General features: G+C 32.4%; 2 protein-coding genes across 2 annotated transcripts; one reads left to right on the top strand and one right to left on the bottom strand.

The window, feature by feature from the left end:
• Positions 1-8,552: 8,552 nt before the first annotated feature.
• On the bottom strand, positions 8,553-39,697 carry LOC129220232 (lisH domain-containing protein ARMC9-like). Its single transcript, XM_054854597.1, has 21 exons — positions 39,579-39,697; positions 34,719-34,844; positions 33,358-33,525; positions 31,423-31,578; positions 30,196-30,297; positions 28,385-28,409; positions 27,234-27,325; positions 25,378-25,452; positions 21,923-22,041; positions 20,015-20,126; positions 19,830-19,928; positions 19,651-19,741; positions 19,355-19,484; positions 17,856-17,995; positions 17,665-17,741; positions 17,037-17,111; positions 12,688-12,778; positions 11,021-11,067; positions 10,155-10,262; positions 8,771-8,868; positions 8,553-8,667 (listed from the first exon to the last, which is right to left on the bottom strand). The coding sequence occupies exons 1-20, from the start codon at positions 39,630-39,632 to the stop codon at positions 8,857-8,859; spliced, it is 1,899 nt and encodes a 632-aa protein (XP_054710572.1). The 5' UTR covers positions 39,633-39,697; the 3' UTR covers positions 8,553-8,667; positions 8,771-8,856.
• Positions 39,698-39,954: 257 nt separating this feature from the next.
• LOC129220336 (trafficking protein particle complex subunit 1-like) lies at positions 39,955-57,075 on the top strand. Its single transcript, XM_054854739.1, has 5 exons — positions 39,955-40,196; positions 46,505-46,604; positions 48,059-48,129; positions 52,913-53,051; positions 56,608-57,075. Exons 2-5 carry the CDS (start codon positions 46,506-46,508, stop codon positions 56,734-56,736), a joined length of 438 nt encoding a protein of 145 aa, XP_054710714.1. The 5' UTR covers positions 39,955-40,196; position 46,505; the 3' UTR covers positions 56,737-57,075.
• Positions 57,076-69,297: the final 12,222 nt, after the last annotated feature.

Genomic DNA, 69,297 nt, shown 5'->3' with positions numbered 1-69,297 from the left:
AAATGGAACATCCCTTATTTAGAAACACCCACCAGAGCTACGAGTACCATCTCTTGCCCTAAAATAGGGAAGAGGTTCTACCATTTGTACAGGTCATTTCTAAATTTTTGATTTTGGCACTTACATCGCTTTGCTTCTCACTGCCTCATTTGTGCTTGAAAAGTAAATTAAGAAATAATAATGTTAAATAGGACGAGGTTGTAGATTACTGCAAAACACATGTTTTGTCATTACAAAGAATACCTTTTTCAATGCAAAAAAAAAAAATGAATTTATGGATAAAAAGCTTTTGTCAGATGAGCTTTTGTTGCAGACTGTGCCATTAATTTTTTTTTTTTTTTTTGGGGGGGGGGGGGGGTATTTTTCTTTTTTGGGGTGAGGGGTCTTTGTGGTATTTAGAGGGAGGTGTGCCCTTGCTCATGGGGATGGGGGGATGGGCACCTCTGATTGCATTAATAGAATATGAATGAGATGAGTGAGCTTGTTTTTGAGCGCCAATTTTCCTAAACCATGTTAGAAAAGATTTCTGTTCTTAGTGGAGACACTCAAACCTGAATGTCAGGTTGATCATGTTCGCTTATTATTTACCGACACCGGTAACTTTTTTTTTTTGTTTCAAGAAGTTTCCTAACAGCTGCACTGCATGCACCCTTTACATTACTTCTATACTTCCTTAGTAAGGCACCAAGTTAAGTAAATATATGGTGTACAATGTGCATTCTTTTAAGCAGAATAATTAGTTATGAGTTACTTAAGGGTGCTCTTCACTGAGAGTCTGAAAGCTTCGGATCCAATGCTAACCTACGGGGAAAGTTGAATGTTATTTTACAAAATTCCTTTGAAGTTTTCGGGTCAATTTTTTTTCTGAGTATTTTTCAAGCCTATGTCTGTGTATTTTAGTTTTTACTTTTTTGATACGTTCATTCTTCGATTTTTTAAAATTCGAGAAAAAATGAATTTCTTTGAAAACGAGGTACTGTTGGACCTTTCGCTCTGTTAAAAAGCTGCAAATCGTGCTATCGAAATTTTAAGAACGCCCCAACACGCAAAATATTTGCAGCTCTCTTTTGAGACTAAGTTTGAAATGATGCGACCATTTCTAAAAAAATATTGGAGTTCCAACCATCTGAAATATTTTCGAAAAAGCTCAATTTCTCTACTAAGCCACGCCTTCCACCGGTCCGTCCTTTCTTGGGGGGAAAAATCGGGTGAGGTGTATAAGATTTACAATCATTAGCGCAAACGACCGTTTCCATTTACTACTCCCCTCTTTTCCGGAGGCATTTTTCAATGAAGGAATGAATGAGTGCTTTTGAAAGTGAATCCACATGCTTGGAAACATCTTCAGGATTTGATTTGTGTTTAGAAAGGATATAGTTTTTAAAGAGTGCTTCTGAGATAATTCTTGTGAATTCTTGTGCTAAATGACCTCCCGAATCCAAATATGACCACCTTTTTCCATTCACACGTCCTGCTTTTTTGGAAATGTCGCCCGCATTTTTTTTCAGTTTTGACAGTTTCATAGCCATTATTTTTATTTGGAGGGGAAGGGATCGTTATATTATACATTAATACTTTTCTAAGGGGCTAGAGAGGTGCTAAGTTTGTACGCAAGAACATATGGAGGAAATTGGTTAACTCATGGGGGGTATTACCACTTATTATATTTTTAAAATCATCAAAACCCATTCTTTTTTCTAGGGGTTTGTTTTACAATATTTTCCCTTATTTTTTGGCATGAAACCAGAGTATAGGACTCACACCTATAACCCTATATCCGAAAAAAAAATTTTTCACGTTGTAAATTTAAAAAAAAAAACGAAGTATCGCATTTTGCGTAAAGTTGCATCGCAGACCTTCAGTGAAGAACCTTTCCGTGTTATTCAAATTAATTCACGAATATAATCAAGACTAAAATGATCTTAAGTATGCTTATAATATAGCATTAATGAATATTTCTATTTCTGGGGATGCACTACCCCCAGTACTTTTCACTACATCAAGAAGGCATAAACAATGGAGCTGGTGCATCCAAAGAAAGATAAATATGTATATTAATGCTACTTTATAAGCAAATTTAAGGATGCTTTTCACTGAGAGTCTGAAAGCCTACGGATCCAATGTTAAACTGCGGGGAAAGTTGGATGAAGGTTTTACAAATTCCTTTGAAGTTTTCATGTAAATTTTTTTCCTAGTATTTTTCAAGCCTCTATCTGTGTCATGTACTTTTTGCTTTTTTGAAATATCCATTCTTTGATTGTTTAAAATTCGAGAAAAAATGAATTTCGTTGAAAAAGGTGGTAGGTACTGTTTGACATTTTGCTCCATAAAAAATCTGGCAAAATATTTCCAGCACTCTTTTGAGACTTTGTTCGAAATAATACGACCATTTCTAAAAAAAAAAAAAAAAAAAAAAACCGGGGTCCAAAACCGTATTCCAGATACTTACTAGATATTTGGAATCTATTTTTGTCTATATTATACTATGTTACTACAAATGTAAAAGCATAAAATGCTTTCCACAGTTCAACAAACATTTTCGAAAATAATTTCTCGAGCCAAACTCGTAAAAAATTCTTTACAAGGTATGTACACATTGATCATGTAATTCATATACAGTGAAATCCAGTAACAATGAACTTCAAAATCGGGACTGAAAACTTATTTGGTTGAAACGGGTATTTCGTTATACTGATATACGTTGTAACAGGATTTCACTGAATTTTTCTTTTGAAAACTTTCTAAGGAGAAAAGTGATACATACCTGCATTTCTTTAAAGCATGAATGAGTATGAAAAAATTGTTTTAAAGCAGGGGTGGGTTCCCAGGATCGTGACTCCAAATGGGGTCGTGTAGCGTTTCTTATTCGGTCGAAACATTATTCCTACCACAGTATAGTTGGGGGTGGATCGAATCTAACATAGCAGTTTTGTAATGTCGGATCTAACGTAGCTTTCACAATGTTGCCAGGTTAGGTCCACACCTAGCGATACTTTACTGACATGTAGGCTACGGGATCACAGGTCCTTTACTTGGTCAAAAAAGGGTCGCAACGTGCAAAAGATTGCGAACCACTGGTTTAAATTTACAGAAAATTAGAGAACTGATGGGGAAGGGGGAGAACACTGACCATTTTGTTTTTAATTGGATGAATACACAATGTTCTAAGAATCTTCCGATAGTCGTGTTACACTGAAATTTTCATAAGCTCAGACAAATAATTTGTCTGACGTGTAAAACATTTCCTTGAAACCTAAGGTTTTTCAATTTTAGCCGGTCTTTATCAATATATATTTGTGTGTATGCACTGTGCAGTCGCGCCTGTTCATAGTGAAGTCTAAGGAACCGAATAACAATTTCGTTTATAGCCTCAATTTCGCTATAAAAAGGTAAACAACAAGAAGGGAACTGAACCATAAATACAGTGCCGGATTAAGTCAGCGCGGGGCCCGTAGCAAATGTTTTCAAGGGGCCCTTGTTTTTACATGAGTAGGGGAGAGGAGGGAGGATTGGGACACTTTTCACATAAATGATTCTTATTCATAATCCTTTACTTATTCATTAATGCAAAAGCTCACACAATAAACTTGCATATTATAACTACATTTTAAGAATATACACAATGTTTAAACATTTTATTATTTTCACACTTGACTAATTACAAATTTCAAGAATTTTGTCCCATTCCTCCCTCCTAGGTGGGAGGAGTGGGACATGAGTATGGGAGGAGTGGGACACATTTGAAAATTACAGAAAAATTAGCGAATGTCATAATTAGAAAGGTCCACATTAAAAGAAAAACAAGACTGCTCTACTGGTCCCACCAACCAATTGTGGTGGCGGTAATTTCATGATAATATCTGTTTTATCTATAATGCTACAGTCATCCTGTTGAGGAAAATTAAAATTTCATTTCCTTTCTCATAACCACCCACCCAACTCCACCCTTGCAACATAGTTAGGGGGGGGGGATAGCAATTTGCTTATTTTTGCTGACAACGGGAGGGGGGAATGTTTGAGTGATGCTTACGTAAGACAATTTCAAAAATCTTAAATTGTGAAAAAAAAAACAAAAACTAGAAAAAAATTTCAAATGGCTAAGCTCTTTTAAAATTGTGATCTAAGAATTTTTCTTAAATAAGGAAATTAAACAAGCATTTTTTTTTAAAATTAAGTCTCAATTTTTTAAAATTGAATTTTTACTGTTAAGAAAAGAGGGGGGGGGGGGTTGCTTGCTAGAGTTATTTGAGTTACCCTAATTTTGCTAACATTTTAAAATTTCCCCGGGAAGTCGAGAAGAGATCAAAAAAAGAAAAATTAGAGCAATAAATGTTAGTACACTCAACAATTTATAAATTCTGCTTCATGAATACTTTTATACAAAAAGAGGAAAATTAAATTGAAATATTTTTTAAATTTAAAGGATAGTATACTAATGTGTGTGATTTGCAAATGTCGGATTATATTTTCAATTCCGATATTTTTTTCTGAATATAAATTACGTATGTAAGACATTGTTCACGTTCTTACGAGCAAACAATTGACGTAAGTAAGGCAGAAAGCAATGCATAACTAATGTAACCAAAAATTGAAAACCATTAGAAAAAAAAGACCTGAGAAGAAAAAAAAATAAATAAAAGTTTTAAAAAGTTATTCTATTCCTCCTAACATTTTGCATTTGAATAAGTCGAAGTACATTGTTCCAAGTGTACTGCAAGTAAACTGCAGCTTGTATTTTTAATTTAAGTACATTTTTGCAAGTAATTCTCTGTTGCTCGTGTAATTCCACCCACGAAATGTATTTTCAAATGTTCTCAAACATCATATAACTGCGTGCTTCGAAAATACACTTCAATAAAAGACTTACCAACTAATTATTATAGCCTGTTGCACTTTTCGTCTGATGCGTAAAATATTATTATTATTAATATTCTTATTATTATTATAATTATTTTTGAAAAAGAATTTCAATTTTAAGAAGTATATTAATCATTTAATCTTGTGTATGCTGCTCTAGTCACCATGCTGATTATCTATGCTTTTGCGGGATGATTTGTTTACTGATAGTAAACAAATGCAGCCCTGCGCATGATGAATCACCGGAAAAATATAAATAAATATCTAAAATATTAATTGATTAATTTAAAAAAATGTCAGTTCAGCGTTGCATATCCTCCATCGAACTGCAGAAGTATTCCTTTTTCGACCATATATATATACAGGGGCGGCAAATAGGGGGGTCAAGAGGGGGCGGTTGCACCCCCAAATTTTTTGAGCAGAATGATAGAAAATGAGTGAATTCAATTTATGTAAGTCGGAAATCAATGTTCATTAAAGGAAATCTCGCTGGTTCTAAACAACTATTTCATGAAACTCTACACATTCTCAGACTAGAAAAAGTGTTTTTCGTTATTTGGATGATGACTTAGAAATTCATGAAGTATTTTCGGCTTTTTTCAAACATAGAAAACTGATAGAGAACCATGGTTAATTTTAACTAAAGAAGACATTGCCTCATATAGGCTAAATATTTCACACTTGTGTGCCCAGTGTAGCGATGGTATGTCCAATATGAGAGGCTCGTGAAAAGTGGTGCGGCTGCATGGTTTTCACAAGAAAATTCCTTGATATTTTACATTCACTTTTACGCTCATTTTCTAAGTGTATATTTATTTAATGAGTGTTCATCGCTTTCTTCTGCTAGAAACACGTTTCAGCTGCTCAATACATTATAATGCTTTCATAGAAACTTCTTAAAAATGCATGTGATTATTGAACAAAAAAAAGACAATAGATATTTTATAGATGTATATTTCAATTAACCGTGAAATTAAAAAAAAAAATTCTTCCTCCCAGCCAATTTTAAAGAGACGGGAAAAAAAAAAAAAAAACTGACAAAAACCCACATGATGATGTGAAGTCAAACATTGATTTTTGAATATTTTGTATGAAGTAATAGATTCAGTTTCGAATGAAATTAACACAAGATTTGATGATAATTATTTTTCTGTATGGTTGGCTGAGATTATGGTTATTTGGATTGGATTTTGAAAACAAAAAATAAAATGTTTCAACTGTGAATAAAATTTTTAGCTTGAGACAAGAAAAATTACAAGCAATATACCGACAGAATGGTTTTTACATCCAGAGACTGCAGTTTTGTCTTTGTAATGGACTCATCAGTCTGGAATAGTGAATAACAGAGCTGGAAGCAGATGATATCTCACTGAAGCTGAGAGCGCCGACATGACTAGATTATTCAATGATGAAAAGTTTAAGCCCCTCGCAGTTTTTGAAGTAGTCTGGGTGATTTTGAAGAGCAAGATATAAAAAGTGTTTTCATGCATAACTTTGTGTTACTTCAATTATTTTTTAACTATTACAATCAGCTCAGCTAGAAGAGAAAGATTTTTTTTTATGTCTCAGGAGGTTAGAGAAATATTTTCGAAGCACAAAGCGGAAAAAAAAACCTTTTCCATTCAGCTAAACTGGCAAAACAGCATGACATTGAGCACTGATAGATTAGTAACACGATTCCCTGCTCTTCCGAATTCTCAAAATCATGCATAATAACTTTTCCAAAAGGTATAAAAACTTAAGTAGCGAGATGTTTTGTATGATAACTTTTTAGTCAATGAATCAAAATTTTAATTGTTTCTAAGCACTAATTTTATTTATACTAAACCGATTTTATGACAACTTCTTGGTAGCTAATGTGTGTTTGGGTATTACATATTTAAGAAACTCGACCCCCCAAATGAAATGGTGAAATGCCGCCCCTGTATATATATATATATATATATATATATATACTACAAAAAGCGGGATCCGCCCCCTCTTTGAAATGTAACCATATCCTAATCAGAAATTGTTTTCTGATTACGCCATTTCTGCCGTCCTCCCAATAATAAAAAATAAAATCAGCATTATTCCACCTCTTGACTGTAAATATCCGATAACCGATATGTAATCATCCCTCCTCACCCCTCACCCTTTTTTCCGGGAATACACCACAGTTTTACACTAAGCTTATACCTCTTATGTTTCCCCCTTTTTTATATATATATATATAATCATATCCTAACGCAAAAAATTGCATTCTTTAATTAAACTTCAGACAAGAAACGAATTAGCTTTATAAACGAAATAAGATTCGGACGTTGTAATTGAGAACATCGTTTAAAAAAAAAATAAGACAATCGTTTTTCTTGTTCAATTTATGATAAATTTTCATTTCATTCATCAATTTTTCATAAATATAAAATCTGGGAACGCATACCCAAAAAAAAAAAAAAAACTTTGTTTCAAAAATTACCGCAGACCCTTTGGTACTGACTTTATTTTCTGTTCTGTTCAACCTTCGCATCGGTACTGTTCAAGTGGGGTTTTGGCCGTCAGCTAATTTCCTTGATTGCTCTTCACGACGGGGGTCATTTAGGGGTTCCTTTCCCTCCAGAACAATGACAGCTGTGACAGGTCACGTGTTCCTGGTGTTCCTGCCTTACATCGATTACCGTCCACTCCATTGGCCGTTGAAGTGTCAATCACTTGATTCAGGTTCACTCCCGTCGTTCAAGGAAGAAAGTCATTTACACCCTAACTTCAATGTTTTCCCTCACTGAAGAGCAGCCTTAATGTAAAATGTCTAGAAAGCTTTGTAAAGTTATTGAACTTCTCATCTTTCTTTCCTATGGGTTAATATACTTAAACAAAGGTATGAGACTGTCTTGGGGTCACCCACCACCTATTTTTTTTAAAAAATCAGCTACATGGAACAATTGATATCCTTACTTTTTAGTGGTCCTTCCAAACTCAACTTAGAATCCTTTGGGGCTTTGCCATATCACTGAAAATAGCTTATTGGAAAGGCTATAAAACACGGGTGTTTCTTATATTTAAAAAGGATAACAGCATGTTGAATTGCACTTTTTTTTTATATTTCTTCAAAAATATCACTTGATATGCTCATTCACTAAACTCTTCAATAGACTCATGATTCACAACACAATTACCTTGGTATACTTTTAAACCTGTAGAATATATTTCCGCTAATAGTGTTTATAACTTACATCCACCATGATAACTAAATAACAATTTCCGTCTGTTGAGATCAGAAGACACTTATTTAAAAGCAAATCTTTTATTGAGTATGTTATAATGTACAACAACATGAATTTCATGGCTACGAGCTTTGTAGCTCTGACAAAATTAACTGCATAACCTTCCAAGAAAAAAATACACCTAGTTTCCTTACCTTATAAGTACAGAACATTTGCATAATTTGGAATTTTACAGTTCACGGATTACAGTGATACCTTTCACTTTAAATATATAAGAAAGAATATGCAAATTTTTACTTTCAAATGTAAATGTACATACGAATAAACAATTAAATAAATTAAATAATTCTAACAAAACCAATAATAATTACGAGCTAAACTTGCTTTGAAGCTCATTTAATGGTTAAGGATTGAAAAAAAAAAAAAAAAAAAATCTACACCATTTCAATTTTATAAGCATATTTAAAAATTAATAAGAATCTGAAATTTTACTTTAGTCCTTTTATGGTCACAGCAGCTGGATCAGGAACAACAGCTGCTTCTACCAGTGTAGTTGAGGGCATCCCTACAATTTTTCGTACCAATTGTGTGGCTTCCACATCTAATTCTAAAGAACCAAAACATTTAATGAATATAATTTTAATTAACATTTAAACTATATTAAATATTTAAAACTACAAACCCAAACAGAAAAAAAAAATCCTTATTACTTGGTGTTAAGGGCTGATCTTTATTTGATGCTGAACCCAACTGTGAATTTTGTTGTGTGGATATCTCACTAGCTGCACTTCTTACATCACTCTGTGTCCTATTTTTAGAGGGGAAAAATTCATTACACATTGATAAATCTCTTAATATTTCAGAAATTCCAGTAAAATATTTGTAAATATTTATTAGAAAGAAAATAATTTTATTTTCACTTTCCAACATTTTTGGTTCAAATGAAATCAGCCGAAGGAAGTTAATACAAGAGTAAATAAAAATTCATTGCTTTGGCACACAGTATCATCTTCTTATCATAATCAGACCAAGAAGTTGTGGATGCTACCTGTATTCAACAGATGCATCTCAGCCTCCCCCCCCCCCTATTTTTAATAAGTCACTAATATATCTTTTATCAGCATTATGTTATTCTCAGTCCTTCTAACACCTACTAGAATGGCTAATCCACCTATTTCATTCAGTAGATACTTTAACCTGGTAAATATTTTGCTGTGAAACTAAGAAATGGATGAAAGATTTAAATTTAGTCCTACACACAGAAAAAGGGCAACATAACTTGTTATTGTATATTTACTACATGTGAGCTAATTAACATTGTTTTACTACGATTAAAATTTTTGAAAGTTACTTATTATATTTTCCCTCAATAATTTTTCGGCGGAAAAGATTTTAATATAACAATTTACCATTCGAAAGACATAGTGTAACTTGTTATTTTATTCACTTAAAATATTTACTGATTTAAAGTATCTATATTTAAAGAACTCCTAAATTATAATTCTATGTTCTTATTCATGGCGAATGACTTTTAAATTAGTAAAATAAACTGGGGGGGGGGGGGAGCATGAGGCGTACATATGATTAGGTGTAATATTTCATCTTCAGTAAATATTTAGAAAAGGCTTTAGTCAAACGACTGCAAAACTTTACATAATGACATAAAAGCGTACACACATCATTTACTGTATTATAATTAGATAAATAATTGATTTTTCAATTTGTTGTTAAAGTTTTTTCATCAACTATTTTTTGTACCTTCTACTGAACATTGTTTTAGTGTTTAGGATATAAAATATCTTTATTGTTATGAATTAAATTTTTAAACAGCTTGATTCTAAAAAGGAGAAAAAACTGAATGCAAAAAATATAAGAACACAAAATGAATCTAACTTACACAGTACATTTTGAATTTGCAAGTTCCTTGGTTTCTTCATTGTTAATTTGTTTTTCTATATTCTCCTGTAAACAATTTATTTCAGGATATTTATTCACAAACGTAAAAGATCAACTAATAAGGTTTTTGCCCCATTGTTAGTCAATTAGTATAAGTTTCCACGATTTTACTAATGGTAACAAATGAAAGAAACCCACCTCTTTTGGTAAAGTATAGAGGGATAAGAGCTTTTCACCCTGAAGTTCATTCTTTTCAGGCGTAGTACAATCATTTAGATCGATTTCAGGATCCAAACTGTCATCTTCCTGAAGATAACATGAAATTCTTAATTTCAAATAAAATGTTAGAACAAAACAATTAGAAAAAAATAATATAAAAAAATAGAAAAATTACTTTAATCAACTTGCATAATGCATTGCTTCAAGCATATCAATTTGTTGTGTTGATAATTTATTAAGAGCTTAAGGTTGTTTGTTAATTAGCATTATCTTTGCAGAAAAAGTCAAGTGAATTTACAGGCTTGGGGGGCCCTTCATTATTGGTAGATACTTCTGGTATTGGAAAGTTTTTTTTATAACTTTTGTGTGCAATGGAAGGAGTTTCTTGGACAGAGTTTATGCTAGGAAAATATTCAACGGGGGGTTTTTTACTTGACCAAAGTGTTGAGTAGAATTTCTGTGTGAATTGCCTGCAAAAAGATTTTTTTTTTGAGCTTGATGTCGGAAAATATTGTGAAAATGCCGCAATCTTGAATTCTAGTATCCTTTTGCATACATTTAGCCTGATGATATTTCATACAGAATATAACTGAGAAGGAAGGGCCTGCAAGAAGACATTGTCCTGCGGGCTATAGATTAGAGGGGTTTCTGTATATTATTTATTTCTCTCAAAAATATACTACATGTATAATAATCATGTAAAGTTGTCATGGAAATTTCAAGTATTTCTTTAGAGGAGATGAGAGCTTTAGGGATAATTTGTATAGTGTTAAAATATGTTGAACAGTACATATCATTAAAACGTAAACATAATTTATAATACTTATGCAATTTCTAATGCTTACTTGATCATCATCTTCTTCATCTGAGCTTCCATCCTCTATCTGAACATCTGATCAAAAAAAGAAAGGAAAAAAAAAATCTGAGTCTTTTACAAAGCATATATGTAGAAAGTACAATCAATTTGCAATAACTCGAATATAGTGGGACTAACCAAGTTGAAGAGAAGAGCAATTGATACTGAATACTCAAATGACGCCCCCCCCCCCCCCAACCATTTTGAGCTGGAATTGCGCCTGTGCACCAAGCTCTTTATTTGTAGAAGACGACGCACTTTTATACATTTAGGTATTTTTTTAAAAAATAATGAAGAAAACCTGAAGTTGTAAAACTTTATAATCAGAACTTTACCATAAAGTAGCTTTTTCTTGGTCTATTTTTTCTAACACACAATTTATATAATGTCAATTTTAAAATCACTTGCTAACTCTTTTTAGTGATAGATTAGTCCTGTGTGAGACTATCAAACACATGGCTCAGATCTTATCAGTGTGGGAGACTAGGGCAGTTGCTTTGTTTACTAACATTAATGTTGGCTCTCCTAAAATTGAAACTCCAGTCCAGCTATTTTTCAAGAAAATATATTCGTTTTTAAATTTGATAGGAAAGAAGCTTTTATTTCTTTGATAACTAATCTGAAGCTAAGCTGTTGTAAAGAAAATGTTTTAAAGAAAAAATAAAACTAAACAGGTTTAAATATTAGAAACTTTTTTTTTTCAATTTTTAAAACTGTAGTATTATTACTAAGAAGCATGTATGATAGCAGGAAATAATAATCCTTCATTTTCATTTACGAATGCTTCATAACATAATTACAGTGAGCCTCGGTTATCCAGATAAATTTTTTTAGCCTTTTTTAAAAAGTTATATGTTCACATCCTCATATATATAATAGCCGATGATCGAGGAACGTGGGTGTTACAGCAATAAAACTCGTGCCACGGCATGATAATTTGATAATATGTTTTGGTTAGAGCCACTATATAGGGGTCTTAGTTTTGGTAATGTTTAACATGCAGGGAAAGGCTTCATTGTGACAAGGCTGAACTATATCTGGCAACTTAACAGTTTTACTTGTAAGACTGCATCATTTCAGGGGAATGAAGAAACGAAAAATGGTCAATAATGAACGCTACGTATTAGAGTTTAGGGTTAATTCACTGGAGTTAGAGTTACAATTTCAACCATCAAAATATCACCAATTCACCCGTCATACCTTGATGGGCGATTTTCTAGTAGATAATAATTATGATAGCAAGCAAGAATGTAACTATAAGTACACAAAACATTTTCTTTTTTTAAAAAATCTATTTCTGATAAATCATTTCGTGACTAGGCTTAATTTTAACGCAACACAATTTTGAAGCATGTGAATGAATCCTTGTTACAAAATGATGGGAAAAATTATTTTCATCTTGTTGAATGTCTTGTAAGCAGTTTTATGTAATTTTGCTGCAAATCATGGCTTTTATTGCCGTGAATGGTTAGTCTGCTTATTTAAAGATTTGATTTGCTTATTACCGTGATTATCCAATTTTTAACTGTCCATACTGTATTTGGTGCCATTCAGACTAGATGAAAAAAAGCTCAATATTGTAATAACAATTTTAAGCCAATTTTTATAAAAGTATTCATGAACACTATAAAAAATACATTATCTGTGTAGTAATACCTGTCACGAAAAGTTCCAAAATGGTTTCTAATTGCTTCTTAGGTTCTCCCTCAGTTTTCTGCATTAATTTTCTTAAGGCACTTGGCAAAGCCTGATAAAAATAAATAACTTGAATATTTGATAGAAAATTGAAAAAAATAACTGTGCATACATCAAGAGTACTGACAAGTAATGGAATTTAATCCATGCAACACTAAAACTAAATTAGAAGGCAAATTTTAATATTTTTAAAAGGAAAAAAAAAAAAAAACTGAGTACATTGCTATTACCCCTATAGGAAACCCATTTTCTAGTTCTTAAAAACACAGTATCGGTTTCAGTAATATTTTAGATTCAATTTAGTTCAAATATTTTTGAAAAATTATGATTAACTCTGTACTTTACTTTCCAGTTATTACACATCAGATAATGTGATAGCATAGTTATATAATGCATTATGAAATCTCATGCTTGAAATAAACTAAACACACTTAGGCTCAAGTATGTTTGACAGCAGATTGAACAGTTTTACAGTTTTATAAGACAAAATTTCAGACGAAAAATGTACTTTAGATGAAAAGTATGATTTATGCAAGTGAAAGAAAAGCCAATATTTATTTTACTGAACGTCTATAATATTTTAATGCAATTAATTCAAACAATAAACATTAGTGTTACTTTTGTATTTCTTGTTTTATTACCCATTTTAGTTATGTAAGAAATATAGAAACATAACTTAGGCAATGATTTTGTTTATTTTATGGGTGGCACATTTTTAAATCTGTCTCTGGGTCACATAAAAAGTATTTTATCTCTGGTTATATTTACAATATACCGACAAGACAGTTGAATAGTTTTATTCTGGATTTATTAAAACTAGTATTCGCCCAGTGGTCGAAATTCAACCATATTCATAAATGAATATTTGAGAAACCTTGTATGAATTTAACTATTCCCAACATTTTTATTTCTACTTTTACTCGTTTACTTCATATCTGGAAACATACAATTTTTATACGAACACACAATAACAAAAGGTAATAATTTATTCCAATTTTGCTTTTTGTCTTTTAATCTCAAAATATATGGATGAAAAGGGACATTTCGGTAATGGGGTCGTTTCCGAAATTTTTAAAGTGGTTTTTTCTGAAAGAGCAAGCTTAGAAACTTGGGTTTTAACCATTTTTTAAAATACTTTTTAAAAATGCAATATTTTTTAACAATTATTTTAATTGGTGCGCAGATTGAAATTCAGTTTTTACGCTTCTGCACATGGCATCAAAAGCGATGAAATGCCATTCACTGATGCCATTAGCGCACAGCGCAAATTATCGTAACATGGAAAGGCGGTTGACAGCAAAGCGTAAATATTTATCGCGGCAATGGAGTAGCGCGCCAAAGTACACCATTTGTAACGTCATAAAGATCACGCTTTAATTCCAAAATCGAACGTTTGAAATTTTAATAAAAAATATCTGTCGAGAAAACAAAAGTTTTTTCTGACTCCACGTTATTTATTTTGCTTATTCTATTAATTTCTAAAAGTAGTACTTTTGACTGAAAAAAACAGCCCCATTGAGAAATTGGTGTGGTCGTCAAATTCTTGGCTTGATTAATTTTATTTTGGATACCATGTTGCTTTGTGATAACCCTATGCAAATAGATACTTCCTTATTCTTGGTTACGTATGCAAAGGAAAAACATTTTTTGCGCTGGCATTGGAAACAAAAAATTTGACACCAATAGATGAAAATCGTCAATAATACAATTTTTGAAATGTTCCCACATGAAATGAAGCATCAAAACTCAGTTTATACGAAAAACTTATGTGTGAACAATATTACTTATAAAACGTCTACTATTACTGAGTAAGTAGCTTCTTCGTCATTAGAAATATAAATTTCTAAGTATCAAATGAACGAACTCTACTCGTGGCAACATATAATTGTCCATTTGAAAACACTGGACGTCGCAATAATAGTACAATTTTAAAAAAAGGCCATCTTTGAGATTTGTTTAAAGTTGAGGGCGGTGCATACTTGATGTCACACTTTTCAACCCTCTCCCTTCTTTGTCAAAGTTTCGCAGTTCACCATACCCCTCTTCCTTTTGTCACATGTCACGCTGTTTTTCATAAACGTTCCTACTAAAAAAAAGGATTGTTGTCACATTCTCCCCATTGTATGTCCCTCTCGTTATTTCTTTCCTCTCCCTAGTCACAAACTTTTACTATTTCGTGAACCCCACCTTAAAGCGGGACTTCATTCGTGGACAGCCTCTGTTTTGTGGTAACCGTATGGAAATATATATTTCCCTACTCTTTGTTTACGTATGCAAAGAAAAAACATTTCCCGTGCTGCAATTGGTGCCAAAAATTTGATGCCAATAAATGAAGAGCGCCAATTTTCCCAATTATCAAAATCTTCCCGAATGAAATGATGCTGCAAAACTCAGATTATACGTAAAACTTCTTCATGAACAATATTTCTTCTAAAATGTTTAATATTTTTGAGTAAGCTGCCTTGACCTCTTCGTCTTCTATTAGAAATATAAAATTTCAAACAGACAAATGAACAAATGGTACTTGCTACATTAAAAATTGTCCATTCAAAAACACTGGACATCGTAATAATAATGCAATTTTGTTTAAAAAAATCGTTTTTACGATATGATTACGGTTTAGGAAATAACTGACTAATGCACTTTTCAAAATGTTTGACCCTTCTCCCCTTTGTCACAAAGTTTCACACTTCACCATGCTCCCTGTTCCCTTTGCCCCATGTCATATTGTTTTTAATAAACTTTCTTATCAAAAAAAAGGCTTGATGTCACATTTTCTCCATTGTATGTCCCTCTTGTCATTTATTTCCTCCCCCTTGTCACGAACGGTTACAATTTAATGAACTCCACCTTAAAGAGGGACTCTATTCGTAGTCAGCTCTTTGCAAATAGACATTTTTCTACTCTTTTATTTAAGAATGAAAGAGAAAAATATTTCTCGCACTGGAATTTTGGCGGCAAAAATTTTACAGCAATGGATAAAGTTTGCCAATTTTACAATTATGGAAGTCTTCCTGAATGAAATGATACCGTAAAACTCCTTTAATACGTAAAACTTCTGTATAAACAATATTCTTTGTAAAAGTAGGCATGACTGTTGCCGTTAGTAATGTAAAATTTTCAACAGTCAAATGAACGAATTCTACTCGCGGCAACATAATTGTCCATGCGAAAGCACTGGACGTCGTAATGATATGCCAATTTTATCAAAAGTTTCACCTTGAGATTTGTTGCTGGCGGTAACAAATGCAGGTATTATTGTGAGAAGGAGGTAATTTTATCGGAACCGGAAGTCCTCCCTCCCTCACCCCGTAAAATGATTTATTTAAATATTAAAATCGCGGAAACATAATCAAAATGAAAGTATTTTTAATGTCCATAGTTACCCAACAAGCCTCAATGGTAAAAAAATGCAAGTATTTCATTTCTTTATGCTCAAGCGAGGAATGGCAACACCCCAATATTATCCAGCAACTTCTTCACGCTAGCTATGTCGCGTGAAAAAGCAAATAAAAATGAATTTTCGCTAACTTATAATTGCTTCTAGTTCATTTTCTAGTCATCTTAGCGGGTTTTTGTTTTTTTGCCGTAAACGGGGGGTAAACGTTTTTAGAAGTAGTTTTCACGAGCTTTCCAACCATACCAAGCTCAAAGCACTAAAATGCATTTTTCGTGTAGAAAAAGCGGCTTAAAAAATGAATTAAAACTTAACTTTTCACGCTTCCAACAATGAATTTCAACAATGGAAAAGAGATAAAATTAAAATTTTTGAGTTTCGCTAACTAAAAAAAGCTTATAACTTTTTTCTAGTGGATTTAGGTTATTGGATCTTGGGCGCCCTGACAATTTTTTCGTTAGAAGTGTTTTTTAAAGACCTTTCCAACCATATCAAATTCGAAAAAATTGGACCATCCGTTCACGTAGAAAGAGCCATTTAAGACGAAAATGCATTTTGTACTAATATCTCCGTTAATTAGCGTTCAATTTCAAAAAATTTTATTGATGACACTAAAACTCGGCAATAGCTACTGAACAAAAAAAGAATGAAGGAAATCGGTTCACAAACAGAGAAGGAATCGGTACTGAAAGAAAACAGCTTGCCTATTAATATGTAAAGATAAAGAAAGTAACTTCATATATTTTTTCAAAATTTTTTATATAGTCTTATTAAAAGATTTGCTAAAGTAGATAAATATTATAAGCAAAACAGTCAAAAAAGAAAACAAATGTTCTTTAATAACATTATTTGTTCAGATAACTCGTATAATGACACAAATAACTTGGACAGTTTTTTTTTTATATTAAATTACCTGTTCTTTAGCATATTCTCGAACACTAGGTATTGACAGAATTCTATACAAAGTGCCATTTATGTATGGGGAGATCTAAAATTAAGGAAACTATTATCAGTTATTATCATCTGGAGTATAAATGACTTTTTTTAAAGAATAGAATATATTTTGACATTACAGTTTGGAGATTCAACATTTTACATAACTTAATTTCTTTAAATTGTGCTCATGTCCCTATAACTCACTTGGAAACATTCTTTTCAAATATCTTACATTTACTTATTATGTTACTTCAAACAACCTATAACTCACTTGGGAACATTCTTTTCAAATATCTTATATTTACTCTTATGTTACTTCAAACAAACTTAAAAACATTTTTTGACCAAAAACCGATTACCTTTTATGAATAAAGCAATACAATATGTACTATATAGGTAAAAACTGAAATATTTTGTATATTTTACTTTTTCAAAATCAACAAATTTTAGAGGAAAAAATTAAAAAAAAAAAAAAACTTATTCTTATCTCTCAGCAATAATTTTAATAGAACCAGAAAAGTAGTGCATTTCCGGGAAAGTATATGGTTTAAAGGCAGTATCAGTCTTAACAATTTTGAAAAACATGCATTATATATTTACAGTACCTTTGTATCTTGAAGTTGAAGAAGGTAACCTAATCCAGAAATTAATTCTATTTTTAGAGGTTCACACTGTTTCTTTCCTATAAAAGCACAAAATACTCTTTCAAATATTAATCTAGAAATGTAAATTGAAATATTCATTGCAATTGATATTTTTATGAAATACTTAAAGCAAAGGAAATTCTTAAGTATACCCATTGGACAAAGACTTAAGTTGAAGAGAAGAGCAATTGATACTGAACGAGCATAATTTGAAATGGAAATTCTGGAATAGAAGATTCTTGCGAGCCATTCAATCACGCCAGTTTCGACCATGAATGCTTGAGATGTTCTTCTACAGAGGTTGAAAAAAAATTGTTTTAATTTGCTGATTAAAATATTAGTATTTTAAGAACTTTTTTCCATGTAGAAAGATAATCCTCTCCCATACAAAAACTATTTGAGTTCAGCAACCAATGTATACATCCAGGCCCAGATCTATAAATTTTGCCCCCCCCCCCTGCAACAAAATCTGTAGGGTCCCTATACAAACTGGAAGTGTATACATTTACAATGTTAATAAGTCTTAATGTTTTTTTCTTTTAATTTCGTGAGTCTTTGAGTCCCTTAAGGACGTGGGTCCTCCCGCACTGCGGGATTTACGGATGAACAGATCTGGGCCTGTATACATCAATACATTGGACAAACTTAATGAAAGTCACTTGAAAGATCATGAGAAATATCATTGCTGCTGTATATGAAACCATTCATTTGGTTGCAACTCGGACAAAGAAATATTCTTGTCATTAACATTTCTTTTAGGAAAGAACCATATTTTTAAATAATTAAGTATTTAATAATGGAATCACTTTCCATTAATTTTCTTTTTTACTTTTTGCACTTGTGTTTTCACAATTCTTCATGAACCAGTACACATGTGAACAAAACACTTCCTACATTTCTTCATTTTTTTAGGCGAAGTTATTATTATTTTTTAACCAGAGCTTTCAATCAGTAGTTATATACTTCATTTTCAAAAACTATCTTTGTCAAAAGAAGAGAATGCTATCTAAAATTTTGAAAGTGGGACGAATTCTTATTTTGTACTTCAAACGTTTAAATTTTTAATTAATGAAACATACATGAGACAATAAAAAAATCTATTGTATAGAAGTAATGCACTAAAGTGCATGAAAAATGTGGAAATTGAAGGAACATTTAGTTTTTTTCCCTTCATGTCAATTGCAGGTTACTAGACATGATATTGGTGCACTTTCCACCTTTTTATCTTTTCTAGATCTTGTTCTGATAAAAACAAGATGAAATGTGGTTAAATTTCTTTTTTTACATTAAGTATTAATTTTAAGTGAGATAATGCAACAAAAGGTAGTATTTTAACAAATAGATTACATGATCAGTTCATGAAGTAAAATATTTTAATAGCCTACAAGTGTCTTTAAAAATGGCAACTAAGTTTAATAATTTGATGAACAAAGTTTAGTATATGCATAAATGATTTAGTTTTAAAGCTCGCATTATTTTTTCCTAAGTACAGATATAAGGAAGATAAACAAATGGTTCTGAATTGATTTTTTTTTAAAAAAATGCTAATTGTTGAATATAATTTTTAAAAATATATGTAATACATGGCATGAGTAAATTAATCAATTAATTTAAACATGCCATGTATTATATATATTTAATAATATTTTACCTAATGCTGAGTTTCTTTAGTGTCCCTAAAACCATATCAAGGGAAACACTATTTTCACTGCCATCTGTCTTAAGAAGGTACTTCACAAGCTCCACCAGAAGCTTGTTGTTTGAAGTCAGATATTGACGACCTGCAATATTGTGAAATATTCAAGTTTGTTTGAATTGTTTGTTCAGATAAAACAAAAAGTGGAAAATTCGACCATTTAATCCTTAATTTTTATGATGCATCAAAAAAACATTATAACTATGTGTGCATTAAAAGCAAAAGGTGCTCTACAGAATTGTTTCTCATACCTAAAACAAAAGAAGATAATGCATTCAAAAATCGAGCAAAACTTTCAAAAACTTTAGGACTGCTTGTACAAACAGATTTCAAAACTTTTGCCTGTTCAAAATAAATGAATTATTAAAACATAAATACAGTGGAGCATAACTATAAGTAGCAATTGGTCTGAAGAGAAAAATAACTTTACCGGTTCATTTATTGGAGAATTTAGATCAAATAAGTCATTGTCCATCATTTCAAGGATATGGCCTTCTCTTCTGTTCCAGCTCCCAGGTTTGGTTAATCTCTAAAATTTTTAAGCACAAAAATTTATTTCTAATTTAAATACTTGAAACATTTTCAAACAGAGAAAGTTAATGTTACTAAACAGACCCATCTGAGTGCTTGCAAAAGGAGAAGTTTTGTCCTTTCATCAGAAACACATAAATCCTGTTTTAGCTTTGCATAGTCCAATTTCTCTTTTTCAGAATTTTTCAAAATCCCTCTACAAATGAAAAGAAAAAAATATATATGTAGTTGCCACTAAATGTGATCACTTTGGGACACCGATATCACTAACCGACTGATAACAATAACCGAAAAAAGAATCCAGGAGACACAAAATAACAATTTTTTTTCCAGTTAAGAAGCCTTTTTTTTTGCAATCTCGAATTGAAATTACAATGACTCAACCAAACAGTTTTAAATCATAAACTACTAAATTAGCAGAATGGAAATAGATGAGTCATAAAAGGGAAAGTTAAAATATGCAATTTTCAAACACATAGTAATAGATAAAATAAAATATGACCATTTACTCCTGCATCTTTTTTTCTGACATTCATAAACCTCAGTTTCAAAGCAGATTCAACTTCACCATCTTTTCCAGTACAGTTTCGTTAGTTGTTTAAATTTTCATTCCATTAAACCATTGTGCTTTTCCTCCATAGAAAAATGTTTGACCATGAAGAGTGAAGTTTTTAAGGTAATTGGACAAGTAGAAAAATTCTTCTGCTTTAATAAAAAGAAGGGAACTTATTTCCTTGGAAACTAATTAATTCTCTCAAAGTGGGAGAAGATCACCTTCTGCAACCACAGAGGTCCTACATCCATGCCTGCAATGTGTCCAGCGACTAAATTTTTGCATTTGCAAACAAAAGGCATCTTAGAGAAGACTGTGGTTACTGAGAACGAACTTCCTGTTGTTTTCTTCTGAGAAAAAGTTTGCATTGCTATTGAATATCACTAAATGCCACACAGAAAGTTTATCATCTCAGGGTTTGCCTTAGTGTTTCTGTTGAATGAGAAACAAAAACAGGGAAAAAATTGAAAGTTTATGAGGCTCACCAGGAAATTAGGAAAAATTACTACTTTAGTAGGGTGGTTGCGGGCACTTGGAACAGCTTATCGGAAGAGGTGGTAATGAGCAAGGGGGTGGATAGCTTTAAGAGTGCCATTGATCTTCATTGGGGAATAATAAACTGACTAGGACCAGCCTAGCTGGGCCTAGAGCCTGTAGCTGGCAGTCACATTTGTATTGTATTTGTATAATGCCGGACTACTTGGTCTTTAGCTTCCAAATGGCCAATTTCATGCATGTGGTGTCTCAGCAAGAGTTTTCATTTCATGTGCACTAGTTTTCTTAGTCACTTAGCTGCTTGTAACTCAAACCAAAGTATCAGGCTAATAACATTCAATGTAAGGTAAAATATGAAGTACCTACAAAATCACTCACAAGAAAATCCTTCATTTCCTGCTGGCTGTTCAATGGAAACATTTGTTTTAGAATATTGCAAAAAATCAAAACTGAATAAGGCCCTGCTTTCGTGAGCATCTCACCTGCATTATTTTGCTTTTCATTTTTGCTGTGCCAATCAAGCTACTCTCAAACCGAGTTCTGGCATTAAAATATATATATATATATATATATATTTGCTTGACTCTTCAGTGTCAGTATCACTGAGATGCTACATAGTTTCAGTGTAGGATCGAAGGAATATTTCTTAGTCAGAGTCAAAGTCATCATTTTCAGATTTACCCATGGTAGATTGTCTACTGATTAAACTTTTATTTATTGACTTTTTTTTTCAAAAAAAAAAAAAAAAACTCTCCAGTTCAGAAATAGTCTGCTAACTTCCTCAAGAATCTACGTTGGGTGCAGCAGTGTCCTGCTGTTTCTGCTACTGAGGAGACATGCTAAGGTCATGTTTTAAATATATTTCCAAACATGGACATGTTTTTTCAACAACTTCAAAAAAATATAAAGATTAATTGCTAAATACTGTTTACTGACAAACTTACTCTGCTGAAAATTTTGAAATTTTTTCTACACTACTCGATACATCAGGGGATTCACTTCTAATTTTCTCCAAGTCCGGCAGGTGTGTAGCACAGGCAGACAGAACACAGTCCATGTCTACCTGTTGAATAGGAAAGCTTTATGTATTTTAAGCAATAATTATTGCTTTTTATTAATTTTTAAACAACTAACTAACAAAAGAGTAGTATCTTTGACAATGCTTTTTTAAAATGAAACTAGAATCTTTCTTAGTTAATCAGTCATGAGTAATAGCTAAAATAAATAAATAACATAAAAGTAAAAAATAAATGAAATAAAAGTGAAAATGGCTTTTTTGTAAAAAAATAAGGAAAACTCTTGTCAGAAGACACTCATGTGACAAAAAACTGTGTGTAATGGTAGGACCTCATTACTGTTCTAAAAGTGACAGATGGTATGTACAGTAGACCCTCATTTTATGTGGGGGTTATGTTCCACGGAAATGCTATGTAAATTAAGGCTTAATATTAGTGTTAAATTCGGAGTTAAGTTCCTTAGATGAAAAAAAAAGAACTTCGTTCTAGTGATAGATAAATATATATATATAGTCGACTCCCACTATAACGCTATCTGACTTACGCAAAATGGCTATAACGTGATTTTTTTCACCAGTAAAGAATTTTAGACCTAACATGAACTACTGGCGCAACACAAAACTTTTTGGAAAGGAATCATGGTTTGTAAGTATCAGCTTTGTTATTTGCTACTAAATTTTTCTTTTCGTGAATGGACCTTCATCCCTTTAGCATCACTGAGAGCAGAATTTCTTACACCATCGCTTATACAAATAACTATTCCTCATTTTCCATTTATTTTTTTCATTCTAAATGTAGAATTTGATGAAATATAATGACCTAAGAGCGCTGTTTCCTCTAAAGTTTGTGAAGATAGAAAGAAAAAGAGAAAGTTTCTGACAATTGAAGAAGAGCCAAAGATTATATGTTTGAACGACCATAAAATGCGTCCAAGACAGTAGGAAAATTAAGTATGAGTGAATCTTCCATTTGTACAATTGAAAGTCAAAAACAGGAAATCCATAAAAGTTTACTGAGTAGTATCTAAGAAAAATGCAAAAATTATGAAAATGGAAGCTGCTTTCGTATTGTGAATTTAAGAAATCATTAAGAGGGGTTTTGTCGTAGATGAAAACGTTATAAAAGAACTAGTGAAGCAATTGTATTGTGTATTTAACAATATATAAGAATAACGGTTTGATCACACAGCATACATCTTAATTTTCTTAAGTTACAATTATCATTACTGGATCTACTGTACATTACAACTATAGTGCATCTGTTTTTCTTACTACATACTGTATGTACCATAGTGGCTTATTTTATGTCTTTCTTTCCCATTAATCATTGATTTTGTGCACCATAGCAGTATTTTCTGTGGAATAAAATGTTTTTTTTTTAAATACAAATAAAAACTCAGTTTTTTATGTAAGAAACAGTAATGTATAGTTAAGAAATGGTTTTTAACAGTTTGAGGTGATGTTTACAAATGTCTAAAATAATTAAATATGTTTATAAAAGTTTTTACACATACCCTTTTCCACAACGCGAAATTTCAACTTACGCAAGAGGTCTTGGAACGCATCCCTCGTGTAAGCCGGGACTCGACTGTAATTAGTTTAATGCGTACTTATTCCAATACAGATACACAACGCTCATAAAGAAAACATGAAATAACTTAATGTTTATAAAAAGAGATGCTTAAATTATTTTTTTGGCATTCAATACAATTTTTTCCCTCTGTAGGTTTTTGTGGGGCATTAACGCTTCCATAATCACTCACTTAATTTTCATGACAGGATCTTCCTTCACTAATAAACCAGAAAAATCATTTGTCATTGTCAAGGAATGGCTCAAAATTTTCAGTGTGAAAGCTTTTGGTTGTGTGTCATCGATGTCGATACCATTGTCGGTTTCATTCTCCTTTGTCACTTCTAAAAGCTCTTTTTTCAGTGAGCTCTGAATCGGGCGAGTTGAATATCCTTACTTCAGGAAAGAGCTCTGGAACCAATCGCAAAAATGTCTCCAGTGGCCTAAGCTCACTTATTAGCATTCCAAAATGCAGTTCATTGCATGTGATCTGCAATCTCAAGAGTTTGGATTTCAAAAGAGGGGATAATTTTATCTATATGCGATGCCGCATCCACATAAAATAAAATAAAAGTGTCAAATCTTAAACCGCATATAATCGAATCCGCATAAAATAAACCTGTGTAAAACAAGTGTCTACTGTACTTAAATGAGACTTTTTTACCCAAAATCAAATAAATAAAAAAACAAAATAAATTTTAAAATCACAAATTCAACTATTCTTCATATATATAAAACTGGACTCAGTTTACGGTATATATCTGCAAATAAAATACATTTTGTTGAGGTGCAAAAAACTGCACTAAAGGATTTTGTCCCTAGTGAAACTTCTGGAGCAGAGTAGAATGGACAAACCAAATAATGACTTCCTTTAAAAATTTAATAACAGATTTTAGAAATAATGTTTTACAGAAATGTTAATTGAAACAATATAGCAATAATATTTTAAAAAAAAAATTAAAAAATTCAAGATTTCAACAAAATTGCCAGTTGTGCAGTCTTTTACGTCCTTATTTGATTTGTTGAATTGCTGAGTACAAAATCAAATGGGGAAATTTCTCAGCCCCTACAGATGTGAGAAAGTGAAAATAAACCATGGAGGGAAATAAATGAGATAAGGAAGAAACATTGTACTGACTAAGGAAAGTAGAATTTGTGAGATTCAGATTTCCAGGGTAGTAAAAAAAAGGATTTGGATCACTGATTTTTTTATTAAATAAAATGAATTAAATCATGATTAAAATCACCGATTTAAATTGGTTTTCTTAAATCATTGACACTTTGGTCCCATAGTTGTAAAAAACTTTGTATTTATATCATTATAAAAATGAAATTTTAACTCCTTGACGCATAGTTGATTGTTGAAGTATAAAAATATTTTTGACAATTTGTTAAGGTATGAAATTACATTATACACTGTGAAGTATTGTTTAAACTTAGTTAACATCAACTATTAAACCTTAAAGCTTTCTTTTTATTTATTAAAATGGTTACATAAAAGTGTTCAACCCTCCCAAGAGGGATGGCTCACACCCTCAAATGCTACAAAATGCCTCCCTAGATTGAGAGAATCCAAAACTAAAGAAAAATTCTCTTTAAAACAAGCACCCCTAAAAATTTCAATGGTGCAGTCAGTACCATTGATCCCATCTTGTAGGCACCCCTGGGTTAGAACTGTTAAGTGAAAACCAGTACTGCTTACATGTAAAACCAGCACTGAGAATCTTCAAATTAAATTATAAAGGAAATTGATCACATGAAAACAAACACAAGGTACATGCAAAATATAAAATTTGTTTCATTGCAATTTGTACCAAATTTCCTTTGACAGCATTTTCCAGAGCTGTGACCAACAGTGATGCAACAGCCATTAATTGTCTGCATTCTTCCTGAAAAAGTTGCATAAAATGAGGGGAAATCTTTAGGCAAAATGAACTTCAAAATATAAGTGTGTCATCATACTATTTTATGAGTTTCAAGTTTATAACCCAAAAGTGTTGAATAAAGAAAACGATTTGGCATCAATATATGCAGTAGCACAGTCAGGAATTACCTTCTGGGCAGGATTTTTTTGTCATAACAACTCATATATGTATATAAACTACTGCATTAATATTAGCAATATGTGTTAAAATCTGTTTTAGGAAGAAGTTTTAATGCCCCCCCCCCCCCCACCCGGCTGCACCACTCAATATCTGGATATAGGTTAGCATGAAGCTTTTTTTATACATACGTATAAACACATACATGAAGTGAGAAGTTCAGAATATGTAATGCAATTTCAAATGTTTCATTAATATCTGCTAAAAAATTTATAGCAAAGTCTATGCTTTAAATGATCATAGTTTTGTTAATTTTTCATGACTTTATGTGATGATTATTTATTTTTAGTTATTACCTTTTGATTTGTTTTGCAAAACTGCTTTATTTTTGTTATGTTGCCGCCTCTACAGGGCAGTATTTAGGGTTTTCAATCCTGCAACCCTGATCTCTACTCCCACATGATATTTAGCAAGATAAATTGAGGAGAGAGAGAAAAATCTTACGAAATCTTCAATCCTGCAAAGATTTTCTATGCAATCATTTTACAGCTTTTGTTGTTCATAAAACAAATATTTTCACAGTCATCATTTGAAATTTGAATTACTCTCATTCTATATCTGCAAGAGGAGCAGGAAAAACTTGGTGTCTTACATGATTATGGTGGATTTATCATTTAAGAACATGATAAAAATAGAGTTTTTATGAGAATTTATGGTATTCTTATTCTTAGTTTCAGTTTTCAAATGCTTCAGAATAGAGAAAAAGCGTAAAAATTACAAACATTTTTGAAAAACATCAGTAAAATTTGAAACCCAGAAAATTGTGCTTTAGAAAAAATTATGAAATTGTATTATAGATTGCAAAACACATCATACACGGCGACACAATGATCAACATTAATAAAGCTAAACCAGTTTAATTGGATTTAGCAATACACAAATCAAATAGACATCGTTTTTGTATGAAACTTGCACTCCTTGAGCAAAAACCAAGCATAAACCTCATAAGAAAAGAAAAAGTTCTTTTAGAAGACAATGAAGTTTATGGGGATTTTTTACTAAATGTTCACAATTATTTAATCTCAGTAAAACATACTGCAGTGGAGCCAGAGCAGGCATTTATTGACCCCAGGTAAGAAGGAGAATCTACTTTCAACCTCTCATTGATGGATGATAGAAATTCCTCCTCCAATTCAAGCAGGTTTCATCCTGAGTCTTAGATAAATAGAGCCTAAAGTACCAGGGCCTGATTACTGAATAGGCCAAGTAGGTCCAGGCCTAGGGCGCCCGATATTTAGGGGCCTCTAAATTGATGAAATTAACTTTAGTCAATGGTTAAAATTGTTTCAGCCAAGGGATAAAGTTATAAAGTTTGAATACAGGGGGCCACAAAAAAATTATTTGGACTATGGCCCCTTGATATCTTAATCGGGCCCTGTGAAGTACCCATTACAAAGCAATATACTCAACATAAAATGAGCAAAATTTTATCAAGGTTAAAACCAACATGAGCAGAAAAAGAGTTGTATACTTGTTACGATTAAAGAGTCAAGTATTTTTAATGACAACTTTTCACTGAGAATTTTAATCTTATATAAAATAAACTAATAACAGCAATAATTAATTACTTGCAACTTTTCACATTTTTTGGCATTAAGAACAGAACGTTTTTCTGACTCTTCTATGTGCCTTTCCAAATATTGCAGTTCTTTTCGAGCATCTGAAAGAAAACAATTTTAAGAAACAAGCCAAAAAAAAAGAAAAGCAGAATTATGCAAAATGAACTAATTGAAATCATTTCTGCAGAGAATTTGACAAATAAATAACCAGTGGCAGCATCAGGCATGTGCTAACTATTAACTATGCAACCAAACAGAGCACCGAAGCATTTTCTAAAAGTGCAGGGCTGTGGGAATTGCTGTATTCAAAGACCTCACAAACTCCTGTTGCACAGGGCTTTGCAAGGGCTAGCACCCACACTATAAACAACAATTCTGTGAAACTCCTCTAAAGCGAACACTTTTTTTTTTATGGAGGTTGGTCACTCTTAGAGGTCTTTTTTGAACTTTCAAGAAATAATAATATAGCATGAATAGAAATCGCTTATATTCTGCTTGCAGTATATTAATTAAGAACTTCATTGTAAGAACATATTTAAGCATACAAATTAATATTTTTCTTTTAAATTTTTAATACAAAATGTACTGTTTACACTATTTTTCCACTCAGAAACTAATTTGCTTTAAAATATGAAAAGAGATTTGCAGGCCTTTAGATTCTTAATCTTTTCTGAACAACTTTTATTTCTAGTTTAGCTTTCAGCTGCAAAAAATAATAATCAATGTCCTAACAATTATTGCGATTTGAGTGCAATTTTTAAACCATTTCTCGATTGTTCAAATGAGCTAAGAAAAGTCTCTGACCACTCAAATGACTTACAGTTGGGGTAAATCTAACCTAGCAGTGTCATAATGCTGTGATAAGGAATCATTTAGCCTTCAAAATGTTGCCAGATTAAGTTTGCTCCAGTTCCATTCATAAGCAACCAATAAATTTCTAGACGCAACCTTTGGGAAAACTACTGTCCTTATCCCACAATGATGGATGCATTTGTGACTTACCTCAAGTTTGAAATACTGAAACAATAGACAAATTAAAAGTGCAGATCTATAATAACTATATTTTTTATTTGCATTTCCTATAAATTAATTTTAACAATCATTTCAATGCAGCAATAATTAACAATTATAATGAAGGCTAAACTATGATAAAATATTACCTTGTAAATCCAGATCTCGATTATGCTAACACAGTTAAGTAGAACATCAATAATTTTTAACTTCATATTTTTCAACAATTTTTTTTGCTCAAAGAAAGAATATTTATATAACAGAATCAATATTAAGTAGCGCGCGCACACACACACACATATATATAAATGTATATATACATTTATATATATATATATAAAGTGAAATTATGAAATAAAATTTTATTTTGTGTCATTTCAGGAGTGAATTACTAGTAGTTTGTCATCATAAAATTTTAAACAAAATAAAATCATGGCACTTTGAAACTAAAATGACGTTGGAATAGCTGAAAAAGTCTATAAATATGAAGCAACATACTTCCTGTGAAAACAAAGCAAGAATTTTTCCTATTTACTAAATTTTTATTAAATATATAATTTCCATTAATGACATAATATTAAACTAGTATGTTGTGGCCATCACGAAACTTTCTTCTATATCTTTCTTATAATTCTGATCCCTCCCCATGCTTGATGAGGAAGCAATATTCCCAGCAAAAACAAAATTACACACGCCAAAAATTGACGACCACCCCCATTCCCGATTTATCTTGAAAGCAAAGCAAAGAATGAAAATTGAAAATTATTTTAAAAGCTTTGCTTAAAATAATTACAAACATTACTTTGCTAACAAACACAAGATGGCAACAGTTAAAAAGTTTAAATCATCACGTTTTTCTGGTTATTTTCCAACAATTAAAATTACGGGAAATACGCAGACGACAGCCTATTACGATTTATCTATCTTATTAATGCATTTATAAAACTATTTTTATTCATAAAAAAAAATCCCCCTCCCCATTAAGCGATTGGTGCCAAAATTGAACCAACGCCTGTTTACATATGAATTCACATTTATTCCAAATTTCATCCAGAACGTAGCACTACTTCTTGAGATATGGCGCTCACAATGGAAAAAAAGAACATTCGATTGCGCCACCCTGTTTTCAACTATTAACGCCAAAATAGAGTTAGCTCTTATACCTTCTAAGGGCTACTTGTCGACAAATTTTTATTTGATTCCGTTCATTATTTCTTGAGATACAGCAGTCACAATTGACAACAATAATGTTCTAAAGCTCAACTCCCGTTTGAGCTTTTGACAACAAAATTGATTCAGCACCTGTACCGGTTGGGGCAACATATGGACCAAATTTTGTTTGATTCCACAAGTTACTTCCTGGGGAAAAGCAGGCACTCATAACTCAAGGAACATCCCATTGCTCTCCCCCCCCCTTGGATGAATTGGCATTAAAAACCAATGGGTACAAGTTCATATAGGGGCACATATGTGTACCAATTTTGTTCGATTTCATGTGGTAGTTTTTGCTGTTGAGCGGTCACAAAAAACTGGTCAAAATGGACTCAGCATACCTCAAAACATTCAATCCGTCAAAATTCGAAAATTTGCACGAATCCAATATTTTCTTCTATATTTTAGTAATAGAAAAAAGTAAAAATAGGTTTTTATATATCATCGCCTCAGAACAACAGTAGGATATCTTACTGTTGTTTCTCGGAAAAGATGTCTTACGGTTGCTCATGGGTGCCCATATGCAAAATTGTAAGGGGGCTCAGCTATTTTAATCATGGTATAGCAGGATATTTTCCCCATGGAAACTGATTTTAGAACAGATTAGAGTCATTAAAATTTAACATTTTTAATACCCCTCTTGCCCCCTATATGGGCGCCCTTGCGGGTTGCTCTGAGGCGACAATATCATTATAGCCAAGCAAAAAACAACACACCAGACATTCGTAATTCCCAAAGAAAAGGATACATATAGTTCAATAAGCCTAGGCTCAGGCTCTTCTTCATCATTCTTCAATGCTTCAAACAAAAACGTCTCCAATTTTTTCCTTAGGTTGATTATCCAAGATTCCTAGGTGACGTTAAAAAGTGTTTACAGCCTATTCTATTCAAAATTTAACAATGAATGATACTAATAAACAAAAGTATGTGAAACACTCAAATATGTTATAATTGTATTAGGGAGTACTTTCAAATTTTTTCTTCAGCTTTTCTCTCAATTAACAGCCTTTTTTTAGTAAAACTCTGACTGATAAACTAAAATAAAACTAATATGAAAACATAAGAACACTTTAACACAGTACAGGACTAAGTTTTATTGCATCTCAAACTCTAATGTTATTATTATATTATTCTAATTTGAAGCAATGCATAAAAACAGACTAAGGAAGAGCTAAGGAAACGAAATTTCCTCAAAAATTTTACAAAGGTTCTAATCCTTCCCTAATGCTTGATCAAGGAAAAAAGTTCACTAACATTTTTTCCAAAAACTGGTAGTTTTTCCAGACATATGCAGGGAGCAGATCTTACATATATTGTAATGCTACAACAGAAAGCGCTTTTAAAGAGCATATAAACTTTTTTAATATAGTTTTTGTTTGTTCCAATATTTAAATGTTTTGCTAAATGAAATGTAAAACACAATACTGATTGGCATAAGTAGTGGAAGATCACTTTAATAATAAGTGAGACACTATAATAGTGAAAATGAAGAAATTATTCATGTGACAGATTTAAAGTTAGTCAAATTTTACATGCAATCAAAAACAGCAAATGAAGGCAAAATATTAAAATGCATGAAATGGATTTTTTTCTGGGTTGGAACCATTGTCAGCCCCAAGTAATTCTTCTTCTCCAAGCGTCCTGCTCTGTGAGTTCGCCTCCCACCAAAAAGAACAAAATTAAAAACAGAAATACTGTACTGTATGTGATAGTGCATTGATGAAATGGTTGATAAAAGCTGGAAAGAAGTTAATGATTTAAATAATATAGACAAATAATTATTCTATATTTCTTTGAAAAGCTTATATTTTATTTTGTTGTAAAGACATCTACATTTTAGAAATATTTGAGTTATACTGACATGACTGACTTAAAGCTAAGAATAAATAAGCATTAAAAAATTCAATAAAATTTCAAACATTTAAATATTGTGCAGACACACTGACACATTTTAGTGCATAACTTCATTCAGTACCTCAAAGATTTTTTGAAATGAAGGATGGGTGTTTGGACGAGGAACATAGGGCAAAGCATAATAAGGGAGTAGCTCTGGACAATCACTCAGAAGAGCACCTTTGCTCTCCAAATAATAATGAAAATGAAGAACTGCTTCTTCTACTTCTTCTTTACACTTAAAAAAAGCAAAATCATTAATATAAATAAGAATACATTTTACAAAAGTACTACAATAAGCATAAAAACAGCATATTAGCTAATGTTTAAAATTCAAATCAAGTTCTTGGATTTGATTTTAAATACATATAATCTTTTATTTTAGTATAAGTCTACACATTTTTATTTGAGATCCATCTCTTTCTGAACTTGTATTTTCACATAAACATTGATAAGTATATTTTTCAAGCAACTTAATAATGCGTAACTTATTAGCATACCTTAGCATTAATAAAATAAAAATATAAAGTATCTGCACACACAACTCAAAACTATCTGCAGGTATGAAAAACAATATGCAGTAGGTAGATGAAATTTTTAGTATGATAATCTCTTTTGCTTTCAATCATGTATGTATGAAAGTAGAGGAACCTTTTCATTAATCTTCCATAGATTTTGAAGATAATCAAAGTTTAATATTCATATTAAGTAACAATTATCAGGCAATGCACATATCCACAGCAAATGTATTTGCATAGCAGCAAATGCATCTGTGCATGGCGTGCCCGTCTGCGTCTATATCATCTAGCTATGGTGTTCAGTGTTCGGTATGTTTCTACTTGGTGGAATGTGGTTCCAGAAACCTATTTCATGCAATACTTTATTTAATTTTAAAATCTTAATATCATTCCAAAACAAACTGTTTTCACTTATGCTCAAATATGAAACTTGCCTAAAATTAATGTCTCTTAAAGACATTTAAACTAGCAAGGTTTTGTTAATGCTTTACCAAGCCACTCTTTGGAATTATTTTAATTACAAAATGATTTGCAACTGGTTATGTTCATTTTTTGGAGGAAATTGTAGACAGGTAAGCCAACACTTTCCAAGATTTCAAGTAGTAAAATCACCTATTAGGTCAATGCTCACTGATGTATATCTTCACTATCTTTTAAGGAACTCAAGGACTGCCATGTAAGTGAACAGTCAAAAGCTTGCTTCAAGACTGCAGCCACAGGCATCACATTATTTTCAATGTTGGACAAAATTTTCAAATTTTAACAATTCAAAATATAGAAAGGATGGGAGGGGTAATAAATAAAATCTACTTCCACTCCAAAAAAAAAAAAAAAACACACACACACACACACACATATTTAGTATTGATAGTTGTAGAAATCACAAATGGCAATCATTCAAAAGAGAAAATGAATGGAATAAGCACAAGGCCGAATTTGGAACTGTGGAGGCGCTGGGGCAACGAAGGAGTGGAGGCCCCAAATCAAGGTTCGGAAAGATCATCATATTTTCGAAAATATCCGATACTTTGATTATATGTATATATCCGATATTTTCAACCCGTGAAAGTTAGGATATTTTGTAAAAATTTCATTTTGGGGGCCCCTTTGTTGTGGAGGCAACGGGGCAACAGCCCCACCTGCCTTTCCCTAAATCCGGCCCTGAATAAGCATAAGAAACCAAAAAAAAAAAAATCTGCTGCTTTGCTACAAAAAAGAAAATATGAAATGCTTATCACAGAATATCTTTGTACTTACAGTCAAACCTCGTTAAACTGCCACCCTCTTACTTTGCCAAGAAAGGTGGTGAAAAAATCGTTAAGTGTAAGAATGCAATACAAATTCTCTCCTTAAACTGCTGTCTTTCGCCAGCTTTCAGCCCATCATTAAGGGTGGCAGTTTAACGAGTTTCTACTCTATATTTGTATTATTAATATTTTTAAAAACATTTTGTTCCTCATTATTTAAAGGGGAAAAGGATAAAAAAGAAAATTTTCTACCCAATGATCAATTTTGCGCATTGGCAGAACAGCAAAATGTATTTGTAAATTGAATTCCAGCTTCTGGCAAAAAAGATTATTTTCTCTCATTTCTGGGGTGATATGAGTTTCCCACTCCGAAAGAAATTCTGTACGTTTTCCATTATCGAAATGCTCCAACATCTCATTCTAAAAACAAAGAAAAATAAATATATATATATGATATTTGTGGCTCCAACTTCAAGCAATTTTTGTAATCATTCTTTTTTTTTCTATCACTAAGTTTTTGCTTGAACTTATAAAAATGAATATTTCCCCATGAAATTTCCAAAATATGCTGTTTTAAAAGCAGCACAAAAATTTTAACATTATATCGAAACAATGAAAATAAAGTGCAATAAAGAAATTCACCATCGGAAATTCATAATTTTATTACTTGTGGAAGTAATTTTAATACTCAAGACAAAAATTGTTTCGATGGAGCTAAAAGGAAAATTAATCTTGAAATTTGTGTGATGCATTTTTCGTGAAGACAATACTTCCTCTTCTTTGTACACAAGAAGGTAAAAAGTGCTCCTCGTCATGTCATCCAAATAGTGTAAATTTGTTTATCTGGAAGAATTTTCTGGATAATCCGAGTTTTCACTAATCTGAGGTGATGTGAACCACAATTACCTCAGATTTTTTGGGACTCTATTGTACTGTTAAAATTTTTTCCTTCCAAATTCTTGAAACAATGAATTTGGTATTACTTATGTTTATGGTTCATGCTGTCCCCTTTATTTTAAAACTTTGTCACAGGTGTAAGATCAAACTGTAAAAAATATGTTACAATATAATGTATTTAGGGATCTCAAGGAGCACTTTCTTCAAAATGTTACTGACATAATTTGTTTCTGAACAGAGGAAAGGTCTGCTTCTTGAATGGGGATGCTTCAGAAAAAGAAGTTTTGATAATATTTCATATAAATACTAAACTGTTCTTAAATTCATATAATCAAATTCACATGATTAAAATTTATAAATAGCTTTATGAAAAGTAAAAGTAGCAAAGCCATAGTTGATACAATGTTTAAATATAGATTGAGATGATCACAGACCCCCCCCCTTTCCAAAAAAAAAAAAAAAAAAACACGTGTGTTTTCAAACCCTGCTAGAATACTGAAACAGCATACTATTGCTACTAATATAAGCGATATTAGTAAAGGCAACAAAGGTTAATTGTTGCCTTTACTTATATCGCTTGTATTAGTAAAGGCAACAATATATTAAGGAAATTAAAAATGAAACAAAAAATACAAACTGTTTTCAAAAAATATTTTAATACTGAATATTCTAGAAATAATGAACTTACACAAATAATATTTAAAAAATTCCATTACCTTGATTTTACAAATCCTTTCATCTCTTCTATTTTTACCAGCATTAACTTGTATAGGTTTCCCAAACCTTTGACATTCTTCTTCAAAGGTAGCCAAAGTAGAACTCAACTTGGAATATTCTAAAAACTAAGACATAAAATAATGAAAAAGATGTAGTTCGGTAACTATTTGATACCTATATAGGATATAAACATTTTGTGTAATATTATAAAACAAGATTTATTTAAAGTTTAGGAGACGTGTTTACTCAATGTATAGTAGACTTACAATTAAAAGGAATGGTTGGGTAATGCCACAACCCATATAAGCAAATCTCAAATAATCCAATGTATGGAAATTTTGAAGAATTTCTTCTGAAAAATTATATAAAATGCCAAATTATACAACAGGACATTAATTATTCCGAAGAAAGTGTTCAACAACAGAATCATTGAAAAATGAGAAAATTTTTAATATTTATCCAAATTTACATCTAGGCAATAGTAATTTAATTTACCTTTTTATTTATGATAAATGAAATTGATGATGTGATTAAAAACAGTTTTTAATTTTTGCAGTCACAAAATTAAAAACAGATGTTTTTAATTTTTTGTTTGCTCTAGGATTAATTATGCTTTGGAAGTTCTTTAATGTTATTTTTTCTGCAGGTGTGTTACCTTCATCTTGTTGAAAAAGTTTCATAGAATGTTTTAAAATTTCTCGGATAAACTGAAATCAGGATAATCCGATCTAACGCCTCCTAAATACTAAATGTCTATCACATTTGCTTCAAAAAGTGATTCTCTGCCGGTACACTTTCAACACTACCTGGTGGCAATACAAGGATAGCGTTGCTATGGCGATGGATCCAGGCAATTCAAACCTGACTGTTTATTGGTTAATTCCAAAATTTAAATTTAGAAGCTAACCAATTGCTTAACTTTGCTATTAATTTTTAATACCTTCGATAGATGGCTGTGGCAAGAGTACCAAAATGTGATTATTGGGATCATTTTGCTCTATGTTAAAAGTGAGAAAGCGACAGGCATTTAGTATTTAGGAGGCATTGTCCAATCCTGGTTAATGAGATCGAGTACCAGGGCCAGATTTGGAAGTGTGGAGGCCCTGGGGCAATGAAGGAGTGGAGGCCCCTAACCAGGGTTCGAAAAGATCATCATATTTTCAAAAATATCCGATACCTTGATATATATCCGAATATTTTAATATATATGTATATATCCGATATTTTTGACCCGTGAAAGTTAGGATATTTTGTAAAAATTTTATTGTGGGGGCCCCTTTGTTGTGGAGGCCCCGGGGCAGTAGCCCCGCGTGCCCTCTCCTAAATCCAGCCCTGTGGAGTTCATTGGACTGCGGGGCATGTTGAACCAGTCTCAATTATTTTAATACTATTAATAATTTTTATTTTATTTTATGACCAAGAAATAGTAGTTCATAATAATTGGCAATTTTTTCTTTTTTTGTCAAAAAGAATAAGGTTGGTTCACTATTTATGGGGCACGTTGGACCAGACCAACCTAACCTACACAATTTAAAAACTTTTTTTCTTCTCTTAAATCTCAATAACTATAACAATATTCTAAGTGTTTGTATATTATACATTCATTTCATTTCATGTTACAAAATAATAATAATAAAAACTTAGGGAAAAAAAACAAAGATATATTTCATAATTAATTAACAAAAATTGTACTAAATTAATTTTATCAAAAGATTTATTTCATATCTGTGCTTTTTTAGTATTTACATTTTCAACTAAATTTTTGCACACAATTGTTTTCTAAGAGTAAAATAGGTAATACACGCTATAATAAAGTTTCTGTACTAAACAATTTTTTTTTTGCTAAATAAGCATTCTACATAGAAACAAAATAAATTGGGGAATAAATTAAATGAATACAAAAAAAAAAAAAAAAAAAACTTTTACATAAGATTATCTCATTTTGATTTTAGAACACAAAGATATCCTAACTTAAAGTTTTCAATTTTATTGTACTTTTTCTTTGAAATATATGGGATTAGTATAACAGGGTTCTTTTCTTTTTGAAATTTTTTATGCAATGCAATGAAGAAAAAAAGAGCCTTTTCCCTTTAGCAAATATTGATGTAACTTTACATAAAAGTAACATATGACTTATCCTTCCAAAACTCAGTCCAATAAAAGTGCTACATTTAACGCATCTTTAGTTAACTTTATTCTGCATTAATTGTCTCATGAATATTCAATAATTGATTTTTCTTTTGATTTAAAAAAAATAATTGTATGCACTAATGGTGAATTCGTATTGGCTGTTTTTAAAGTAAGATGATTTATCAATTAAAATCAATTTAATATGTTATATTTATCTTTAAACTTTATATTTTTCACTCTACACACTACAGAGAATAAGGTAGTTACAAAGTTTGATAGTATTTATCACTAAAATTATATCAAATGTTGTTTCAGTTATGCGGTCAACCTGCCCCACCAGCCGAACCAACGTACCCCATATGCAAGGCCATATCCAGAAATTTTTTTCGGGAGGGGCCCGGATTAGCACATTGCCCTCCCCTAACACACACACACATATAGTATATATAGACACACCAAACGCATAAAAATGTTAACATAGAAGACTTTTTGTCTCGATTTTTAATGATTCCACAGTTTGAACTGTTGTTATTTTAATTTCTTATTATTTTTCTTATTCACCTTGTAGTGGTAAAGATAAAAGGAGAGTGTCCCTTTGAGTCGGATGTAGAACATCCATAATTTCATGGGGTCGGGGGTTTTCCCCCCGAGAAATTTTCGGAAAAAAAAGCTGTATTTTGAGGCCTTATATTAGGTAATTGTGACTACAAAAATATGAAAAAAAAATAGGCAAACAAAGTTTTTTAAAAGTTATACATTCTTTTGCAAATCAAGATCAAACAAAATAAAAACTGCTTGCTCGACAAATCATGGAACTTAATGGACAGAGGGGAAAAACGAGAGAGGAGAAAAGAGAAGCACTTCGTCATCTGCTCATATCGGCTTTTAGTGAAGTTTGTTTTTGATCACTCCCCCTACCCCCCTTTTTTTTCATTAAATGCCCTACAGCATGAAAATTGTTCAAAATAGTTTAAAAGAAATGGTGTAGACATTCAGAAAATAAGAACGGAAGAGTAATATTCTGGTCATTTAGACAATTCATACTTTATTTTCTTGATAAGATACAAAATTGAAGAACTTTTCAAGGAATTTCAAAAACTTAAATAATTTTCAGACTCTCGAACAGTTGAAATTATTTGAAGCTCTTTATTTACACTTTTCAGAAGTTGATTGCAGTCTTACAAAATGATTATAACTTTGTAAGACACACCCGTTTTAAGTTAAAAATAAGTGCAACGAAATATTTCTCGAAACAAACTTTTTTTTTCAATCACAAGTAGTGCAGAAAAAGAAAGAGAGTAGAGTAAGTGTTATTTTTTTTTCTCATACTAAAGATATTAACAGTATGCAGTAGAAGTAAGAAAAAAAACAAGCAATAACAAAAGAACTTCCATGATACTGAATTCGGCATTAAATAAATGCAAGACAAGAAACATATCAGTCACAAAAATGATCTTGAAAGTTTTGCTACAAAAACGCGAGAATCGTGATTTTTGCATTTTTTACTCAGGATGTATCAAGGAGCTGAATTTGTCACATCTTGGTAACAAGATACTCGCCTAATCGGAAACTAGGGGCCCAGCCTTTGGGGAGTCCCCGGCTCGAAATCAGTACAGTGTAAGTTTTATAAGAGTTTTAGGGAGAGGTGGGCAGGGTCGTGCACAGAGGGGAGAAGGGACACCTGTTGGCCCGGGCTCGAGCTTAAATGTGGCCCAATATTTTTAAACCTAGGGTTGAAAATATAGGTAAGCAATATGGAGGGGGCCCAAAAGAAGCATTTGTGACAGTCCCAAAATTTCTGTGCACGCCCCTGGAGGAGGAAGTGCATAGAAGTCAGTTTGATAGACTTGAAAAATCTACCGAAATGACAAAGGGCCTACCTTAACATTGGACTGCCCTGAATTAAATTGTGAAAGAGAGCAGGAAGTCCTAATTAAAGGTCTAAATTTCAAGTGTGCCTTGCAGCTAATGAGAACTAGAACTGCTTTTTCTGTATTTCTTCAAAATATTATAAATTTTGAATAGTAGCAAAATTAAGAATTTAAAAAAAACATTTTTACTTTCCTTTTCTGACATTAGGAATTAAAAAAAAAAACCTGTTTTACGGTGCAAAACATTTCAGGTTTCGGGGGGGGGGGGGGGGCCGTCAGGCCCCCCTTTGGATACGGCCTTGCCCATATGTGGGGCAGTTGGCCCACTTCAGGAGGCTCCCTTAAAAAATAGCATAAAAAAAAGTTTATCAACTCAACACTTCCAAAAAATCTGTGGTGTTGAGAAGTGTTTAGTGAAACTTACTGTAGAAAATCGAACTGCTCATTAAATTTTTTGATGAGGTAAAAAATGATAAGTAATAAAGTGGACAAATGTGCCCCATCTCCCCTTGCTACAGTATTAATTTATGGTTTTTCAAACTTTTTTTTTGGGGGGGGGGACACTAAAGTTGAAAATGAAGACAATGTTGATTAGTTTAAAAAAATGGGCAACTTCCTATGAATGGTAAAACACAAAAAGCAAGTAAAGTTTTTTACTCAACTATAAATAAGTTATATTTCTGCTTTAGCAAAGCAGTGAACTGGTTTCACGCTTCTCTGAAGTACACCGCAATTAATTGAACCTAAGAATACCACACGTATTAAACATTTTTCGCCATTAAAAGTTTAGAGGCATCGTATTATAAATAAGATAACAATAATTTTAATAAATGAAATAATAATAGTGTTATTACAAACTTCTTTAATTATTGCATTCAACTCTCCTTCCACAGACGATATTGAACCAGACATCTTCTCACAAAACAATTTGCAAAATCATGACGTTGCAATATTTTTGCCACCATAAATAAGATTATAATAGCAATCCTTTCTTTCTGAAATTTTTTAGCATTTTAAAGAGCAACCCTTGCTTTCCAATGGTAATAACAATAATGCTAAAAAGATGTCAGAACCATAAAGTAAACGATAATATGAATTTGATTCTTTTGTTTACCTTTGATAGCTGTACCCATGGCAACAATCGGGTCAAAGACCAGCAATTCGTTGCCATCTGGAAAATAACATTTCAACTTTTTTTTTTCATTAGTCAAATTAATAATAAAGCTATCAAAAGTAATCTCATTTACAAAAGTCTTTGAAAAATATTGCAAAAATGCGAAATTCATTACTAGTATCTCTTTTTTTCCCCTTTGAGTATGAAAAATTAAGTTACGGTTTTAGTTAAGAGTGTCATTTTGTTCTGTTTGGATTTGTATTTGTTTACATCTTCAGCACGGGGGCACAGGGAGATCTGGTTGTAAATTCTAATTTTAGTTGCTGATATCCGTTTGAACAGTTCCTCTATTATTTCTTCAGGCAAGTAATTTTACGAAGAAGTATTTCCAAACTTATAATTTTGTGGTGCATTATTAGTTATTAAACTAATATGTTCCACAGCTATTGGTGATTCTTTCTTTTAATATTTTGCAATGTTTCGACAATTATAAGTATTTCGGAACTGTTTGCTTCTTATTTCAAAATTAATTCTTTTTTTTTCTGTTTTAGCGATCAAATATTTCAGATACACCGGATCGCGATGGTCCCAGGCATTCTGTAATTTTCTGGATAATTGGTTCTCTACTGTACCATGCAGACCAAGCCAAATTTGGCATTCTCTTATGCTACAAAATATATTAGTGGACTTTCTCTAATTTGAACACTCATGGGACCGAGCAAAAGTGTTCAGATAATGGGGATGTTTATTATAGAGGGAGACTTGATAATGCATGTATAGGTATTTTATTGTGTTAAAGGACTATGTTCAGCACTTTACGTAGTGAACTATACCAGTAATTGAGATAGTGCTTCTGAATTTTATATTGGTGGTTAGTGTTATGTCTAATTCAACTCAGTACGATCTAAACTCTCACATTTACTTTTAACTTAAAAAGTGTTACATAACATTCAACAATAAAATATTACAATATAGCTTTCGATACAGTACCTGAAAAAAAAATGAATTTTTTGCATTGTGGTATTCCAAACAAAGTACGTCTGTCATCCAATTTTTTAATTAAAAATGTTTCCGGTTGATTCTCAGCCGAATATTGCTTGAAGGTAATCGTGCTTTTATGGCCTTGAATGCTACTGGATATAAAGGTCATATTCTTTAAATATAGTTCAGTTCCAAAAAATTTAGCACCATATTGCTCAGATGAATGATTTTTTTCGATGCAGTAATATGCATAAAATGGATTTATCTTCTTTATCTTAATGCCCATTGATCACCGATAAAATTGGGAATGTATTTCAGTCTTTCCAATTTGATCGGTAGGAATTTCTGAGTACGATTTTGAACATATTCAGTATATAGAGAGGTAATATTTGAATGGGGATTAAAAATAGCGTTCATAATACTGGGGTGTTCATATTATAGTGTGCTCAGAGTACAGAAAGGTCAGCCTGTGTTAAGTCTATGGAGTTTCGCCGGGACCATCAAAATGTGTTCAGAATATTAGAGTGTTCAGACAGAGAGAGTCCACTGTATTGTCAGGGTTCCAAGTTTGTCAAATCGCAAATTTAAAATCGTTTTCCTAAAATCTGCAAATTTTTCAAAATGCTGCGATTAGTACGAAAATTGTTTACATTTGAGATCTTTTAGCAATTTATATTTCTCTGAAGTTTCTAAGTATTAATATGTGTACAAAACACTTAGAAGAATATATCTATAGCAAAATAATGAGAAAATTAGCTAGATACTAGCCTATTCATGACAAGAAAAATGGTGTGCTTGATTTGACAATCACCACAGGCAGGGACAAACTAACTGAAAGTGAGTCACTAGGCCGACAATAATGTAGAAGCCCACAGTCAACTCTATAGGGGAATGCAGTGGTTGATTTACAGGTTTTTGGGCCCGCCAGAATGCATTTTTTTGGGATCATAGAATTAGGTAAATCATTTATCATCAAAGGCGCCCCTATGGGGGGGGGGGCGAGTGGGGGCTCAAGCCACCCCCCTTAGTATTTAGAACTTTCTTGCTTTTAATACTTTTTCTTTGCAAAAATATAAAAACGTTTCTTCTTCAGCCGTAAATGAATAAGTTATTAAAAATGTCAAATTTTAATAATTAAGCTGCACTGAAATCAGTTTCCATGGGGAAAATATCCTGCTAAACCATGGTGAAAATATCTGAGCCCCCTCTAACAATTTTGCATATGGGCACTCTTGTTTATCATGTGAATTTATGAATCCCCTTTGTGACCCCTCATAATTGACATGGTAAATTCCTTTGTGAAAGAATGAATAAAAGTTCTCTTTTCTAACTAACTAGCCATTTTCATTTAAAAAACAGGGGTGTCCACCTGGGTGAGGGGAGGTGATGGCGCAGACTACGGCATTGAAATTTTTAGAGAAGGATGTTTTAAGGGGCATTTTTCTCTTTTTTGGAGGGATGGGCTCCCTACTGACGGGTCTCTTTGTAGTATTGGGGGGGGGGGGGGGGTACTTAGGGGAGAGCACCCCTGTACTTAGGGGAGAGCACCCCTGTAAAAAACATGTATTTTTCATATTTGAAATACTATGCATAATTCTTTAAGTAATTTGCAACCCTAGGCCCAGGCCTAATCGGCCTGTGCGGTAATCAGGTCCTGTATACAGAGGCAACTCTAGCACCGGACAAACCGGACCCCTGTCCAAGGCGGCAAGTTTTAGGGGCGGCATTTTGGTTCAAATGTCTAAAACACATTTTTCATTAGGGACAAGCTTGTGCAAAACTATTTTGTAAACAACATAATTCCTTTTTTGTAGCTTGGGAGTCTGAAATGAAAAGCATTTGAAGGTTGTTGGTCATTTTGTTCTCCAACGTTTTTTGTACCGTAATTGCTGTTTCCCAACATCAGATGGTCATGTATCTGGCTGCGAAGTCAGAAAGAATGGGTGGGGTCTCATTACCATCAGAATTCTCCGCCTGATTCTGAGCCCTAGGCCATGTGCTTTACAGTCCTATTATCCATGCCTAGGGTCTGCTCTCTTCTTGTCAATTGTTTCAACAAGGGGAGTGAAAGCTTTTATGTGAAATCTTTTGGCGTTGTTTTGAAGGGTTGTATTTTTTTTCCTACTAGTAAAAAAGAAAAAAAGAAACATGCACCACTGACAACACCATCCCTTCTATAAAAGTTGATTGTGTTCCCCAACAAATTTACCACATGCAAAAGCAGGGAATTTTCAAGCAATTAAGTGATTTTTGAAAGTCCGCTTTGAATCTTTGTAGTTGAAAAACTGAATATCATTGGTTACTTTGCAATTTAGCTCAAATATCGTTGCCATCAGCGCCATTAAGCAAAGTAAAAATTAAAGAATATATATATTTGATATTTCACAGGAAAAGAACCTTTCTGAAGTGAGTTTAATGTTTTTCAATAATTATTCATTTCTTATTTCTTGTGTTGCATTCATAAGGTTGAATAATATTATAATTTGAAATGAAAAAAAAAAAACAAAAAACAATCTTACTTTCATGTTAAACTTGTATTTATGATACAAAGTCGATGCTAATGTAGTATAGATTTAAATTTGTTAATGGTGTTATCGCAGGCATATTCTTTATTCTCAGATAAAAGTAATTTACGAGTGAAATTCTCAGATTAAAAACACTGATCTTAAAAATGTAGTATTACTTTCCTTTCCACATAAATAAACCCTTGATTATATGCTGGGGCGTCCCTGTAGGAGGTCACGGAGGTCACTGTGACCTCCAAAAAATCCTTATTCAGCAAATTTTGTCTGATGATTCGACAAATTTGGAAACTGAATTGCGAAAAATTTTTTTTAGGTACCCGAGTCATTTTCCATTGGATGCAGTTTTGTGTACATACCCACATTTTCTCATTGGGAAAAAATTTGGAGTTTCATTCCGCATTATTGAAAATTTCTGCCCTCTCAAAAAGTTTCAGTCGGGGTGCCTCGGATTACAAAATTAGCGTTAATGCTAGAATTAATTAGTTCAGTTAACGTTTATTTAAACTGATAATTTTTATGTTTTAATATCAACTCAAAAGCGAACTATGTGTTGTTTAGCTACCTTTTTTTTGGATTTACGAGAAAAGTCGACTAGAAAGGAAAGTGGCACCCCGATATTGTACAGCTAGGACATGAGGTTAAGTTTTCTGAACATTCTGAACATAAGGTCCGGATTTTGAAATTTAACCTTTGTCTCCAACTAATTTTGTTAAATATTAAATTGATTTCAAATTGATTTAGTGATGACAGTCAATTTTCCCCAAACTGTGTGCTTCTCCCGATAGCCGTAATTCATCTACAAGAGCGTTGTGGGATATTGCAATTGCGTAGCAAGTAATTATTATTTGCGATGTTTTAAATAATGATGCATTTTTGGCGTTCCAGTTTTTGAACTTCTGCATGTCGTCGGAATTGGATCACCCACAGGGCTTCCCCTCCTCCCCCCAAGACTGAGTATAATATTTTTTTTTCAAAAATATTCCATATTACTGAAGAGAAGAAATGAATGCTCTTCAGGAAAAAAGAATTAATTTTAATTGAAAAAAAATATCGGTTGTTGTGACAAAATCTTAATTTATTTTAAAAAGAACCTTAAAATTAAATTTTTCAATAGTTACAGATTATTGCTCAGTTAATCACATCCCACACCTCATATTTCTTTCATCCCCAACTCTCCTTTTTTTCTTTTTTCTAGGCAATCCAAAAATAAGAAAATCCTTAAAATGCTACGCTTCGGAACCTTCCTCCCTCAGCTAAAATCGTTAAAGTGCATCTCAAGTATTGTTTCAAGGGGTTCAATTTTGAAACATTTCTAGAAGAAGAACTATCAAACACCTCGCCTTCAAAACAACATCAAAAATTGTTTAAGGCTTCTTTTTTTGGAGCTACAATTTTGAAAATTGCAGAGCCCCTGATGTTACCAAATATGGTGTTCAGTTGCGTTTTTAAGACTTCCATTTCTGAAAACTTCTTGACAAAGGCCTCGCGCTTCAAATCCTACCTTCTAAAATCATTCAAATCATCTAAAAATGGATTTTTCAAAACAACAATTTGTTGAGGTGCTTAGTGCACAGTCCTCTTTAAATACAGTGAGATGATGCTCCCATATGTGTGAAATCTGAAAATGAAAAAACTATTAATTTCGAAAAAATTAAGATGAGATCTATAAACCCTCACCCTAGTCCTTGAATATGACTTAAAATCTTCACTTTTTTGGACTTCTATTTCGAAATGTTTTATGGGGAGAACCAAAGAGCCCCCTTCCTGTAAGCATCAAAGTTTGTCGGTAACTGCCTTTTGGAACTTCAATGTCGAAAAATAGGGGTGATAGGTTTGCAGTACCTTAAATCTATTTTTTAAAAAAATCATCAAAGACAGCACCCAAGTCCAATCCCTTACTCTAAAGTAAAAAATGCGATTATAGGCGAAATGTGTTAAAACTTCAGTTTCTTAAAATTCCCTCAGAAAGCCCCCTGAAACTTTCCGCAGTCTAAACCACCAGAGTCTGTTTACAACTGCTTTCTTAGGACTACAATGTCAAAATTTCCGGACCCCACTAGCAGATACGGGAAATTTTACGCGTGCCCCCCCCCCCCCTATAAATATTTTCTGGTGCCACATTTCAAGTGTAGGAAGTCTTGCTCGTATTTAGGAGCGATGAATTGATGAATAGGTGAAGACAATACGAAATAACTGCTCTCAATCATCACCATTTTAGAATGTGTGGGGGGGGGGGGGGGCTTTATTTTTGGAAGAATGTTTTATACTAAAAATAAAAAGAATTACCAAAAAGAAGGGAAATAAACTATATTTGTAATGCAAAAATGAAAAATTGTAATGTTTGAACTTTTTTTTACCTTGGAGAAGGGCGGCACTTTGGAAATTTGTCCATGGTGGCAAAACTGCTAGAGCCCGCCCTGACAGGGGGAGGGGGGTCAAACTTTATCTGTCAGTGATGATTGTCATTTAGGGGAGTCAACTGCCCTTCCCCCCTAGCTTTGGGAATTTGATGTAGTTACAAGTAAGTGGTATGGTTTTTGCTATTTTTCAATATAATTTATATTGGGTTTTTGCCTTTTGCTTTCCTTTTTGACATAAATTAGAATTTGTTGCATGACTCTTTCATAGTTTCAAAAGGGTTTTTACTGGATGCATTTTGAATGAAAAATCATTAATTTTTCAGTCACTATTTTCATTTGTAGATTCCACATCCTCTTAATCGTCCGAAAGTATCAACTGTTCAATTCTGCTTATAGAATGGTTTTGAAAAAAGGAATTGTTGCATGTTTACCAAAAATTATGTAACCAGAGCTATTTCCATATACAATGAAACAAAGCGTCTAGAAAACTATCCTGCCGCGTGAAGGTAAAGGGCAGCATCTGCAAAATTGAGTCTTCAGGGTATTTGAAAAAACGCGTTTTGGATTCCATGTTAAAGAATCATGTTGGAATGTGAGGTTATTTTCATACATTACTTTCAGTAGAAACCAAATAAGAAAACTTGTACGATAAAGCTAAAGTACAATAGATAAAAAATTAGCAGATACTGCCCTTTATTTTCCCAGTGTTGTCATGCAGTTTTATTTTTATATCACAAGGTTTTTCCTCTTCGTTTTTCATTGTATTTAAACAAGTTCTTTATGTCTTCTTTTTCTCCCTTTCAGGATGACTATTTATAACCTGTATATATTCAACTCTGCTGGATCATGTATTTACTATGCAGAATGGAATAGAAGGAACCAGGCAGGGATGTCCAGAGATGAAGTGAGTTTGATGTGATATTAATTTATTTAAGATATATGACAAATTGGATGAAACTGGAATTTAATGTCATTTCTATAGTTACATTTCTAAACAATTGAACTATTTCAATGACTACAGTATGGGACCCAAATCCTGAATTCTCAGGACTTTCCGGATTTTTTTATTTCTGACTTTATAACTCTGAAAATTGTCATGTTTTTCCTAGTTTCACTAATGTTGTGCTAAATTTCTTTTATTTTTTGTCGGAGACTATTTGCAGAGGCATATAATCCGCAGGTATTGCTTTTTAGTATTATGCAATGTGCCAATCAATACAACAAATAAATAAATTTTTTTTTCTAAAAATGATTTTGTACTTTTGTTCAATGCGCTTTGTATTGCACTCTTATGAGAAGAAAAAGAGAAGTATCGTTAACCAAAAGTGGATGTTAAAAGATAGCTACACGATTACAGCATATTTATGTATAACACATGACAGCGAAAAAATGTTTTAAAACAGGCTGAACTGAAAGTGTTGTGCTTTCAACAAGTAATTGCTGAACATTAGCAATTTTAGACTTTTAAATCTGAAAAAAAAAAGTGTGAAAAAAAGATTTTTTTTGATTAAAAAAAATTTTTTTTTTATAAACATGTTTTAAACCATATTTAAGGAAAAAAGTTACGGTTTTCAGGTCTTCCAGATTTTAGGATTTTGAATTTGGGGTCTCATACTGTACTGTATAATTTTGTTTGAATTTCATTTTAAAAATTGGATACAATTTCTGTGACAGGATCCTTATTTATCCATTATAAATTGAATAAGAAAGGATTAAGTAACTTAAAGGGAAACATAGTCATACTTGTTCTAACTTATGCAGCATGTAAAAGCCTTTTTAAAACCTGCACCATATGAATTTTGCCCGAAGTTCGAGGGATAATAAGAACCTCCCCTAATTTGCGTACACTCTTTTATTTATACCTATAGAGATACATACTGCTCTTGGGCGGGTAAAAGGCAGCAACTACACAATTTTCTTTTATTTTTTTGCATTTTTATCATGAAAACTCATTTTTGCTGATTACCATTTAACTGCCCACAGCAGTATAGGCTATGTAATTTAACTATCACCTTAATTTTTAAAAATCTGTGTTTCTTGAGTTGTGGAAAAAAAGTCAAAAGAACCTTTGCAGAGGGAAATTCACTTTCTTCTTATTTTTTCTTTCCCTTTTTTTGCCATCCTTTTTTTATCAGTCAGTAGTAATATTGTTATATTGTATTGTTGCGTAGTGTTTTTGTGTAATTGCTTTGTTGTACTGTCTTAGTGTAAGCTCTTCTCTGCACCTTTTAAGGAATACCGACATAAAACTTAGTAATATATTTATTTATTACTGATATACTCCTTTCAAACAAGTCACATACATTCGGTAGTTAGTTGTTTTCTTCTCTTATTGAATTTCACATTTTTTATTTATAGGAAATGAAACTTATGTATGGATTGATATTTTCTTTGAAGTCCTTTGTTTTGAAGCTTTCACCAGTTGATTGGTAAGTTATCATTTTTATTCAAAAAGCAAATAAAGTTTGTTGCTAGTGTTTGTTTAGCATTTCATTATTGATATTGAAAGGCATTTCTTCTGTGTTTATATTTATTAATTAACTAGAAAGTCGCCCATCATGGTGCGATGGGTGAAAATTTGCTTCTACATGAATGCAGCCATTGACTCCAGTAGGTAGCTATCATTATTTGACCATTTTTAGGTTTCTTCATTCTCCTGAAATGATAGTCTTACCAGTAAAACAGTTAAGTCACCCAATCAAGTTCAGCCTTGTTACAATAAAGCCTTTCTCTGCATGTTAAACATTGCCGAAACACATTATCAAATTATCATGCCATGGAGCGAGTTTCATTGTTGAAACACGCGGGTTACTTTATCATCGGCTATTATTTATATGAGGATTTTTAGTTTAAAAGATCAGCAGTCAGCATACATTGTTAAATGAGCCTTTTTTCTCACTGAGTTTATGAACAACCATTTACTAGAATCACAAATTTGAAAAGAAGTAGGACGTGTATAGTTCAAAGTTTGATGGAGCATGTTTACTTTCTTATACAGATTAAAATAAGTATTGTATTTACCCAAATTTTCACTCACAAAGTTTGATGTTAATGTTAATTAATATTATGCATGAAACAGTCTTGATTGGTTTTTACATGTGTTTGTGCATACTTCAGTTCATAGGGCAACCGCAAAATCCATTTTGATCATCCCTCAGTCCCATTTAAGTTTTGTTATGACATCTATGCCCGACTACCACTGTATCTAACATAACTCAAAAACTATTTCTCAAAGAAGGTCAAAATTTGGTATGTGCAACCTATATAAAATCTAGCCATGTGCATGTCTTTCTTCAGTTTTAATCCGCTATTTATATATCAGCTGCATATGTTTATGCAATGCATTATTTTTAAAAATAAAATTGGATATATATATATATATATATATACACTCTTTGGGGGGGGTGTACCCAATTAGCCGTATCTTTCCCCTTTATGTATTTCTGTACTAACTTCGCTTAACTTAAAAATTGTCATTATGGAGAAGTGGTTGAAGAGCATTAATGTCAACAGATGGAGGACAGTGGTGGCGATAGGTTATGATGGTGGAAACTGACTGAGGCAGATTTGGTGGGAAGTTGGCCGTAGTGTTTAAGAAGAAGAACTTAATAATGCTTAGACATAGAAAGTTGAATTGTCATATTTTAGGACTTGTGTAATTGTGCACCTACTATTTTGAATTGAAGACTCCAGAAAAGCAAATTATTCTTTTTACTTTTTTTTTATATATCTTGCTAGACATATCAAGTCAATTTTCATGTCCAGTTTTGTTTTGTTCAAAGCATGACTCAATTTAGTTGTAGTAGGCATGTGAATATTTTGCAAACCTTCAAATACCTTTTTATTACTTTATTGTATGTAGTTAAAGAAGAAACCTCAAAAGATTTAGGTTTAAAAATTTTAACTGAAAACATTTAGTTATTGAAAAAGTATGTATTATTTAATGCGTATAAAAGATAATAATGTAGCATCAGATTTTTTAATTCACAAAATTATTTCTGTTTTTACTGTTTTTAACCCAGCTTTAAAAAAAATCTTTATTGCACCATTTTTGTATTTCATTTTTGCTTCACAATTTTGCATTGAACTCTCTCTTTTCACGAATCTTTACATTTATCTCATAGTTTTTCAAGAGATTCTTTCATAAATGAATTTTGTTCAATGTTTCTAACTATTTATTTAAAAGATATGATATTGGAAAATGTGTTCTTGAATATTTTTTCTCCACACATAAATAACCCATTTTTACTAGAAATGACTGCTGAATTGAAAACTTAAATGCTAGCTTCTTTATTATATAATTACTGCACAAATGAAACATTTATCATAATTCATTTACATATTTATTGTACATTATAACTCACTCGTGACATAGCAAGGTAATGATCTTTTTTGCGTAATCCAATGTCTTTTTGCTGAATTTTGAAGTGAATATATTTCCCAGTATATGTAATACTAGCAAATATATTCACTTATATATTCACAAATAGGGTAGGGCGGGGCTAGTTGAGCAATTTTTTCTTCAAGTGATTATAGCTCCTCCACAATAAGTCTCAACAGCTTGTGTGGCATACCGATGGATTCCTTATTTATTCTTCTACAAAAAAGCCCATAGTAATTTATTTCTGACTGATCAAGTTCAAAAGTTACAGCTGTATAAACGAAGAAAGTCAAGTAGGCTCAACTTACCCCATAGGTGAGGTAAGTTGAGCAAGGGTATGGGGCAAATTAAGCAGTTAGAGATTCTAGTCTAACTAAGGTTTCTAGACATGAAATAAAAATTGTATTTGATAATCAACCGTTACTTTATTAATTCTAAGTTAAAAAATAAAACAAAACATAATATTCTTCTAGATATTAAACATAAAAATAGAATCAACAAAAACGTAACATATTTAAAGTTTATTTTTTTAGAATAAATTCAGCCTTTCCACTTAAAATCAGATTTTTTCAATTTCAATAAAGATTAAATTAAGAAAAAATATCCATAATGACTAAAACTAATCATCATCGTCATCGGAATTGCAATTGATGCAAATGAAATGAAGGCCAGTAACTTGGACACATTTTTATGTACCCACTCTTTACAATCTTTGCATTGGATCCACTTCTCTCCTGGTTTGCTGTCAGACCAGAATTCGCTACAAACCAGGCAGATACATTCATCTTTGTCACTTTCATCACTAGACTGAAGTATTTTTTTACTAACACTCTTCTTTTTTTTTTGTTTTCAATTTTCGTCTTTTGCTTCTTAACTTTTTTACTAGATTTACTCTGTTCTTCTTGCAACGCGTTCTTCTCGGGTGTATCTGTGAGAATTGCAGCTTTTCTCGAGAGAAAAATAAAAGTCACTATCATTTTAAATCACGGTGTAAGTTGAGCAACAGTTGCTCAACATACCCCGACCCGAGTATTTGAATTTAAAATGAGGTTATGAAAAAACTGTATTAGTTTAAACAAAATCCATAATAGATATAGAAAATACATAAAATTAATGAAACTTTAACACTTACTTGATTGAAAATGAATAACATTTAACCTGTACAGAAGAAATGTAGACAGAGAAGATTTTTTTACTTTTCTTTCGCAAAATAAACAAAGCGCACGCGTGCCTTACTCGATCGTAAATTCGCCACTAGCGGTCACGTAATGTGTTCCCCTCCCGCGCCCTCGCCTTTCCTTCATTTGACATGTTAGCGTCCGGTGTATAGTTTCGGAGATATTTCGATTGCCCAACTTACCCCTATGCTCAACTAGCCCCGCCCTACCCTATATAACCTCAGGGTGATGGCTGTGCTAAGAATTTAAAGAAAGTTAGTTGAATAAAGAAATCCACGCCCCCCCCCCCCAACCTTCTGATGTGAAATGATCATTTTTCTCCAACTAAAATGCATTCACACCTTTTCAAAAAACCGATTAAAGTATCTTTGGAATTTAAAATTATTTGCCAAAACACATAAAAAGATTAACAGTAGCTTTAAAACTGAAAATAATCCTTCAACTGTATAGTTCATCGCTTAATGCGTCAACCACGTTAAGGCAACCATGCTACCGTTACTGTGGCCTATAGCGAGTGAAGCGGGTTTTTCTTCTGCAATTTAAAACGTTTTGCTAAATAAACAATTCTATAATAAAAACATTATAAAGAACAATCACAATTGAATAACACCACAAATCAAATTATTTACTTAGATAAGTAACTATCTTCAACTATTAGAACAAAAACAAACGCTGAAAAAATAAGGAAAACAAAACCCAATAAAAAAATCTTACAAGATCAAATTATGTACCTGAATATAAAAAAAAAAACGCATTAAAAAATCAGTTTGCTGCCCACAACTGTTCCACAGTAGCATAGCCGACCACACATCTGAGCCATGCAGCATGGTTCCTCGCAGCTATCGACACTGTCAGCCAGCGCCCTCTCGATGAATAAACTTACCCCACCATCTATTAAGAATTCATAAAAGTAAACAATTAATTAAACATTTAATTTGCAATTACAAATATTTTGTTCAATCTGATTTTTAAACAAAAGGACTATTCAGCACAAAAAAGAATTCTTCAACTGAAACCAGTAATTCCTGAGATTAGCAGGTTCAAACAAACAAACAATCAAACTCTGCAGTTTTATATTATTAGTATAGATCTCAGAATTGGGATTTTGTAAATTATCTGGGAAGATTACCAAGTTAAAAATAAATAAATAAATAGATACTGAATAAATTCTCATTAAGGATTTTAAAAAATGTATGCCATAACAGATATTCCAAGTTTTAGCTAGACTTTCAAACAAAAACAGGTGTTTCTCTTACATTTCTATGTGAACTAATTTCCTTATTCATAAATTAATGTGCAAATGGAAATAAGTTAGAAAAATATGATGTGGACTCCATATGTCTCCTTTATTTGTCTCTTAAATATGCTATATTTTTCAATAACAGAAACAGAAAGGGTGCATGTTCTCATTTATATGTACTAAAAGTTATACTTTGTGATTGCATATTTTTTAAAATGCATTTTGAGTTTTATGAAATGATTGAGTTAGGTAAAATATTAAAAGGTTCTTTTTGATTCAGAAACACGTGAAGCACTTTCTTTTAGTTTTTCTCCACTTATGACTTCTTGATTTGAATAATGTATTTCTTTTTAAATTAATTTCATTTTAATTTCTTCTTAAAATTATTGACTAAAAATGATTTTTTTTTGCAGCAAAGAAGGCTTTTTAAATTACCGAACAAGCAAATACAAGCTCAATTTTTATGAAGCAGGATCTGGATTAAAATTTATAATGAATACTGATGTGAATGCTGCAAATGTGAGGGAGCTTTTGCAAAAAATATACAAAGAGGTATTGTGTTATTGAGTTGATATTTTTATTATTCTTTCTTTCTTTTTTGAATAAAAAATCTGTCGATGTTTCATGTTGAGACGTTTCTTGATGAAAAATGAATTGAATAATTCAGTCATGTTACATTAACTGAAAGAGACAAATGTATGAAATACTTTTGAGACAATAATTTAAGGATTACAGTATCTATCCATTCTTAATTAGATCAGTGTCTTGTAAAATCAGCAGCTTAATTTGATCAAACCACTTGAGTCAGAGTAAAATTGATTTTAAAATTTTATGCTGCTAAATAAATGTAGCTTTTCTGCTAAGTTGAATAAAAAAAAAAAAAAAATTAGATGTAATCTTACAGGCATTTAATCATTGCAAAAGAGATAACTACAGTAAACTCCCGATTATTTGAGGTCGGATTGTCAGCAGTTCTTTTCAAAAAAATGTTTTTAAATAAATTTTTTAGCAGTGATTAAAAATGTTTTTTAAACTTATGATTGTGTTAGTGTTTATTTTTGGCTTTGACATATGTATAATTTTTTACATTCATTGTTAGCAGATGCGATGTAGAAATGTTTGTAGGAAAAATTTAAATGTATGGGTGAGTGTAATTCATATTCTTTAGCTATTGTATACAGTAATATGTTTTTTTCCTACTATTGGTATTATTCATGGTTTTTGCTTATCCGTGCTTACCGTGTCACCCAATTCTGCCGATAATTAGAAGTTTACTGTACTGAAAGTTTACACGAAGTGTTGTCTTTTGATGTTCAACAAGCAAGAATTGCAAGAAAGTTTGCTAATTGTGAGTTTTCCTATAGACTACAGCATCAGTTTGATTTTTTTGGTTTTGGACATTAGGTTTTGAACATTAATAGCGCATCTCAATAAACTATGAAACCTAAAACTATAGTTGGGGCAAGGCTAACCTGGCAGCTTACATAATGTTGTGATAAGACTCTCTGCTGCATTTACAATGCTGTTAAGTTGGTATTGCCGCAGCTGTAGTGTTTCACCAGTGTTATTCTTTCTCTTCATTAGGCATTTAAATGTCAATGCAGAAACTATGTTATTAAATCTATGATAAAATCTGAGGTTCTTCTGCATCAACATTCAAAAAGCGCTTTAGCAAAATTCATGATTCTCTCAGATGAAATACAGTCAAACCTGTTTTTCTCGAACCTGTCTACCTTGAAAACCTCTCTATGTCGAAGTTTTTTATTTTCCCTGCACATAAAGTATTAATTTAATGTTTTCCCCCATGTTTGTCTCGAATGAAATTTTCTGAAAACCTGTATATCTCGAATTTCGAATAAAGTGTCTTTCTTGAATTCGGTCCCCAACGATCTTTATTAACTGGAATTTGGAGACAAAAAGCATTTTTCTTAATATTAGCAATCACATAATCATCCAGAATTAAAACTTTATGTACAAAAAGCAAGTTTTCTAACAATTATATCCTTTCGGAAACTGAGAGGAAGGGGACATTGTTGATTAGTAAAGTAGCTTCCAAAGTTTTACTTTCGAGTCATTGCTCCAATTACCTTTTTTTTAAAAACTTTTTTCAAAACCTCTATCTCGAAACCTCCAAATCTCAAATTTTTCTTTTCTTCCATAAAATTCGAGATAGACAGGTTCGACTGTATCTAACAAGATTTGCTAGTCTACAGAAATTTGGATGTAATAAGTTTCTATAAGTTAGCTATTCATTCAGAAAGTTTTTCAGTGACTAATTACTTAATTAGTCGGGAGGAATCGAAATGGTTTGATCGAGGGAATTTGATTCTTCAACTAGTGGGTATTTGTTTTTCACAGTGTCTATCCAAAAAAAAAAAAAAACTGGTTTTTTAGCTCTTTCTTTTTGAATTTCAGATCATGATTGATTAGTTTTCTTAGTTCAAAAATTATTTTATTACATTGCTCGATTTGAATTTGAAATATGTAGTTTGCTTCAATATGAAAAATGTATCTCTAAGTTATCAAGCTCTTTTACTTTTAAAGAACTCCAGCAGTGTATCTGAAATTACCTACCTAAACCATGGCTCCCATAAAGGTAGGGCTGGATGAATTCCCAACCCCAGGGCCTTGATCTAGGGAGAGGGGGTTATGGTACATTATTTTTATTAAAAAATATTAGCCCTATGAATAAGTTTTAAACTAGAATTAGATATTTAAAATATTTTTTTGAATTAAGCTAGACCTAATGTATTTTTCTCCGCCAACAGAGTGGTGTAGTGGTAAGACGCTGGTCTCTTACACCTAAAGGTGCAGGTTCGTTCCTGGCTCCAGTTGGCGGATTTTCGCGATGCAGAAAATCAACAGCGTTCATTTCCTATGATTATGTGGCATGTAAAAGATCCCTCAAGTACTCATTTGGCATGGAACATCTCTTGGCAAAATTAAATTCCTAGTGCTGTTTTGCAGTGAATAGAGCACAGGTGCCTGCATCTAGTGGGGAAACTAGGTGCCATAATTCTTGTGGCGATGGCATCCTACCAATATTGGTGAAAATTGAAAGAGCGATTGCTATGCTACGGCATCACACTAGATCTGCAAAAGGCAGTGCCTCTACTGCAGCCCCATTAGAAAGGGAAAAAAAATCTATTTTTCTACAGCTTAAATTATATTGCAGATTTTTACAAAGAATGGCTAGTAAAAATATTGTTACTGGTTTTTGCCATTGTAAGAAAATTGTAAACTGAAAGTTAAAACACAACTGACCTTGTCTCTAAATATCCCTCAACTTTTCGGACTCAGACAGCAAAGATAAAGTAATTGTACAGATGAAGAGGCATACAGAGCAGTATTCTAATTAAAAAAAAACAAAAAAACAATGAAACTTCTTAATTTTATTTACGAGAAAAATCTTCAATCTGTGTTTCTATGTACTGCAACTAGACTTTTTTGTACCATTCTGGTAACTGTGTCTACAGCTGAAAGTTCATTCATTGGATTATTGAACTCGTTAAAAACATGGCAGAGAAGCACAACAGGCCAAAGTCGTCTAAACCATTTAGCACTTCTGTCCAGGGGTGGATACAGACTACCATTTAGAGAGACGGTCATGCTTCAGAGCTGCTCCCTCCCCCCGCCCTTTAGATGAACTTACAGTTTTCGATACGAAGAATTTCTGAACGTGCTTGAGTGTCAATAAAAAGCATCAAATCAGCCAGGAATAAGGCACCTACTCGGGAATAAATGTTAGAAATTAATATCAAAAGCAATGAAAAGAAGTAGTATTTCAAGCGTTTACTTTAAAAGATAATACTTAAATTGTTTACATTTTCTACTCATAAGTGTTTGAACACAATGTAGTCAAATACTGCTATGGACAGCTTAGGGGAAGTCATGACTCTCATGACCCTCCTCTTGTATCCGTCCCTGCTTCTGTCGATATAGAATGAAATGGCAAAGAGACGATTGACTTATCTTAGGTGATTGATAATACCAAACAGTACTTATCTTGTTTCTTTCCTTTTACTGGTTTTTAAAATTATATTTATTTACTATTTTTTTGCATAATATAAGAAAAACTCTTTTAATTTCATTTTCTCTTTTTTTTCAGATATATGTGGAGTATGTTGTAAAAAATCCAGAATGTACCTTAGGCAAAGAAATAGATAGTGAAGTTTTTCAAATGAAGTTAGATAAATTCATTCGAAGTGCACCAATATTTGGCTCACGTGTTATGTAAATGAACTCCTTTTGAATATGTATTGAAAACTTGTAAAAAGTGTGTTCGATGTATATTTTGTTGACGTTATATATGTTTATTAAAATATTTTTATGCATTCCAATTAATTTAAGTATTTTTACTCTCCCCCGATAAAATCAATCAATTTTCAAGGAATCTAATGTTAAATCATGATGCCAATGAATCAGTTATTTTTTGTTTTACTGACTCACATTTTGAAAGCATAAAAGGCATCTCATTTTGCCACTTAATTCTTAATTTCTTCTTTTAGAGAAGTAACTGAAATTTATTATACTTATAAGAAAATGCTTGTATGTGTGAAAAACAGGCAGGATATCTACTGTAGTTTGTCCAAAAAAGCTGATGTGCATATTCAAATTGTTTTTGGAGAGTTTCTTCCCAAAAATTATTGATGATAATAATAAATAATCAAATTTTAACATTTTTCTTTTTGTTTAAACCTGCATCAGATATTTAAATTTGAATGCATTTTTTTTTCTTTTTAAAATACTAATGACTGAGAGCTGTACTGCCGTGCTAAGGGCAAAAGTCGTATCTGCATCTGAGCTCAAAATGAGAAATTGCCGTTTAAAGTTGTGTGCATCCATGTATTTGATATGGGTGCAACCTTTTCAGAATGAAAAAAAAAAAGTATTTCACATTCACAAATGACCATAAAACATTGTATTTAGATAAAATATGCGACAAAGAATCACTTGGTGACTGTAACTCAATTTTGATAAGAAGTGCAGGTATGACTTTTGTGCTTAGTATGGCAGTGTACTAGTATTTTTTCAAAAGACTCATGCTGGGTGAGAAATTTGGCAAAACAAAGACAAAACATAATATTTATTTTTTAAAACCATTTTTTTAAAAAGAATTTCATGAATCATACATGTCTGTGAAAAGCAAAGAGATAAAATTGTACTTTTTAAAGTTTCTAGTAAAACACGCTCAAAGTTCAGATCCGAGGTAGGCTTTCTTTGAAATTTTTTCCTTTATGATGCTGTATAGCAGCACCTACCAGGGCTATTAGTACGATCTCTTTCCCTGGAACAAAGGAGAGGTGCTTCTATTTGTACAGCTAATCTCCAAATTTTTAATTTTTGCACTTACATCCCATTGCTTTTCACTGCCTCAGTGCATAGGCAGATTTAAGCCGAAATATTTGGGGATGCAACAATAACAGGGATCTGGGGAGGCGGGGGGGGGGCTATTCCCGGAATAACAAGGCAGTGGTGAAATCAGAAAATAATTTTAGGGCGGAACACATTTTTAAGTCTAAAAACCGCGATGTAAACCATATTAGTAAGATTAGAGGATGGGCAATTCTTAACATTTCAAACTGCAGAAAAAGTCTTAAATGAAAGTCGATATTAGTAGCAATGGGTGAATCCAGCTACTGGTTTGGAATGGTATTCACGCCCCAGAAAAATTTGAAATAGTAGTTTTGAAAACGCAGTTTTTACAGTTCTTGGTGACAGTTTAGGGGCAAGAAAGGTACATGTGACTCCAAGGTTATTTTTAGAAATTTTAGTCTTATAAATGTGATTATAGTCCATATTTATAGTTTGGGTTAGGAATGAGACTCATAGACTGTCTCCAATCGATTTTTTGAAAAGCAGATAGAAATACGCACCCCCTCCCCTCCCCCACGCTACCTCATTAACTTTTCATAATTGAAGTTCCAAAAATACTACGGAGGACAATTTTTGATGCTGTTACCGACGGGGTGTTCTGGAGCTCGCCCCTGGAAAATTTTCGAAATTGAAGTCCTAAAAATGAAGTTCTTCTGCAATACTCCATGGTATTAAAAAAAAGGGATTCTCCCACTTAAATATTTCGAAATAGTAGTTTTCAAAACCAAAATATTAACTCTTTGATGATATTAGTGAAAGGGGGTCGGAGGCTTTTGTTCGAATATTTTCCAAAATTAAAGTCTTACACACATGAGTGTAAGACCATACTTGGTAACGTTAGGGACACTGCAGTTTTTCAAAATTGAAGTTCCAAAAACGCAATTTTAAACGATTTTCGATGTATTTAGGTGATTAGAAGAAATTCCTTGGAAATTTTGCGAAAGTGAAGCCCAAGAAACAAAATTTGAGGTACTCTGTAATAACTTTGGCTGGAGAAAGGGCTTTGGAGAAGAAAAATTTTGAGGACTAATAGAAAAAAATGAAAACGAAATAGAAAAAATGAAAAAAAAAAAAAAAAAAAATAGGGAGGGGAGAGATACTGTATCAAAGAAAGAGGATTGTGCGAGGAAGGGTGAGGAGGCACACAATCCACCGCCAATAATCTGAAGATGTTGAAAAATTTAAATGTCAATATTTCTTTTTAAAAGAAATTAAGATTTCCTCCCAACATTCTTTTTACTTCCTTTTACAAAAAAGGAAGTATTGTATTCGCGAAAAAAATTTCACCCCAAAATCGCCCTTAATTTCCATTTTGCTCACCCCCAAATGAATGTTGAGTTTTTTTTTCAACCCGACCACACGTGGATATGTGCCCAGGAACATACAGACACCTGAAATATCCCTTTTGACGATCCCCGAGTTATTTACAACGAGTTTTCTCGTGACGTCTGTATGTATGTATGTATGTGCGTATGTTTGTCGCATAACTCAATAACGGAATGTCCTAGAAAGTTGGAATTTGGTATGTAGACTCCTAGTGGGGTCTAGTTGTGCACCTTCTTTTTTAGTTGCTTTCGTATGCTCCAAAGGGGGTCTTTTGCCCCTTTTTGGGGGAAATCATTGTTAATTTTGATGTAAACTCAAGTGGTGTTATAATTTGGTGGACACTTGGCAATATATCCCCAGTCTTTCGGTCGCCAAGTTTTGTCGTCAACTTGGTGACACAAATTTGGCAATTAAAAAAATTTTTTTTTTAAAAATCTGGTTTCAATTTGGCCATGTTGGTGATATTCAAAGAGTAAACTATTGAATCATATTAAAACTGCTAATAATGAAAAAATGACCAGCTTGTTTTTTTCGTAAAATAACTGCGTGTTCCCAAAATGAGATCTTTTCTTCTCTTTAATAATAAAGAATATTTTTTTTAAACATCTACTCAGCATTTTGTGGGGAGGGTCACCAGTCTTGTGCCCCCTCCCCCCTGGATGCATTACTGCAGCAAAATGTCCGGCAGTCCTCCTTCAAAAAATTTTGAAAATTTACCTTTAAAAAGTTGGTTTTCGGTTGATTTCGGTGTAAATTTTATTGATAAAGTTTCTTGCAATATCATGTTTTTTTTTTGGACTTTATTAGCCATTGTTGTTTCAAAATAGAAGAATTGGTATTGATATTCTAATTGATACCCAATTACAGAACATGCAATTATTCTATACGATAACACAACACTGAACAATTAATTGTTTGAGCAGCTTCTTTATTTGCATGAAGTTATTTATTAGGGTTTTTTTTTCCCAAATGAACAAAAGTACTTTAAATCTTAATATGAGTCATGTTTTCAGTTATGTTTTTCTTGCACTAGCGACGTGTGGTGATACATTGGATTCAAGTAAATTTACTAGTATAACAGCTATGAATTTTTTCCCCCAACTGCGTTTCTGAGTGAAATGTACTAAACTAATTTTTTTCAAAACCCAACCAAAAATTTTGGGGGTGCGGCGCACCTCCTGGCGCCCCCGTAAATCCGCCTATGCCTCAGTGCCTTATATAGTTTTGAAATACAGAAGGACAGGAATACCACAATAATGTTATTTTTAGTTTCATGATATACATATAATGGATTTTTACATAAGGTTTTGAAGGTCATAGAATGATAGACATAGCACCATTTTATGCTCAAGTTAAAAATTTTTAGTTACTGCTGAAACTACAAATAATTTAATATGAAACAACAATACAGAATACATTTCTCTCTAAATAGGCACAAAAATTATTTTTTGTGCCTTTTTTAAATTGGTATTTGAATTGTCATTGTGGCCCATGGACAAAAATTTTTATGTATTTAGTCAATCAAAACTCAGTGTATTTAATTCTTGGCTCAAACAAATAAACTAAGTTTCTAAATTAAAAAACAATTAACCATTAGTTAGGCATATACTATTTTAATTTGATTATAAAATTAAAGATTTGATTAAAGTATAACAACAAGAACTAATATTAAATTTAAGATTAAAATAACCCAAACCTAACTGCCTTACCTCATATTAAAATTACAGTTAACCCTCGTTTATTGTGGTTAATTCGTTCCAGACTTCACCGCGATAACTGTATTTCCGCGAAGTAGGATTCTGTATTCATAAACCGAATATTTTCCTAGTTAGAGGGCATAAAACTTACTGACGACAACTTAAATAGATTTTTAACATAGTTAGAGCCCCCTAGACATGAAACAGCACCCTTATCTAACATTCCATTTGTATTACTTAATATATTGCACAAAATATGAGAAAACGAGATATATTAGACGGAATCGATATCACATTGATTATTAGGAAATTAAGTACACACACATATGCAGTTCTTACACACTACTACTAACCTATGAAAATAGCTCAACTTCAACTTGTTCAATGATGAATTAATTTCCAGTTAGTGACCGTATGTGCCCCCTTTCTTCCTCTATCCTCATCAAAGGTATTAGGCATACAGCTTAAAAAGCTAGTAGTACGTTGTTGAACACCATTAGAGATGTACTTATCCCCTAGTAATAATACAGTGATTTATACTTTGCAGTTAGCGTTTAAGGTTCAATTGAGATAAACTTTCTTCAGCGATTTTAAACCTCCACTCCCTCAACTAGTATAACTACAGTCCCTAAGAACAGCTTACCTTACTTAAAAGACATAATTTGTAATTCTCTGGTAAGAAAAAGTTTACACGAGAACATAAAAAAGACTCATTGCTATAATTGAAAAAAAAAAAAAAAAAAAAACGCGATGTAGTGAAACCGCGAAAGTTGAAGCGCGAAGTAGCGAGGGACGACTGTAATCTTGCAGACCAGAACACATATACATTTTAAATATTTTTTGACAATTTCTAGATAACATGGGAAAACACTGAAAAGATTAAATAATCAGGACTATTATGTAAAATCAGAATCAAGAGCGAGTATTGAAAACCCTTACAAAAGAATTACCTACTAAAATCAGTTACAAATATTTTATTTGTTAACCAAGAGAAAATCACAAACAGATCAAAATTTTAAACCATTCAGCTTTTTCTCCTTGTCAATGAAATCATTACCAATCATGTGAATAAAGGCTTAGAATTGTATTTAAAATTAACTAAAACGAGCTGATATGTGCATCACATGACTTCCTTTTACTCCAATTTTAATGTCATTTTCCCATTATTGGCAATTTTAATGTGATTCAATAGTTTACTCTCTAAATATCACCCAAATTGAAACCAGATTAAAAAAAACGCCAAATTTGTCGCCAACTTGGCGACCAAAAGACTGGCCTATACATCGCCAAGTGTCCACCACTATAACACCACTTGAGTATACATCGAAATTAACAATGATTTCCCCCCAAAAAGGGGCAAAAGACCCCTTTAGAAATACTGGAATGCAACCAAAAGGGGAGGTGCACAACTAGACTCCACCAGGAGTCTATGTACCAAATTTCAACTTTCTAGGACATACCATTCTTGAGTTATGCGGCATACATAAGCACATACACACATATGTACATACAGACGTTGTGAGAAAAGTCGTCGTAATTAACTCGGGGAATCTTAAAATGGATACTTTGGGTTTTTATACGTTCTTAGGCACTTATCTGCGTGTGGTCGGGTTGAAAAAAAAAAACTCAACATTAATTCGGGCGTGAGCAAAATGGAAATTAAGGCCGAATTTTGAGTGAAATTTTTTTCGCAAATACAATACTTCCCATTTTGTAAAAGGAAGTAAAAAGGGCATTCGCCATTCAAATAAACTATAGGATGCACTGCAGTAACTGATTAATGGTGGCTGAAAGAGGTAAAACCAAACTTGCATAGGATATGATCTGTCCAGTGAGACGTCTGTCATGTCCGAGCAAAATTGAAATATTTTACTTCTGTGTCTAATTTCTTTAATCACTAAGGTTAGGGGTGTTCCCATACGCTGCTGTATACTCCCAAATTTCTTTTAGACATATTGTGTATACCCTCAAGCTTCAAAATTTTCATTTATAATTCAAAGTCTATCATCGCGTTTTTATTTTTTTCTAAAGCAATGAAATGATTAAGCTACCGGTCGCAATTTTTACCAAGGGACCATTATAGCTGCACATAGAGTAGTCATTAATCCTTACAGTGGTTGTTTATTTAAGTTTATTTTTGAAAGATAAGAGAAATATGAAACTTGAATTTTACCCTTTTTTACTTCCTTTTACAAAAAAGGAAGTATTGTATTCGAGAAAAAATTTTCACTCAAAAATCGGCCTTAATTTTCATTTTCTCACCCCCGAATGAATGTTGAATTTTTTTTTCAACCCGACCACATGTGGATATATGCCTCGGAACGTACAGACACCCGAAATATCCATTTTGATGATCCCCGAGTTAATTACAACGAGTTTTCTCGTGACGTCTGTATGTACGTATGTATGTGCCTAGATTCCTAGTTGGGTCTAGTTGTGCACCTTCCTTTTTGGTTGCATTTGGATGCTCCAAAGGGGGTCTTTTGCCCCTTTTTGGGGGGAAATCATTGTTAATTTCGACGTAAACTCAAGTGGTGTTATAATTTGGCGCACACTTGGCGATATATCGCCAGTATTTTGGTCGGCAAGTTTTTTCGCCAACTTGGTGAAAAATTTGGCGATTTTTTTTTTAAAAATCTGGTTTCAATTTGGCCACCATTGGTGATATTTAGAGAGTAAACTATTGAATCACATTAAAACTGCCAATAATGAGAAAATGACATTAAATTGGTGTAAAAAGAAGTCATGTGATGCACACATCAGCTCGTTTTTCCTTCAAACTGGAAAACCCAGAACTCTATCACTTTTGGGTGAAACCATCAAGAATTCCTGTACGTATTATGTATATGATCGTGTACACCAGTGTTTCTTAAATTGTGTTCCACTGAACCCCACAGTTCCATGGAGATTACTCAAGGATTCCACGAAACTTGCTTTTTTTTTACAAAACGGTCAAATTAATCACTTAAAAATTAGGTTTGAGGAAAGTATCTAACAAGTATTTTCCACTGAGAAAATATCAATCGTGGCTTAAAATGTAATTTCATTGTCAATGTATGACCTTCAATTATGTCGGCTTTATAAAACGACTATTTTATTGAAATTGCAAATGATCCTTCCTTGCACCAGAAATTTAAAATAATACCATCCAGTGAAATTCTGATGCAATTTTAAAGATGAATGTCCTCAATTGTTACGAAATTTCTTTTTTGGCATTTTTACTTCTTGCAACTAAATTTATGTTTTCAGCTTATCTGTCAACAAAACCTAAATATCACCACATACCATACACCGTAGTGCAACTGAGAATGCAACTTTTTTCCAGAAAGTCTGACATTAAGGGTGTATCTGTAATAGTAAAAATAGGAACTACTCGATCATTTAAATAAAAACTTTAAAATTTTCTTTAAAATCAGTTGTAGAAAAGTGTTCAGAGAAATTCAAGTTATTTTTTTAATTAGTGTTTTAAGTCGAAAAATATTTTTTGAACAACAACAACAACAACAAAAAAAATCGCTTTTTTAAAAACTAAACCATTTCTAAAATGTTGCACGTAAACTATACTATTGAGGATAACACAGGGGTTCCACGAAGAAAGTGGACATTCAAAAGGGTTCCACCTATCAAAAAAACTAAGAAACGCTGGTGTACACATATTGTGCATAATCGACTACTGCGAGTATACCCTCAGAAAAATTGATGGGAACATCACTGACTAAGGTGCATGTGTAAAGCCAAATTACCTCATGTTTTCACCATCTGCAAAACTTTAGGTATAAATGCAGACCTTTTCATGTTTTAAACTAGAGGAAAATATTTTTTTAATGATTCACAGGTCTGAACAACAGTTTACTCTAATAAAATTTACAAATTCAACTGTTGCAAAGAGAGAAGAATTTCTCACGACCTCAAGGGTTTTGGATGAACGTGGTTTGTTGAAACACATATTTTGTGGAATGAAGTTGAATAAATGCTTTTGTACTTGAAAAGTAAAATAATGCTGTAATCTGAAATTTTGTGCAATTAAACGTTGTTATTTCTTATTTTACATATTCTGTTGTTCCTATTCTTTCCCTAGGTTACTGCAATCATTTATTCGACCATGCAGCAATATTTGCGCGTTATATTGTGGGATTCGATGGGTTCTGATCTTGACACTGTCACTCAACGAACGATTCGCATTAACACTCATAATGAAATTTTAATTAATACTAGAACCTATGTACAACAGCTATTTACATTTATGAAATCAAATATCAATTCTACATCTACAAATACGGCATTTTCACAGCGAACTATTCGGGCGGCCTTTTAGCGCGTCCGTCCATTCTCGTTTCCTTGGCTCTTTTTCCCACTCGTCGCGCAGACTCGTGGGATATGTTATGTCGTGGATACTCGGTGGCGCCGGCTCTTCCAACCATCTCAAGGTAGTCTGGGCGCCCCGGTCTGGGCTCCTACAATATTTGAAGATAAATATGACTTTGTTTTTAAGTCATATGGCCAATCTTTGTGTGTGTTAGGCTCACCAGATTTCTTTAATGTTCAACCGGAATATCCCACCTCCCCAGCATTGTGAGTATCAATTGGGTACACACTCTGACTGAGTTTTAGATGGTAGTTCATTATCAATGCTATGAATAAATGGTTACAAATTATGGACCAAAATCAGGGGTAATAATAAATGACACAAGCATATAAACTTAAATTTTTATTTCCTACTTGTTAATATTTATAACTTATACTTTAGTAAGAAGAAATAAAACACATTGAATGAGGAATAAAAATTTAAACTATATTTACATGTACTTTTCATTGGCTAGGATTTTTTTAGGTTTTAATCTTGTTACAAAAATCCTCACAAGCTAATTCGATATTAATTTTACAAGTCAATGCTATAAACGACGAAGTACTTATCCTAAATAATCCTTTAGTTAATTATTTTTAGACTTTTTTAATCGTCTGTAATCAAATTTATATTTTTAGCTGGACGTGAAGTTAACTGATCGGATCACTGGGATTTTGTCTGAAAACTAGGACTGTCCTTGTCAAACCAGGACGTCTAGCAAGCCTAAATAGGGGTACTGGTTATACTACCTCCCTACAGAAGACATATGCTGGCTGCACTAATGTATGTATGTGCAGTTTTATTTTTATGCAACAAAACTATTTTTTCTTGATAAGGATCACTTTTTCCACTTTTCTGTAAAAGAAAACTTGTCTATAATATATTGAACACAACGCTGTAGATGGGGAGGAGTCCCCCGAAATATTCTGTCTTCCAAATGTGCGAAATGGTTTCGAAATACCATTTCTTTTGGTAAATAACTTGAATCCCCAAGGTAAGTTTCCTCAAATATAAATATATATATATATATTTTTATAACAACAGCACTGATTGAGTAGAAAGGCTTACGTAATTGTTTGCAATATAGGTATAACGTACTTCTATAAAAGTTCAGTTTAGCATTAGAAAGCGGTTGTGGGGAAAGTAGGTCAATTTTTTTGTCTGTAAATCAATCGAGGTAACTTTGAAAAGCACTTTAAAGCTCATTCGGTCGGCAAAACCCCTGTTATAGGTTTTTCAAGCACATAAAAACGTAGAAAGAGAGTTTCTTAGTAGGAAAAGTTTCATTCTGCGATCTTTAATGATCAACCAAGGGGAATCGTTAGTTAATTTAAGCAAAAGAAAAGTGACTGAAGTACGTGAAATTGATCATTGGAAATCAATAAAGAAAAGAGAGGTAAAAATTTAAGGAACTGCACTTTTTTGTTCAACCTATTGTCTTTTTCCTTTTTTTTCTGTTAGAACAACTTTTTGCAGGATGTTTTGTTCTTTTCAAACTGTATAATAAAATTTAATGAAGGTGTAGACTGAATTTCATAATCGACATTTAAATTTCTAGGAAAGGCTGAAATAGACTTGATAAAAATACGCTTAACAAAATTATTTAAAAATAAATAAATAAAATAAATCGAAGAGCAGCTTTCACTCAGAGTCTAAATTAACTTAAACCAAATTTCACAGTAGAGGCAATGTTCCTCAAGTATTTGTAGCAGTGTAGCGACGCGAAGTTGTTTTCTCTGTACAGTCATGCTATTAGAAGAGAAGTCCGTTTTACAGAATTCATTTATGGTTCTTGAGAATTTAATATAGCTGTAAACTATGGGAAAATAAGATTTTTTTTTAAAATAAGGGTCGTCATCGAAATGATGTCTTGTATGTCGTGTGTTGTAATCCTATTTGTTATACGCTGTGCGTATGTTCGCTGTAAAAAAAAAAAAAAAAGTAACCTTCCTTGCTTCCTTGCTAATAATAAAGCTGAAAGTCTCTCTGTCTGACCCGTTCGGCCGTGTGTCAGCAAGGAAGGAAGGAAGGTTACTTTTTTTTTTTTTTACAGCGAACATACGCACAGCGTATAACAAATAGGATTACAACACACGACATAGAAGACATCATTTCGATGACGACCCTTATTTTAAAGCCGCCCCAATCGGCCGCCTAGTCCGTTCGGCCGATTTTCATGAAATTTGGCACAAAGTTAGTTTGTAGCATAGGGGTGTGAACCTCGAAGCGATTTTTCGAAAATTCGATGTGGTTCTTTTTCTATTCCAATTTTAAGAACAAAATTATCATAACATGGACGAGTAAATTACGAAATTATCATAACGTGGAACCGTAACATGGGTACAAGCCAATTTGCGAGATAATTCACCATACATTATATTTGTAAACATACAGGCGAACCAAAAGACCTTTTAATTTTTTCTATTACGGGCAAAGCCGTGCGGGTACCACTAGTTCTCCATTAAATTGGTGGCAGCATAGCTGTACCAAATTTTCAGCCATATAGATGCAGAATGGCTCCCGAGCATAGCAATACAGTTAATTTCTACGCTTGAAACGTCGCGTCGTTTTCAAATTCGTAGTCTCCAGTAACATTTTGATATTTAGCTCCGGGCTTAATTTGAGTTTTGCCTATGACTTTCTCTAAAATGGAAATCCTTATATCTCCTGTCCTAGCTAATTAAGAAAATTAGAACAAGCTTCATCCTCTGCAGAAAAAGAATGACATAGAATATTAAGGGGTGCGGGAAATCTTTCATACCTGTAATCGGAAATTTATGAAATTTTAGCTTAAAAAATAAATTACGCGGAAAGAAAAAAGTGCCGAGATGCAAACCCACGGGGCCCGAACTAATTTTGAACGAAATTTCGAGATCGTAGATTTCTCTGGGAGTCTCCTGTACGTGGGACAGCTACAAATACAATTTCAGTTTTTTTCATAATTACTATTTTTTTCTTTTTCTTTTTTTTTAATGTACAGAGATTATTTCTTCAAAAAAGCTTAAAATGGGCAAGCTACAAAACTTATGAATAACTTATTTTAGGCTTTGACATATATTCATTCGTTCAATATGGATGATCTTACATATCGCCTTAACTGATATGTAACAAGAGGAGTATGAGTGTATTTCAAGAACAACATTATTGGAATGAAACTTTAATATCGTTCTAGCTCGAACTGTCAGCTACAAAAGTTACTACTCATGAAAAATGGATGTTATCGTCCAAAAGTTAATTACGTACTGAATTACCTTTCTGACATGGATAGTTAAGGTTATAAATAATATCAATCGTTCTGTAGTGAGAAGTTATTACTCCATAAAAGTAGATTCTCTTCTTTACAAAATCTTCTCGCAACTTAGGGAATGAATTTTAATCGTATTGCATTAAAATGTTTTCTTAATGTCAGGGCCCGGCTAAGACTTTTGAGAGAACTGGGCTGAACTTTATTTGATGCCCCCCCCCCGCCCTTCCTCCTCAACATATAGTAATAATAATTAATGAAGTATTTTGAGATTTAAGTATTTACTGCATACTCGCAAAATGTGGTAATGTTTTACATTGCATTATAAATTTCGTAAATATTATAATATGAGATATTGTCGAACTTTTGCCTCTTAGCAAGACTACGTAAACATTAAAAATACCTCTTATATAACATTTAAAATGCCATAAAATATAATATAAAACCTGGAGTGATTTGGGATTTGTGAAACAGGTTATAATTTGAAAAAGGATTTTTTCTTCTGTACTTAATACTATTTGCTTTTGCTATAGTGCGATTTGAATTTGCTCATTTTAAAAAACTTTAGCTACAGATGTGGTGCCCTGGGCTCGTTCCCCATGTACTCATGCCGTAATCTGTTCCTGCTTAATTTTAAAAACATTCTGAATGGTTGAAAAAGAAATTATTAAAGAAAATGTTTTGCAATTTTGTTTTGAGAATGATTCAATCTAAAATACTCAAAGAGAAAAAAAACCTGAGCAGATATCAAAATTTATAAGGCTTGGTAAAATTAATGGATGTCTAAAAAATTAAGGAATTGTTTGTATA

This window comes from Uloborus diversus, chromosome 4 (assembly GCF_026930045.1).
Source record: "Uloborus diversus isolate 005 chromosome 4, Udiv.v.3.1, whole genome shotgun sequence".
Taxonomy (NCBI): Eukaryota; Metazoa; Arthropoda; class Arachnida; order Araneae; family Uloboridae; genus Uloborus; species Uloborus diversus.
The sequence above is the reverse complement of the archived record's forward strand: the minus strand, read 5'-3'. Positions and strand labels throughout refer to the sequence as shown.

What these genes read in the sequence shown, in the direction of transcription:
- LOC129220232 (XM_054854597.1), bottom strand. Translation starts at nt 39,632, where the DNA reads ATGTCTGGTTCAATATCGTCTGTGGAAGGAGAGTTGAATGCAATAATT. An exon ending in TCGAGATCTGGATTTACAAG is followed by an intron (nt 27,326 to 28,384) that starts GTAATATTTTAT and finishes GTTTTCTTTCAG; the next exon opens with ATGCTCGAAAAGAACTGCAA. An exon ending in ATTATCTTCTTTTGTTTTAG is followed by an intron (nt 19,485 to 19,650) that starts GTATGAGAAACA and finishes ACAATATTGCAG; the next exon opens with GTCGTCAATATCTGACTTCA.
- LOC129220336 (XM_054854739.1), top strand. Translation starts at nt 46,506, where the DNA reads ATGACTATTTATAACCTGTATATATTCAACTCTGCTGGATCATGTATT. An exon ending in CAGGGATGTCCAGAGATGAA is followed by an intron (nt 46,605 to 48,058) that starts GTGAGTTTGATG and finishes TTTTATTTATAG; the next exon opens with GAAATGAAACTTATGTATGG. An exon ending in AAGCTTTCACCAGTTGATTG is followed by an intron (nt 48,130 to 52,912) that starts GTAAGTTATCAT and finishes TTTTTTTTGCAG; the next exon opens with CAAAGAAGGCTTTTTAAATT.